Source organism: Lactuca sativa, chromosome 8, assembly GCF_002870075.4.
Source record: "Lactuca sativa cultivar Salinas chromosome 8, Lsat_Salinas_v11, whole genome shotgun sequence".
NCBI classification, from domain to species: Eukaryota; Viridiplantae; Streptophyta; class Magnoliopsida; order Asterales; family Asteraceae; genus Lactuca; species Lactuca sativa.
The window spans coordinates 192,163,840-192,235,928 of NC_056630.2; the positions used below are offsets into that span (position 1 = coordinate 192,163,840).

At 35.7% G+C, this 72,089-nt stretch overlaps 1 protein-coding gene and 1 long non-coding RNA gene across 7 annotated transcripts; both read right to left on the reverse strand.

Moving 5' to 3' along the window:
- Positions 1-12,497: 12,497 nt before the first annotated feature.
- Positions 12,498-31,091, reverse strand: LOC111911777 (callose synthase 5). Of its 2 annotated transcripts, XM_052766115.1 has the most exons (41): positions 30,838-31,091; positions 30,530-30,630; positions 29,601-29,722; positions 29,399-29,495; positions 29,208-29,318; positions 29,010-29,138; positions 28,810-28,902; positions 28,493-28,584; positions 28,251-28,377; positions 27,678-27,815; positions 27,509-27,585; positions 27,352-27,430; positions 27,147-27,269; positions 26,951-27,065; positions 25,154-25,497; positions 24,172-24,224; positions 24,022-24,082; positions 23,854-23,935; positions 23,512-23,561; positions 23,294-23,380; positions 22,864-22,986; positions 22,674-22,768; positions 22,345-22,590; positions 21,416-21,539; positions 21,239-21,333; positions 20,617-20,737; positions 20,364-20,515; positions 19,657-19,766; positions 19,432-19,557; positions 19,297-19,365; positions 18,322-18,511; positions 18,128-18,239; positions 17,685-17,804; positions 17,306-17,421; positions 17,136-17,219; positions 16,846-16,958; positions 16,549-16,778; positions 14,567-15,364; positions 13,675-13,725; positions 13,404-13,589; positions 12,498-13,004 (listed from the first exon to the last, which is right to left on the reverse strand). In XM_052766115.1, exons 1-41 carry the CDS (start codon positions 31,076-31,078, stop codon positions 12,774-12,776), a joined length of 5,814 nt encoding a protein of 1,937 aa, XP_052622075.1. In that variant the 5' UTR covers positions 31,079-31,091; the 3' UTR covers positions 12,498-12,773. The 2 variants fall into 2 exon arrangements, with proteins under 2 accessions (XP_052622075.1, XP_023763287.2); XM_023907519.3 differs by lacking the exons at positions 30,530-30,630; positions 30,838-31,091 and having other exon boundaries at positions 29,601-29,870.
- Positions 31,092-50,783: 19,692 nt separating this feature from the next.
- LOC111911776 (uncharacterized) lies at positions 50,784-53,449 on the reverse strand. 5 transcript variants are annotated; one of them, XR_006186327.2, is made up of 7 exons: positions 53,303-53,449; positions 52,574-52,656; positions 52,412-52,462; positions 51,809-51,889; positions 51,670-51,727; positions 51,541-51,591; positions 50,784-50,981 (listed from the first exon to the last, which is right to left on the reverse strand). It is a non-coding gene; the product is annotated as an uncharacterized LOC111911776 (long non-coding RNA). The 5 variants fall into 5 exon arrangements; XR_006186329.2 differs by lacking the exon at positions 52,412-52,462; XR_006186326.2 differs by having other exon boundaries at positions 52,412-52,656.
- Positions 53,450-72,089: the final 18,640 nt, after the last annotated feature.

A 72,089-nucleotide genomic window follows, 5' to 3' on the forward strand; every position in this document is an offset into this window, starting at 1 on the left:
ACGACTCGGTGAGTTGAGCGAGAAAGGACTCAAAGTTTGTTGGACTCGGCGAGTCTTGGGGCGACTCAGCGAGTGAGTCGTGGATTGGGAGTTTCTGAGTATAGGGACTTGACGAGTCAGCGGGTTGAATCGGCGAGTAGAGTCAGTCAGGAAGGTTGACTTTGACCGAGGACTTTGACTTTGACCAAGAGTTGACCAGTTGACTTCCAGGGGTATTTTGGTAATTATTGGTATTTATTGAGTTCAGTCATTTGGTATTGATCAGTGGTGGAGTTCGTGTCGGAGGTTGGAGCAGCGTGATCTTATCTTTTCAGTCAGCAGTTGCGAGGTGAGTTATCCTCACTATATCAACAGGGTCTAAGGCACCAAGGTCGGCCCTTTATCAGATGGAAATTCGGGTAGTTGTTACGTTATTGCTTTGCTATATGTTTGCATCCTTGTGGTTAGGATGGTGTATGTGAGAGACCTGGTTAAGGTCGGAATCCTGGTATATATAGGATGATATTATGTTAGTGACCGGTTAGGTCGGTATCTTTGTTAGAGTATGCTATGTATGTGATCTGCTTGATCGGTTGGTTAGTGATGAATTGTTATATGATTATATGTTTATGTGCACATGGTTGGTTGACTGGGGTTGGGTTGAGGCGGGTCCAACTTTGTGATGTAGGCCAACATACCCAGGGCAGACCGGATATTTTGAAGGCCCAGCGAGCGGTCTGGATAGGCTGTAGGCCCCACGAGGGTGGACCAGATGTTCCGAGGTTCGGAGAGTGGACCAGGTCGACTGAAGGCCCGGTGCAGGCGGACCAGTCATACTGTAGACTCAGAGAGTGGACCAGGTGGGTTGAAGGCCTGGTGCGGGCGGACCAACCACACTGCAGACTCGATGTATATGGCTAGACTTGGAGGGTGGATCAGGTGGACTGAATGCCCGATGCGGCGGACCAGTCACACAGTACACCTGAAGTGCATGGTTGTTCTGTTATGATATGATATGTTATGTGTATGGTATATGTGGTTGGTATTTTGGGGGTATCTCACTAAGCTTTCGGGCTTACAGTTGTGGTTTAATGTTTGAGGTACTTCAGCAAAGCATGACAAGGAAAAGGCGTGATCGTACCACTCCTCATGATCGTGTTATATGATATGGTTCTGGGAATACTCTGAAAATAAATGTATTGAAATCCTTTTTGTAATAACTTAATGAAATTGGGTTGTTTTTGAAAACTTTAAATTGGTTGGAAAATTTTGGATGTTACAAGTTGGTATCAGAGCCTTGGTTTGAGTGAATTGGAGGAACATTCGTGTGAATCCAGTCTTAAATCAAGGAGAATTTTCAAAAGAGAATTTAAAATGGTTTTCAAAATTAGTAAAGGATGACGCAGAGGTACGATCAGTCGGAGCCAGTAAGTAACCCCAAAATACCATACAAGATATTTGTTTATGAGATATGATAGAACAACATGCTAGTACTAGGCTAGGGATCTTCAGGAATTGCATGATAGAGTTGCCTAATTTATGATGCCTGCTAGTCTAGCATTCCTTTCTGTACGAGAATTTCAGTGTTCCTCTAGGGTTGAGGGTAGGTAGCTTGTTATGTATATTCATCTCTAGGGTGTTGTGGTGATACTTGATATAAATATGGGTAGGTGTGGAAGGTAGTATGGGCCCGTACTACTGAAAGCACATGACCCATACGCGCATCAAGGAAGTCACAACCCCTAGGGTTGGGTTGGGGGTTGGTTCCCGGGTTAGTAAGAAGTATCTGATGTTTTGCGGTGTTTTTCAGTATGGTGGTTTCGAGGCATGCTGGGAGCGGATCCGGATCGGGATCGGGAGCAGGAGAGGGCAGTCAGGGTGGGTCAGTACTGCCCGAGGCTATTGGTCAGATGAGCACAGACGAGTTGGATACTAGGATTTGTTAGATCCTGCATGATGAGGTTGCTACTATGTTCCGGGCCGAGTTGCCGGAACTGTTTGGGTCAAGCGATATGCAGCTCTTATAGAGACGGCTGTCGTGGCGGCTACAGCGGCTGTAGCAGCGGCAAGGGGAGGAACCAGTAGAGGTTTTCAGTATCGGGATTTCGATAATACGAAGCCCCTTAATTTTGATGGAGTTCAGGATCCGATTGTTGTTATGCGATGGTTGTCAGATGTGGAAGGATGTTTCTTCACATGTTCATGACCTGCTGATCAGAGGGTGAGGTGTGCTCTGAACCTGTTGAGGCTCGGGGGGAAGGATTGGTGGAGGTTGACTACGGGGTCATATTCGGATGTGCGGCGGGCTGCGGTTTCTTGGGATCAGTTTCGGGAGATGTTTAGCACTCGCTATGTTCCATGGGTTAAGAGAGAGAGGTTGGCTCAGGAGTTCCTGGAGCTAAAGCAGGATTCAGAGTCGGTGACGGAGATCACCAGGATGTTCACTGAGAGGGCGATGTTTTGCCCTGAGTTTGTTTCACAGCAGGCTCAGATGTCCCGATACCTGAGTATGCTCAAGAGGGACATCAGGCAGTTTGTGTCTACGCAGAGGTGCGAGACCTTGTTGGAGTTGCAGGAGGCCGCTTGAAGGCGTGAGTTGGAGATTGAGTTTCAGTTGAGAGAGCAGAGGCAGGCCCCGGCACAGTCGCAGCCGGCGCCGAAACGGTCCAAGACTGTTGATTCTAGGTTGGGAGATCAGAGCAGCCGCACTTATGGGAAGTGCGGGAAGGGTCACACCAGAGTTTGTAGGTCCGGTGGTGCATGCCGCAAGTGCGGGAGAGAGGGGCATTATGTGAGGGATTGTCGTCAGTCAGCCCCAGTTCAGGATATGAGGATTTGTTATCAGTGTAATCAGATTGGTCACATGAGGGCCAACTGCCCACAACTTACTGCAAGAACGGTGCAGGCTCCAGCACCATCCACTTTGAGGATTACGGGTGGAGGTCAGGGTGGAGCAGAGCCCCCGAGGGCTCATGGACGTGCTTTTCAGCTTACAGCAGAGGAGGTCAGGGCAAAGCCGGATACAGCTACGGGTATGTTTCCTTCCTGATATCTTGTTATCTTATGGTTGTTGTGGAGTATATTATATCTGCTAGTCTCGTTCACATAATTCATGGTATTGTATTCGTTCGTCCTTTCGTCGGGTTTATCATATGATCGATGGTTTTGGTATTGGGAGTCTTGGTTGGTTATCATTCATGGGGATTGTTGGTGGGGAATTAGGCTTTTTGGTCCGAGTGTCGTGTATAGCATTTGCATTTTGAGGAATACTCAATTGAGGGTCGAACTCCCTTAGAGTTCAAGATGTGCGATATCGGAACGTAGTTTTGTGGAGGTTGCTCGTTTTAGAATCAGTTCAAGTATAAGAGAGTTTGTTGAGTAAGAATGTTTAAGTGATGTCGGTTGGGTCACCGGTGGTTGGTAGTCAGTGCTCTAAGTGGGGACAATTGGAAAATTCTCAGGAGGATCGACAGCATGAGAGGTCAATTAGTTGTTTGGATTTCAGCAACGTTTCAGTTAGCCAAGAGCGTGGGCTGGTATGAGTAAGTGGCAGACGAGTGGGGCGGGATACAGACCAAGGTTGGGCCTAGGGTTAGGCCGGGATTCGAGTATAAGGAATGGAGTTAGAGTTCGGAACCTCAAGAGGGCTAGAATAGTATGTACCGGAGAGATTTCCGGAAGAAATGGTTCAGGGTGCCGTAAGATAGTTTTGATCGGTCCGGACAGACTAAAGGCCTGTGGGCGTACCAGTCAGGCCGAAGGCTCGGGGAACGGTCCAGACAGGCTGAAGGCCTAGGAGGGCGATCCAGACATGCTGAAGGTTCCGAGAGTGGTCCAGATAGGCTGAAGGCCTGGTAAGGCGGTCCAGTCATGCTGAAGACTCTATATGTGTTAGTGGATCGGTTCGAGGAGAGTGAGAAAAGGCGTCACCAGGGGATGATAATTGATATGGTCTGGCCCCAAGTATTTATCATGTTAGTGGAAAGCAGTGCATGGACCCGAGAGTCCTTGCAAGCAGATTTAGAGTTTATGGAAGTTCGAGAATAGCAGTTGCTCTACATGGATAATGCAGAGTGAAGTATAGCTCAGTGGCACGTGCATGTGCAGTAAGGGTTGTTGAGTGGATTTCCTGGAAAGGAAAGGCATGTAGCTCCAAAAGGAGCGTGGGTAGTCCAAAAGAGGAGGAAGTGGAGTAAGTGGATTATCGGCAGTACTTCAATTATTGGTAGTAAGTACTGGGATGGTACCAGTGGTATGGGAACACATCCGGGTTGGGTTTCTGTTGAGGTTGCAGAAGGATTTCTGGTATTGTAGAACCAGAAGAGTTCGGAGGGGATGCAAGGAGGGAGCCTTGGATTTTCCAATATGGTTGTGATCAAGAAGTTATGTATGTAGCGGTGATTCATCCCGGGGATGTGTGAAGGTATCGTCATTGTGTCGAGTTTCCAGCCTGAGGATGTTAGAGCAGGTTCGACATGCGTATGTGACTGCAAGGGAGAGCTCATGGGAGTTGCTCAGGAGCTGAAGGATGTGCCATCCTGACAGATCGGAAAGAAACGAGTTGGTTTCGGAAAGGAAAGCGGGATGAGTACCAGAAGTGAATTCGATAAAGGATATGCCAGACAAGGAAAGGGGTAGCAGCTTGGTACCGGGTCAGGACCCGGTGGTTCAGGGTGATATCTAGCTTGGTAAGGGTCAAGTGATTGTTGTGAATTGGAGTGATGAAAGTATCATCTGGTGATCTTTGGTTAATAAGGGTTGTTATCAGATAAAGAAGCTGGGGCCAGCTCGAATCAGTTGTCGTAACTCTGGGAGGGAAGAGTTGGACTTTTTTAGAGGTCCGATAGCAGTGTTCGGAGGAACTTGGTTCGGTTGAGATCAGGAGCTGTATGGAGAGAGTGTCATATGGGATGTGTTGCTGCAGGCTTTGAGGACGAAGCCTAATTTAAGTGGGGGAGAATTATAACACCCCGAGTTCAGAAGTGCAAGTTTAGGGTGCTTGGTGTAATTAAGGAGGACAGACTCGGCGAGTCCATGGATAGACTCGACGAGTCGAGTCGCGATTTTGGTCACGAGTTTAGTGACCAACTCGGCGAGTCGGTGCTGGAACGAGAAACCCTATTTTACAAGGTTTGCACCCTATATAAGGAACCTTATGTTTTCCCCTCAGCCTCTTTGCTGCCCATTTGAGATCCAGAAAACCCTAATTCGTGAGGAGACCCCATTGCCGAGTGAATTAGAGCTTGGAGGAGGATCTTTGGTACTTGAAGCTTGAAGGTTTGGAGGCTTGTATCAGGAAGCTTGGGGAGATCAAAAATCTACAGTTGGTTGGGCTCATTTCAGGGGCAAGGAACCATTTCCTTAAGCTATTTCTTCATAGATTCATGTATGGTGATTTATATGAGATCTAATTCGAGATAGAAGCTTGGATCTGAGGATGCTACTTCAGATCTAAGCTTGTGATGGTCCTATATGTCATAAAGTTCCTGTATAAGAGTTGTTGGTGAAGCTCCTTTGTCCTTAGCCTTAACCCTAGAGCATTTTGGGCTCATAGTTCCTAGAGTTCACATAAAGTTTGCCACTTTACGTGAGGAATGGCTTGTAGAAGGGTAGATCTAGGGATTTGAGCCCCTGCATGACTTAGAAAGCCTCTGTATGGAATGAGAACTGAAGATACTCGGCGAGTTCCATGGGTGAACTCTGCGAGTTGGATGAAGATAGGCAGGAACTCGACGAGTTGGAAGAACAACTCGACGAGTCTGTTGAAGATTACCTTGGACTCGGCGAGTCTGTTCTTGGACTCGGCGAGTCTGGTCGTGAAGTCCTAACCTTTTTGGTTGAGTTGTGAATCGGTGAGTCGAGGGACGACTCGGTGCGTTGAGCGAGAAAGGACTCAGAGTTTGTTGGACTCGGCGAGTCTTGGGGCGACTCAACGAGTGAGTCGTGGATTGGGAGTTTCTGAGTATAGGGACTCGACGAGTCAGCGGGTTGAATCGGCGAGTAGAGTCAGCCAGGAAGGTTGACTTTGACTGAGTACTTTGACTTTGACCAAGAGTTAACCAGTTGACTTCCAGGGGTATTTTGGTAATTATTGGTATTTATTGAGTTCAGTCATTTGGTATTGATCAGTGGTGGAGTTCCTGTCGGAGGTTGGAGCAGCGTGATCTTATCTTTTCAGTCAGCAGTTGCGAGGTGAGTTATCCTCACTATATCAACAGGGTCTAAGGCATCAAGGCCGGCCCTTTATCAGATGGAAATCTGGGTAGTTGTTACGTTATTGCTTTGCTATATGTTTGCATCCTGGTGGTTAGGATGGTGTATGTGAGAGACCTGGTTAAGGTCGGAATCCTGGTATATTTAGGATGATATTATGTTAGTGACCAGTTAGGTCGGTATCCTGGTTAGAGTATGCTATGTATGTGATCTGCTAGATCGGTTGGTTAGTGATGAATTGCTATATGATTATATGTTTATGTGCACATGGTTGGTTGACTGGGGTTGGGTTGAGGCGGGTCCTACTTTGTGATGTAGGCCAACATAACCAGGGCGAAACGGATATTCCGAAGGCCCAGCGAGCGGTCTGGATAGGCTGTAGGCCCCACGAGGGTGGACCAGATGTTCCGAGGTTCGGAGAGTGGACCAGGTCGACTGAAGGCCCGGTGCAGGCGGACCAGTCATACTGTAGACTCAGAGAGTGGACCAGGTGGGTTGAAGGCCTGGTGCGGGCGGACCAACCACACTGCAGACTCGATGTATATGGCTAGACTTGGAGGGTGGACCAGGTGGACTGAATGCCCGGTGCGGCGGACCAGTCACACAGTAGACCTGAAGTGCATGGTTGTTCTGTTATGATATGATATGTTATGTGTATGGTATATGTGGTTGGTATTTTGGGGGTATCTCACTAAGCTTTCGGGCTTACAGTTGTGGTTTAATGTTTCAGGTACTTCAGGAGACCATGGCAAGGCAAAGGCGTGATCGTAACGCTCCTCATGATCATGTTTTATGATATGGTTCTGGGAATACTCTGATAATAAATGTATTGAAAACTGTCACACCCCCGAACCAGATGACAGAAACGTCCAGGGGCTTGTGCGTGACTTCATCTTGAAATATCATTACAGTGAATATAATTGAAACATAACATCATCATCATCACACATGTAATATAACAACATTCATTGTTTACATCGAGTATTGTATTTGAATATTACATGCCAAAATAGTAAGAGTATGATGAAACAAAATATAACACAATATCCATTAGTTTGTTTCGTTCATCCTGCTTCAATGGTTTCCTGAGAATACAAGTTATTTTGAAAACGGTCAACACAAAAATGTTGGTGAGTTCATAAGCATGTTTGTGAAAATGATTTGTATAACTTTGAAAACAACCAGGAAATCCGATATTTTTTGAAAACTATTTAGTGTGTTTGCGTTAGATCTTGTATTAAAGCATGTATGTTATTGTTTATTTGACTAAAACGGTAATGAAAATGTAGAGAGTATGTAAGAGCATGTAAAGAGAATGTTCCCAGACAACCCGATGTTGCCTGTAAAAAACAAAAGGTGTTCCGTAAACTTCATAACGTTAATTCTTCTAAGCGAGCCATCATAACCATACTAAATAATGACAATTTCACCTGTCTTGGCGTCGTTGGACGTTGATTTTGACTTTGATTATGAGGTTTTCGTCACCCTAGACTGAGTTAGTCTAACTGTAGCGAACAGCTGAGGTATGGGGTGTCATCCCCGTATAGATCTATACACAAATCCTCGTTCTCCCTCCAAGAGACTCTGGTTATAACTACAGGCTACGATCGTACACTTAATAGGTGCCAACCGACAAAAACTCGCTAGATCCTTAATCGAATTTACGCGAAGAGAAAATGTATAAACTCATTCCAGGACCAATGATCCATGTAAGTGAACCACTAAGGCATCGCTAAACATGTAAATCATTTCAAGACCTAAAGGGAATGAGATTATATAACATGGGTCCGAAATATATATGAAAGGACAACTAAGACCCATTTCACATGTAAAGTATTTACAGGCCCAAATAGCACACAAATAGTATCCAAGGTCCATCGCACATGTTAATGGGTCAATGAGGCCCAATAAACATATACAGGACCTCTCACACATAAAAATGGGCCACTAGGGCCCAATAACCTATAAAATGATCAAATTAAATCCATTTGTTGGTTTATCATTGGTTTTCGCTCAAGTATTTATTAAAATATCATAAAAAGAAGAATGCATATAAAACCCATTCCCAAGCCCAATAAACATGTAAGTGGACCACTAAGGCCCACTATACGTGTCTATTATTTCCAGGCTCAAAAGGAATGTGAATGTCTATCCTAAGCCCAATATACATGTAAAAGGACACTAAGGCCCACTAAACATGTATATTATTTTCAGGCCCAATAAGGATATGGATATCGTTTTTAACCCGTTTGTTATTGTTTTGTCTATTTTAGCTTGATTATTTACGTAATTGATATCTAAAGCCCACTTTTTGTAAAAATGACGTTCTTTGCCCAATAAGCCAAAATTTACAATTAAGGCCCAATTTTTGTAAGAATAACACTTTAATCTCCAATTTTGTTAAAAACTTGTGTGATGACTACTTTGTGGTAAAAAAAACATTTTAAACCAATTTTTGTCAAAAATATCATTTTTGGCTTGGTTTTTGTGAAAATACACATTTTTCTGGTTTTTGGCTTTCCCGACATAGTTTTTAGAAAATTTGTAGAAAATTCATCGTAAGTCAAAATTTGGATCCGTAAATTCTGGAAGTTTGGAAATTTTGTCTACTTTATTCACAATTTTTCTCATAATTTTTGATGGCCTCAAACTAGTGTGAAATTACTCTTCTTCACAGGTTGGTCCGAAATTATTTCAAATATGATAGGCAGTTTTGTAAAATTCGCCAAAAATTGTAGAAAAATGGTATGAATACGTGAGGGTAGTCATTTTAAAGGTATAAATCTGAACTTTATCCATGTAAAACAGTTTTGAAAAATACTTCCATTTGGAGGGTCAAAACAGTCCGAGAATGGACCAAAACTTTTCTGTCAATGGCTGTTTTGTGAGTTTAGTTTATAGATCTTTGAACCCAACACTCATTTTTGCTATATCAAGTATACAAATCCCAGATCTACAAGTTTACATGTATTATATGAGATAAAACATACTTTTCTCATGTTTCATATGAAGATCTTAGTGATACACTTCAAGTTTCTTAACATATTTGTAGATTAGTGAAGAAATCACACATAATCACCAAATGTTTCAAGGAAATCACACATAATCATGCATATACACATAGATCTACACAAATCAACTTGTATTCTCCCCTAAAAACAAGTAAAAACCAAAAACAAGGGGGTATGAACTCACCTTGGGGTTTGGATTTCGGTTTTGATGATGATAAGAAGAAGGTGGTGTAAGTTATGACTCTAGCTAGCTTCTTGAAGTGATCTTCGAATCTTGATGAGTTCTATGGAGCATGGTCACGAATTTGAGGTGGAAAGAGGAGTGATTTGAGTTTAAAGATGTAGAAAATCAATTTAGGTTGTGAGATCTTACCAATGATGATGATCTTTGATGAAAACTCCTCTTGAAACCACACACCAAAACTCGAAAATTTAGAGGAAGGAGGATGAGTTCTTTAGAGACTTCTTGAGAGTGTTTGAAGGAAATGAAAATGGTGGGGAATGGAGGGTTTGGCCGAATTTAGAAGAAGATGGAGGATAAGAAGATTGAGGTGATGTTTGCATGGATATCCACCATGTAAACATGAGGTGTCATAAGCAAGATTTTCTTCTTTTCTCTTTTTTTTGTATAAATGTGAGTTGGGCCTAGATTTGGGCTAGAGTAATAAGATTGAAATGATTTGGGCCTAACCTTTGCCTTGTTCGAAATTTTGTGAAGCTCCAAGCATTTTTCGGCCCATTGGGCCCTTAAGAAGGTTCACGGCCCACTAGGGTAAATGGAACCATTTATGGCCCAACATGACCTATTAGAGATAAAAATGGATTATTTTAGACCTACATGGCCCAAAATGCTAAAGTTTTATGAATGTGGTCCATTTGGAATCCAATTAGGGTTCCTAGTACCAAAATAGTCAAATTGAAAATTTATTGGTCCATTAGGCCCAATAAGGGGATCCTAGTCCATAACAAACTTGAACCGGGATTTTTAAGGTTTACAATCCATACGAAATGTATTGTATTAGCTTTTGACTTTAAATCAAGAGTTTTGAATTCAAACGAATGGTTTTTATTTAAGCATAGAGTATGATATTCACTTAGAATACAAGCCTTACAATAGATGATGTTTTCATGAGAATAGAATTTCCTAGCAAAAATGTCAGTTGTGACAAAAACCTTTTGTAATAACTTAATGAAATTTGGTTGTTTTTGAAAAGTTTAAATTGGTTGGAAAACTTTGGATGTTACAGGAGAGTTTTTGAGTGAGTTATTGAGAGTGTTTAAAAGAAAATGAGGATGGTGGGATGAGTGGTGGTTCTCGGCCATAATTAAAGAGATGGAAGGGGAAGGATAAAAGGTTAATACATAATGGTTAAGGGTGTTTGTGCTTAGATATATGTTGTGTAATTAACTTGGTTACCCATAAAATAACATTGAGGTGTCACTTGTTATATTCATGGGCTTTTTCTCTCTTTTTTTGTTTTTGTTGGGCCGAGAGGGAGAAAGAAGAGAAGGAAGGAGGAATTGTTTGGGACTTAAGTGATTGATTGCAACATTATGATGCCCACTATATAAATTTTTCGGCCCATTAAGCCCTAAGGACGGCTCACGACCCAATAAAAGTCCATTAGGTGGTTTAAGGCCCATTAAGGTAATTGAAATCATATATGTCCCAACAACGCCCATTAGAGATAAACTAATCCATTTTAGGCCCATATGGCCCAAAATGTTAAATTTTATGAATAGGGTCCATTTAGAATCCAAATAGGGTTTCTAAGCCCAAACTAGTTGAATTGAATGCTTATTGGTCCATTAGGCCCAATAAGAAAGTCCTTGTCCATCATAAACTTGAACCGGGATTCTTAGGGTTTTCAAGCCTTAGTTGACTATTGAAACGTTTTGTATAGAGTTTTGAACTTTATTTGTGAATCTTGATTAAGTTAGTTGTCATTGATTGAGCATAGTACATGATATCAAACAAGAATTACATGTATCACAATAGATGATGTTTACATGAGTAGCTAAAATGCTAGTTGTGACAGTTTTGGCTTATTAAAAATGAAATTTTACTTGTTATTTTTGGGACATTATAAGTTGGTATCAGAGTTGGGACACAGGTCGATGTGTTTGACAAGGACATCGAACCCTATAATGGGGAGTGCAGGTGGGTTGCACCTAATCCCACATCCGTTGGGAAGGAGAACTAAGCATTCCCTATAAGGGGTGTGGATACATTCCCTGTCACAACGCGTTTTAAAGTCGTGAGGGTAACAGATCCCATAAAAACTCTGCAGTTAAGCGTACCCATATGGGAGCAATTAAAGGATGGGTGACCCCTTGGAGAGTTTTCGTGTCGAGAGCCACAAACAGACAATATTATGATACGTACCAAATACAACAAGTGTGGAAGAAAAGAATTTGTGCATACATAAAGAAGGGAATGAAGATATGTTATCTTCAATTTCTCAGATGATCTTGATTTGGAAGACGAAGTTACTTGCATGAACAAGACCAATAAAGATGTATTATTGAGTAAGTTATATGATGATGAAATAACAAGACACTAAAGATGTATTATTGAGTAAGTTATATGATGAAAAATGCAAAAATGTTAGGGATGAGTCAAACCTTGATGTTGATAAGGGCATTATAAATGAGTTTTGAGCTACATGTCAATTACATGAAATTTTTATTAGTCTTTACACTAGAAAAAATAAAAACCCATATTGGCCATGGATGAATTCGAGAGCCCAAACAACTCATGCATATGTTGTGCAATTATATAATTTTCAATGGATACAAAGTGTGCTACAAAAAATGATAGTAGAATACTCCTAGTTAAGTACTTAAGTTTTGTAAAGAGGAATGTCGTTTCAGGCTTTGAGGTTCCTAGATGTGTAATGAACACTCATTCAATATTAAATCTTTGAAGAGTGATCACAATTGTTTTAAGAACTTCAAGTTGGGTTTAGTTTTCACATATTCCTGGATTGGAAGTTGCTACACACAAGAGCTATTACATAGGAAAAAAAATTGACTGATAAGAAGCCAAAGGTTATTAAAAGTTTGGAATTGAGGCGAGTATATAGGGCATTATAGGAGCGCTATAAAACATAAATCTTCTCTTAGTGTGGGGACGCTAGTGGATCACTAAGCAAAACTTTGGTCCAATGGGACAAAAATTTCAATTAAGATGTGACACAAAAGGGAAAAAGAAAGAAAAAAAACATCCATCCTCATCATCAAAATTAACCCTAGAAACTTGTCTAGACGCTTTCAATGTAATCCAGTCCCATGTAACAAACAAACGCAGCTTTAAAACCCAAGCAACAAACGGTGCATGATAATACAAGTGCACGAAGCATTGACCTCCTATTTTCCATGGACGAAGTTAAAGATTCAAACAGCAATCGGAGAAAAAACAAGTGATACCATTGAGCGAAACCTACACTTGATCGAGCATTTGAGCTATGTATTCTAACTTCTACATATATCTAGTTGCTAGGTGTTTATGCTACTAAGGAGTAATGAGAGTGAGTACTACCACTAATACTATGACTGCTACTACTACTACTATTTGTTCTTCTTGCCACCAGCTAAAATACGTTGGATCTGTAGACCTCTGCTGAAGGCTTGGTTGAAAAGAAGCCTGGTTTGGAAATCATACACCATTGGGAACCATGCAAGTATTGCCACGGGAGTGAAGATCATTACCCCCATTATATACTCATACCCTCTTCCCAGTGCCTTCACCGACCCCCACATCCCCAATGCCTTCACTGCTGGTCTGCATGCTTGTGCTATCTGCAAATCAAAATTTACAACATACTTTCAGTTATTTGTTTATTATACCATCCACCTTCCATTTCTTCCTGTTACAGCATTATTATAGCATCCTACTTTCATTTCTTCCTGTTACATCCTAGTACTTTGAAAAATCTAACTAATTATAGCAATGTAAGCAAGCAAAACTAAGTTGATGTTTCCTTTTGACTTAATGGGCCAAATGGGGACATGACACAATCCTATGTGCTTCTGTTTACTTTATGGAAAAATGAACGACTTAATACAGAACCAAAGTCGGGGAAAGTAAGCTTTCCAAATTAAGTCATATTTGTCGACAGATTTGCCTTCATTAATTTTTTTTTTTTTCATTTGAATATCTTTTATACATTTATCTATCCAGGCAATGCGCAAGCATACCTGCAAGATTGCCCATCCTGTTGGCATGAATGCAAGTAAGCTTGCGAAAATGTCTCCAACAGTAAGCCCGAGGAATTGGAAGAGAACTATAAGAGTGGCCATCAATGCAATAAACAGGAACAACTTCAGGAGTCGGAACATCAGCTGGAAATCAGCACTGAACTTCTTCCTACCCATGGAAACAATCTGCAAAAAATAAAAACCATTTTCTATTACAAGAGGGATAAAAGAAACGCCAATGGTATGATGGAAATTTGGTTACAGCACCTACCTTCAAGATCATTATAACCGCAAGAATTACAATCCAAGATAAACCGTATATCTGTAATGGTTGCAAGAAAAACTTTTATCTTAGGTAGATGTTACTAGTGAATGGAATGAGTCATTACATTCCATAACCCTGTTTGGTTGGGGTGTAGGAATGGAATGGATTTTTCATGAGTTTTTTATATTATATGTAAGTATAAGGTATAGTATTAACTCTATTCTATACTTCAAAGTTCATATTAATTATGAATAAAGCACTTCCATTTACAAAAACAAAAATTAGAGATAATAAAAGCTAACTGAAACACAAATAAGTTATAACAAAAGAAAAAGATAATGCAAGAAATAGCCAAGTACTATGATCTATTTGTTTATAATAGCTTCTTACTTTCAATATTTTTTCTTTTTGAGATTTTTACTTTGGAAAATCTACCCAATTATAGCACTGTACTTTCATTTTCTTTATGGAGAATGTACTCGCTTATGAAAATTGCTCTAAATGGGTAGATTTTTCAAAGTACAATGCTGTAAAAGGAAGATATGAAGGTAGAATGCTATAATAACAAATAAATTAAAGTAGATTGTTATTTCTTGCATTTAAACCTAATGAAAATAATATTTTCAGTTCTGTTTAGAAAAATAAAACTGTTGTTTAATTATAATAGTGAAAAAAAATCCCAAAAAATTTGAATCATTAAAAGTGTTGCAATTTTTCATTCCATTGTGAAGACTGAAAATCAACAAAATGGAAGTAATCACATTCCTTCATGAATGGTGAATTACATTTCCATTAGGCAAGAGAAACCTATAGAATGGTTCATTCGAATAGAATGAACCATTCCATTCCTTCTCCGATTCCATCATACCAAACAGTACCTGATTTAGGTTTTACTTACCATGATGCTTTTATCGCTTTGGCTAACTCTAAGTTGATAAACAATCCCGTACTGGTAGCAGAAGAATCTGAGAGAAAGGATTACTTCCATAAGACGTCCAATCAGACCGGTGTACTGAAGGTGCTCCTGTTCCTCCTCCCACCACGATTCCCAGCTCTTGTTCGCCGGAACACCAATTCCACCACGGTTACTAATCCATGTCGACCAATCTTCCCAATCCTCCACTATCTTCTGCCACTCAAACCCCGAAGGATTAAAAAGAAAAGGAGCAAACAGCCATGACACCACCAGAAACCACATGGAAACCGTTAGAAAAAAGTAGGCAGTGCTGCTGGTGGCTGCCGCCCCATATGCCTGATAAACCACCAGCAAAATAAACAACTCCATGGCTTTTGTAAAATGGCTCCGTGAATACATTCGGTAGTTTTCAGCAAACTTCTCGTGTCTGACCACGAACCCGCGCCCGGTGGCTCGGTACTTGGCTCCACCGTGCAAAATGGTTCGACCGAAATAGTGGAGTTTTGTGCCGAGAGAGAAGGTGAAGAAGACAGCAGCAAGTTGGAGTTGCATGATGATGAAGTCACCCATGGCTGTTCTGAATCCTCTTTCTAGTCCGATTTCCATAACCATGGGTAAGGCCATTAAAAGGCCTAATTGGACTACAGATTGGGAAGCCATGACGGATTTTAGAGCAGTATCTCCCTTTGCTTTTGCGGATTTCATGATGGCTCTCTCTAATCCACTTAAAGAGAGGTATAGTCTTCCGTATAAGTATGCGTACACTGTAAGGACCACCAGCTGGATGGTATTAACAGAAATGTTGTGTCAGCTATAAGGAACTAGATAGTTGACATTTTAGTTGCCTCTTAGAAATTAAGGTTGCTTTTGTTAAATGGGACGAGACTGGACAAATTTATAGGTTGAAGAGGGCAAATATGTCCACATGTTGAGAGATTGGGAATGAGTCCGTGGGTGGGACAAAAATTTGTAATTTTTGTCTCATTGACATGAGTACTAATCCTAGCCAATGCATGCTAACATACTCTACTTTTTCCTAAGCTACAAATGTAGTTACATGTATTTACCGATAGAAGAAACATGCTTACTTTTTTCTATCAAAAACAGCAACATATAACCCATAATAGAAAAAATTTACATATTCTTACACATATAACCTTTAATTCCTTAATCATAAGAGCACAATACTTACATTTCTTTACCATTAATAGCAATATGTAACAAATTGAGTATAATGCACATGTTGGTTATGAAATGTAAGTACGTTACTATTATAGGTAAAAAGATAAATTATGTTGCTATTATCAGTAAGAAAATAAAAGCATGTTGCTATTATGGGTAAAAAATAAAGTACATTGTTCACATCGGTAACATGAGTGAGGTACGTTGCTATTCCCGCAATTTACCCTAACTTCCTAGCAAGTCACTTTTATATATCATGATCATTATCCCTAAATTCAGAGTCTCTTTAGTTTGTCTAAGTAAGCTGTTGAGCATATAATTGGATATAGTGCTTTAAGATAGATGAGTATGCATTTGTAAGCAAGAACTGAGTTACTTCAAAATGGTTAGTGATTTGGTAAAGTATTCCAGATATAAAAGCAGTTGGGAACTACCCAAGCAGAGTGTTTAAGATCAGTGAATGATCTTAAGTACCCATTTGTTAAGTACATTAGTAGAACAAGGCACAACAGAATGGCCTCAACTGTGTTTTGTTTGATAGGGACTAGGACTGATGTTAATAAGCCAAAAAATTGCAATTTTTGGTCCCAACAAAGAAGGTAGGGCACAGATTCGCTCACAATCTCTCATCTATGCAAAATAAGTGAATGCCCTCATCATCATCATCAAAAGTAGTCCTAGAAAGCTAGTTCAGTCCTGCCTAATTGAAAAAAATGGAAAGTCCGATGCTATAATAATTAAAAAACAAAGAAATGAAGTACATGGCATCAGGAAAGCATTACCATAGAGCTGAAATAGAAGCCCGTAGTCGTGTAGTAAAATGATAACATCCGAAAGAAATCAAAGCGGTGGCCTAATCTGTAGATATCACGACTTAGAGTTTGCTCCCCATTACCGCATGCTACTTTAGCTTCAAAGAGTGAGATTTGGTTGAGGCCAACATCTCGTCCCTTCCCAACTTGTATGTACTCATGATGAGTTACATTACCACGTCTCAGCGTTGAGTTGAACCCTAGATCACAATAAGTTGCATTTTAATGGAAGTTCATCAAAGAGAGTATAAAAATCCAAGAATTTACCTGCAAAGATGTCCTCGCTTAGGTTAATGCCTTTTGAAGCTTTGCTGATGCCACCTCGTGTAATGTGGAAAATTCTGTCAAAGACATCAGGATGCCCATAGTGGAACCGTACCCTGAATCAAACCAATAAAATGCATAACCAGTTTGAAATAGCAACCTTTCAATTCTTACATCAGTTTCAAATGAATTTGACAGGATGGGAGATAACATAACAGGTTGTAGTTGTACTGTGTTTGGACCGAAAACCAAAATAAGTAATATATTAGATTGATTTAGAAGAAGTGACATACTTTAAAGGCCTTGCAAGGACACGTTGACCAATAGTGACAAAGCTCGTTTCCTGATTTGACATGAACCAGGCCAAAGAAGAAACACTGCAGGGAAAAAAATATGATATTAAATACAAGTCTAAATTTAAGGCCAAACAAAAGTGTAAAGCTAATTTGAACATGGAACAAACCTTCCGGTAAAGATGTGTTCACGAACCCCCAGAATTGTTGGGGGTCTCACTCCATGATCCTCATGAAATTCTTCAAGCAGGTTACGCATTTTGAAAGCTTCTTCCAAGTAGTTGTCCTGCAACGTGAAACAAAAAACAATAACAAATTATTTAGGGACGGTTGGTTCAGAGAATTTTTGAAGGAATGGAATCTGTTTAATGATCACGACGGAATTGAATTCTGTCTATTTGGCAACCTGACATGCCACGTAGTGGAATCTCAAATTCCAATTCCATCGGAATCAACTAAGCATACCCTTATAGTAATAAAGACTCATGGGTTTAATTTCGAGTGAGGTCAAACCAATCTGAGAACTAATACAAATAGATAGGGATGTACCTGGTTCATGTCAATAGTCTGAAGGGCTTCCCCTCTTGTAAATATTATGGCGTGGTTTTGATTCTCAGGCTTCCCTTCTCCTATTTTTGCTGATCCGGGTAACTTTACCCTGTAAATTTCCTTCAAGAATAAAAAGGATGCACTCAGCACTACATTTCAATAAAGTTTAATGCACTTTCATTAATTTATTAATTAAAGCATCATACTTTCATTTCTTCCTACTACAGCATTGTACTTTGAAAAATTCTACCCAATTATACCAATGACATCCAAATCCAAAGCCATTTTTATTGCTATAAGGGAAAAAATGGAAGTACGATCATATAATTAGGTAGATTTTTCAAAGTACAATGCCTTAATAAGAAAATAATTGAAAGTAGAATAGTTGCAAAGAGATCAAATCAAAATCATGAATATTGGGCAGAAACTAGAAGGTCAAGTACCTGATCAAGATTATCTGCAGCTTTAATCAACACAGAATAGTAGACCTTATGAGATTTTCCTCCTTCTCTTTCTTCCACTTCATCGATGTATGCTACACGAAGAGACGGATTGCTGCACAAGAAGATTTTATTTGATTACTAAATAGTATAAATTTTTTTTTATATTAACCTCTATTTTCCCATGAAATACTTACTTAACCATCAAATTCAAAATGTCTGTTGCACGACGATCACCACTACGCTTCTGGTTTCCATAATTTTGGCATGTGGCTACATAAGTAAATTTCAAATCAGCCAAGGCCTCTAGTTGAGCATACAAGGACTTCTGGCTTTTCTTGTCCTCCTCTGACGGAATGGTGATGGCTTTATAGCCTTCCAATATTTCTGTTTGGTTCACATACAAAGAGTTAGGGACAGAATATCACCTTCAACATGTCAGTTACATAAGATTCTTTTGCCTCCAACGGTTCACCATAATATTCTTATATTATTTTATCTACCTTAGAGCCTATTTTGGAATAGCATCCTAAATAAGTTGGATCAAATTGAAGAGCTCTTGGCTATGACTGACATAAATAAGTTCAGGATTCTTATCAAATAGAAGAAGGGCCCTTGTAGAGACTCACTAGGTGATAGAAATCCATTAAAGTCTGTCTACATAAATTAAAAGGAAGGCTAATATATAACTTTACAGTTGGCGTATACAACCCAAAATTACAATACTTTTGGCAAGGAATTGTCATGTTTATAAGACACTTGATTCGCATAGCCATGTCAAATTTCAAGGTTGGAATCGGAATCCGAATTCCACTCAATGGCATGTTCACAGGGATGGAAGTCAATTCTGTCGGAATCCTTCAACTTCCATGTTTGATGGATTTGATCATTCCCAAGGGAGGGAAGAAGAATTCCATTCCATTCTTCCCTTTTTTTTTTTACTAAAAGACCAAAATACCCTCATTATATATTGGAATAAATGAAAACAATAACTCAACTAAATAAAAAAGTTATTTATTTTCTATTATTGAAGTCCATTCCATTTACTGCCAACCAAACGCATGACAGATTATCACTTTAAAATCCAATTCCTTTGACAGAGTCCATTCCTTCCAAAGACATTCTATGAAACATTTTAGCATATGCACCCGATAGTAATAATTTGCTCTGACCTTTTTCAGTAGCCATGTCAAGAAAAGCCTGAAGCTTCAATGCCCTCCGGTAGTACATCATCCCTCTAACTGAAATGCTGACATCCATTAGGAATGCAATAAATTTTTTGAGAATAAACTAATATGTGGAAATACCTGTTCTGCAGAGAGTTTGTCCTCTTAAAGAAACCCAATGACGGAGTTGTAATATGCTTTCATCACTTTCAAAAATCTCCGCATCTTCTTTGCAATTGATGCGTTCCATGAAGTTCTCCCATTCATCTGACAAAACAATATTTCCATTCTCAGATAATCATACGACTATAAGTTTGTGGAAGAAGTTGTATATACTAAAGAGGTGAAGTTTAGAAGTATCGGAACCTGGAAAGATCTTTCGCAGGTAGTATTTGATTGATATACCATCTTCATTTTCCATGTCAAGGTCGCTCTTTGAATAAACAGTCTCCTCACTATAATACGGGGTCATGACACTGCACTTCCAATCGATTATGATCATCTCATACTGACGAATGCAATTCCAATTAACTATGATTGTATTATACTGATGAACTAAATATTATTCTGGATTCATGTACTAGTACTACCATACACCGCACTCTATTTGATGCACATGATGTGGTGTTTGGTGTTTGTACGCAAGAAATAACCATGTGCTTTCATTTAGTTGTTTATTATAGCATCCTACTTTCATTTTGTTTTTCTATTACAAATTTACAACATTGTATTTTCATTTTTTTCCTAATTAAGGCATTGTACTCTGCATTTCCTATTTCCTACCAATTATAGCACTGTACTTTATAATATCTTTTCTTATTAGGACATTGTATTTTGAAAGGCTTACCCAATTATAGCAACGAGAATTGCTTTTGAATTGTATGGCATTGCTATAAATGGGTAGATTTTTTTAAATATAATGTTATAATAGGACGAAATGAAAGTAGGATGCTTAAATACACAAATAAGTGAAAGTATGTTCCAACTTCTTGCATTTAACCTATACATAATAATTGGCTTTTTAGAATTTTCAACCTACAAGGTAAGTATACCATGAACAAAACTTCATGTACCTGAATGATAACATTTTACGGACTCGAGGTGCACGTGGCATATCCATGAACAATGAATTTGTGAAAAATGTGATCCTCCGCCTTGCTTCAAGGTTTTTAGGCACATCCATGGCAGATTCATTTACTGTCAGAAGAAGATAAAGCCGCTTTATCTGTAATGACCACAAAGTAAAGGTTAAGTGCCAATGTCACTGTGTGTGTGGGTCCATGAACTAAAAGTAAATAATATGTGCAATGGGAAGATATGGGTAACCTGTTCTTCCCATTGGGCAGTAACAGGAGGAGGAAATGCAATTGCAGGTCTTGAGTCCATAGCTTTTTCAAACAGCTGTGTTCCAGAATCCTTGCTACCATGCCCTAATTCCACTAGTTCACTGAAACAAACATCTACGAGGTCACGATTATGTTTGTTGAACTTACGAGAATAAAGTTATTGAAAATATGGCCAAATGCAAGAAATAACAATGTACTTTCATTTATTTGTGTATCATAACATCCTACTTATCACATTTTTTCATATTACAACCTTGTATTTTTCACTTTTTACTTACTATGGAATTGTACTTTGAGAAATCTACCCATAGCTAGCATTATACTTGCACTTTCTATTTCTTTATAGGACATTATATTTTGAAAATTTTATCCAATTATAGCAATGAAAATTGTTTCGTACTAGTATGACAAGGCTATAATTGCATAGATTTTTCAAAGTACAATATTGTAATAAGAATAAATTAAAGTAGGATGGCATAATAAACATATATTATATATATGGAAGTACATTACTATTTCTTGCATTTAAACCTTGCATATATATTTCCTAAGAAACGATGATGCATTTTTGTTATACTAATGGAATGCACAAAAGCACAAACCGAATTTCATTGACCATCATGTCCCGCGTAACTACTTCTAACATGTCCTGAAGCAATAAAACCACAGTGTTGTGCTTAGATTCATCAGCCTCTTTCTGCAATATGGAAATTTTCACAATGTTAAATAAAGTGATCAGTAGTAAGCTAACATCTAACTTTTATTTCTCAAGGACTCACCAGACTTTCAACCAGTTTCACAAATTGGTTACGAAGAGTAGGTAGAGATCCCATTCTAAAATTCGTTAGAAAGGTGTTCTTTGAAATGTTACTTTCAACTTCTTTTATAATGATACCAATTATCCTGTCATCAGAACAACAATCAGATGTAAGATGTTTATTTTCTACATAATTTAGTAAGCTATACCAATCTACTTTATCTGGCTAATCTCGTAAGCCATAATTATACAACTTAAAATACAAAGTGATTTTTCATTTTTGAAGGAAGAAGAAGATGCCGAAAACCAGTTTGTTTCCACACCACAAAGACAAACAACAGTCTATCTTCTTGATCAAACGATCGATAAAAAAATATCTGTAGGTGATGTATATCGATCTAGAGAAGGAATTCGATAGGGTAACAAGGAGAGTGATGTGATGTTGAGAAGAAGTCCCTACAATGTATGTTGAAGTGATTACGATGCACATGATGACATGATAATATGATTGTGCATGAGAAGTGTATGATACACCCTACACCCTAAACCCTAAGCAATACATACGTTTTTCCTATTACTACAGGGTTTGGTCATTGGTGTCAAGGTCCATCAATTTTATAGAAGTGTTTGACTATCAAGTATATATCTAAATTGCTATTCACGAGAAGAGAATCTTGTGCACTATAATAAATAGCATCCATAAAGTTATAACAATGACAAAAGGCAAGTGGGTAACTATAACTTGGAGATTTGCCAAAATAAAGGAGAATTTGCAATTTTTTATGGATAGCCCAAATTAGAAAATGTTTCAACTTCCATAGAATAGAGGGATTAATTTCTATCAAGTTTAACCTCTTTATAATTGCTAACAGGTTTCATTTTCAGTGTGTTTTACTATTTTGGGGTAAAAAGCTTCTTGTAGGGGTAGATGTGGAAATTCAGAAGATTAACCTTTTTTCGGTATGTCCAACAACTAAAGCATTCAGCACAAGTTTGAAGGACTCGTAGCACTCAATGACAGCACACTTCATATATTCATCAGCACATATACGCTTCCAAAGATCAGCATCCTTGGATCGAAACTGAACTGCCATGTCAAGTGCAATTGGAACCTTGCTGGCAAGCAAATATGGTGGCCACTGAATTAGGTTAAGGCTGGGATCTGAAGAATATGGAACTAACATCAGGTCCATCTCCCTGCAATAGACAAATTTGGAGCTAAGTTTGAACTCCTTTTTCGATAAATTAAACAAAATCAAAAGTTGGATTAGCAGCCTTGCCTGTCACTTATGAAATCTTCTTCACGGAAACTACATACAACTTCATTCCACAATTGAGCAAATTTTGCTGCTTCAGTTCTCCTATTTGGTGTAACCTATTTTTATAGTATAATAACATTCTCATGAATCATTCGTCTACAAGTTAAAGGTTCTTATTAGCGTATTATATATACTTTGAAAAATCAAGTACCTCTGCGAATCGCTTAGACAGAGAAAACCCCTTTTTCTTAGCCCTGTCAGATGGCAACAAATACGCATTGAATGCACCGGGTATAGACTGGAAGCGTGACCTTAGCATGCCCAGTGTTCGTATCTGTGACAATAAACAGGAATGTTATCAAATTTGCTTTTGTTTACATCTTACAGTCAGAACTCTAGTAGTAGTCTTGTGTTTCTGTTTCAATTTTGCGTTTTTCAAAGTTCAGGGACTGTTTTGCTATTTCACAACTTTCAGTGTCTGCTTTAAAAGTTCAGTTCAATCACCAATCTTTTGGGTAGTAGTCTCTTGGTTCAGATTTTTTCAGCTAATCAAGATTGAAACTAAGACATTGCCAAATGCAGATGTGTGTCTTCTTAAGAATTAACACAGCTGGATATTTAAAAAGAGAGTATCACAATACCTCTCCCAAACGATCAAACGCCCCGATAATACCACCGCACAAAGTTGAAAATATAGCATACCAAATTTGAGTGTCCATAAAGTAAACCTGAGTAATAAATATGAAGCATATCATGCCAGTGGACAATCAGAGATAACAACAGTAACAGCAGAAACAACAATTAAAGATGAAAACACTAATATTGCAACTAAGCAATGAAATAATAAGGTAGAAGATACCAAAATAACAGGTAACCAGAGTGCAGCAACCCCTCCATAGTTTTTTTCAGCTGCATGTTCATGAAAAAATATGAAAATCAATAACAAAGAATAAACAGGGAAATGCAAGAAATAGCAACGTACTTTCAGTGACTAGTATATTAAAGCATCATGCTTTTATCTCTTCGTATTATAGCATTGTACTAGAAAATCTACCCAATCATAGCAATGTCATCCAGATACAAAACAATTTTGCACAGCTAAAATTGGGTTAAATTTTCAAAGTAAAATGTCCTAATAAGAAAATATTGAAAGTACCATGCTATAACTGAGAATAAAAGAAAGACCTAAAGAATCACAAACCATTTGGGAAGAATTCATGCCAAGCATACTGTACACGTCTGATTTTCATAATCTCTTTTGTAGGCTCGATTAAAGGTTTTATCTGTGGAGCAGAAAATATTTACTGTAACAGAATTTATCCAATTGTTGACTTCTATCTAATGTAACATAAAATTAGAGAGAGCTAACCTGAACAAAATAGCTGAAAGAAAACTTTGCAGATAAGAGAGCTACCCAAAAGAGGGTATACCTGCCATTGACAAATAAATGTAGCTGTAAATTTCTGATAACTGTCTACGAAATAATATGCAGGTAACAAGTTAAAGACTCTGCACTTACTTCAAAAGGGCAAATTGACTTTCATGCATTCCTCTCCCGACATAGATTCTGGGCTGCAGATAACCAGATAAAACGATGAAGATTATCAATTAATGCGTATGAGTGAGACTTAACTATTAATGATTATCAGTTATCATTTCTGTTTGATTGTATTAGCTAGCTGTAAAAAATGATGTTTTTTATAGTAACAAAGGGGAAATTTCTCTGATTATACAACCATGAAGGAACAAAAAAATAATTTGTGGTTATGTGAGTAAATACACATACACATTCATTAAGTAGAACATAGCAAAAATACACAGTCAATATCTGATAAATAGTCTGTACCATACTAAACAAATAAGAGGATGAGAAAAGATTTTGGATGAGAAGGTAAAATAGCAACATATTTTCGAAAAACAGTCACTTTGATATCACGAAGCAGAAGTATCACTTCAAAAGTTATACCCATCTACATGAGCATGAATATCTTCAATAGGACCAAATTAGTCTTTTCTTATCGTTTAAGAATAATTAATAATCATAATATACTAACAACATGATTGTTGTACAGCTAAAATTTCAAGATGTGGCGATGTTTGTTAGTAGTTGAATATTGATATAAGGTCATATGGGAATGATATGATAGGTACATGTTTGTCCTTTATTGTCCGTACAATACGATACAGCTCACAAATGAGTGTGTGATAAACCGTGGGGACGGTTGGCTCACTAAATGTTTTAGGATGGTATTTTGGTCTTTTAATAAAAAAAAAAATTTAAAAGAAGAATGAAATTGAATTCTTTCCACCTACCCTAGGAATGATGAAATCCATCAAACATAGAATTTGAAGGAATCTGAAGGAATAGAATTGTCCATTTCGAAACCAAAGACACCATGTGCCTGGAATCTCAAATGCCAATTCCATCAGATTCCACCAGAGTCCACAGACAAACATGCTGTGAAACTTCAAAGAAGGGAATAATAGACAAAAGTTTGTACCTGCGACCACCATAGAAGAAATCTTACAATAAGCCAATCAGAGTTTTCAATCCATCGTCGAAGCATAGGGAAAATGAAGAGTGCTGCTGAGAGTAAATTTGGAATCAAATACAACGTCACAGCCATGAGATATAAAGAAGGAATGCCCTCAAATCGGTCAAGGGAAGAAAGAATATCTTTTATTCTTCCAAATGGCATTGAGTTATTGTCGTTTTGGTGTATGTAACATAGTGGAAGAACAATGGACCATGCAAGGCTATCAATAATCTTCAGAACGTTCCTCAATATATCTGTACACTTCCATCTATGATATCCAGGGAAGTTCAAAACAATGTCCAATATACCTATTACAAATCAAATCAAAATAAATTTATAAATTTCAGAATAAGTGGAAATTCTGCATTTACTTAAGAGGGTTAACCGCAAGAAATATCAATGTGTTCCATTCATTTGGGCATCATAGCATCCTACTCTCATATTGTTCTAACACATCATTGCACTTTAGGTTTTTTTTTCTTATTAAAGAATTGTACTTTAAAATTTCTACCTAGTTCTAGCATATACTTTTAATTATTTTCTTATTTAGTACATTGTACTTTGAAATATCAAATATCTACCTAATTATGGCAATAAAAGTTTATTTGTAATCGGATGACATTTTCTACAAGTGAGTAGATTTTTCAAAGTACAATGTTGTAATAGGAAGAAATTTAATGTAGGAGGCTATGACAAACAAATCAATGAAAGTACGTTGCTATTTTTTCTTCTAATCGTATACTTAGATGATTGACAATAATTGGCCAACAACCTGAAGTATGATCTGCCATATATTTTACTTGCTTACTTGAATTAAAATCTATAAAAAAAGGTATGCCAAATTCTTCTGGGTGCTCGAGAATTATATGCAAAGCATCAATAGACAATGATTATCTTCTCTGTTTTGTATTCTAGTTTCTATAACTATATTACAGGAAATGGGGTTTTTAAGGAATTTGGAATTTGTACGTTGTTTTCTTCAATCTGTTAGCCAACACTGGCTTTCTTGGGAGGCTGGCTAGTACTATTCAGATTGGAATTTTTTATGAATTCGCTCTATAAGAATTTCATTTCTTTCACATATTTATAGTTTTGTATAGTTATCATGAGTTAAAAATAAGAAAAAGAGTTCAAAGAAACAATCCCCACAGTGACTTGTAGTACGTTACGCAGTGAAAGTTGTACCTTGCTCTCGGTATACAAATTTCAGCACTTGGAATGGGGCGCCTAGATGTTCCATAATCCATATCATATTTGATGAAAAAGGTACTTACTAATTTTAGAAGTCAAACTGCAATGTACTCTCGCCACTAGCTAACTTTAAAAAGTTCATACGTTACTAATAGCTATTATTCATAAACATAAATAAATATATTTTAAAAAAAAAGATCAATACTAAAGTACCATGCACTATGACGATGAGGCTAACAACTCCTCAAGTTGGAGCACAGAAGGGTTATTCCAATTTTAGACAAACTTACTGTAATGAGTTGTAAGATCACTTTATCACTACAAGTTTTAATCCAGACATCAAACTACGTATTTTGATGCATTCACAGACGTCACAGAATGATAAACATTATACTTCCAGATTTTAATATATATACCCAAACAGCTCTTGAAAATAATCCATACGATGATAAAAGATTGAAAATCAAGAACTGACTCAATAAGACGAGGGTGTAATCATCGGAACAAACCAACTGATCATAAGGTATTATGATTATTATTAACTTGAGAAATAAAGAAAAAGGAACATACTTTGGAAGAATCGAAGAAAAGCTGCTGTAATGAAGATACTGGATAATCTATATAACACATCCTTGTCAAAGATATCCGATACCGGAACATCATTCCATGCAAGGATAATCATAATCTGCAATTGAACAGTTCAAGATAAATTGCATTAAAATGTAAATTGCAGGAAAGCAAAATTGAATCTATATCTGTTTCTTACCTGAAGAGCTAGTATGAAGAATGTCCACAAACGGTCAAAACTTCGAAATGTATGCCAAAATGATCGTGTCTCAACAAAATATGATTTTCCAAGGCTTCCAGCCTTATGAGGTGCTAGCTTTCCCTGTCATCAGGTTTATATTTTTTAGAAAAGAAATCCGCTTGTCCGTTGAAACCCCCGGTGTTTATATTCAAAAGAGACGAACCTGTGTCGTGTCACGTGTTGATCTAAAAAAATCGCCATCATCACGCATAGGCCAACCCAAAGCAAAACAATCTGGTGACCTATAATATCAGAGAAGAAATTTTGTTCAGAAAGTTTGAGACCACTTTTTTTTCTCATCAACTGTTTCAAGACTTTACCAGAAATATTCATTAAGATCGTCATAGTTGCACCAAGCAGAGTGAGGGGCCTTTCCATTTTTGCTTCTCTTGGTTTCCTTGATCATTACAACAAGCACCATTAATTAATTCTTAAAAACATCACATTTGATTAGATGTGCATGGGGTTGCAACTGGAGGCCTGGGGTACCTTTTCAATGACCCGATAAATTGGAGTTATAACTTTGCGAAGGAAGGCTTCATCATCCCCACCATAAGAAGGCTTGATATTTTCTCCAGTCACAATGCTGACGTTTCCAGCCAACAAACCATGGAGTTCATATGCCATCTGAATGGATAGTATGGCATGGTCATGAAATATATAAACAATCTTCAAATTCATGCGTTAAATTTAGGTCTAATCCAAGAAATAGCAACATACTTTCATTATTTTTTATTATTATAGCATCTCACTTTCATTTCTTTCTATTACAGCATTGCACTTTGACTTATTTTCTTATCAACAAACTGGAATTTGAAAAATCTACCCATATATAGAGTTGTACTTTCAATTTTTTTTTCTTATCGGGACATTGTATTTTAAAAATCGACTGAATTGTAGCAGTGAAAAATGCTTTGTATTTGGATGGCATTGCTATAGTTGGATACATTTTTCATAGTACAATGCTGTAATGGAAGTGCATTGCTATTTCTTGCATTTACTCCTAACACTTATTGGCACACATAGCACTGTAGAATTGTGATAAACTAATGGAGTACTTACATTGTGAAAGATATAGCACAGACACTCCGGCATAAAGCGTACGTTGGCAGCCTCGCCCCAGATAAGAAGATAGAGGCCCATGTAGAGTAGCTTCCTCTGTTGCACTTCTTCTTGTTCTTTAGGGAGCCTGCAAAGCAACGGCTTTAGTAAACCTATGGACCACAAAAAATATTACATGCACACAACTATCAACTACCATAAAAGATTACATTCGGGAACAATACCTGGGTTATATAACTCACCTTAAGCTGTGCGGTCTTCCCAAAAATTTGCACCAGGTTTTATAATTTTTGAAAAGCTTGTTCATAACCACATCGACTGCTCGATTATCAAGCTGCATCACAGTGACTTTAGAAGTTATGCAAAGCAAATTAAGACATGTAAAACATTATGATAGTTTATACACAAGATGTTGTGTATGCATTAGGAGTGTATACATAAAGAAAGATCATTTGGTTTGTACTTTGTAGTTGTTGTCATGGAAAACACATAAACCAGTCAAAGAGTCAAGAAGGTTCTCTCAGAATGGACAAAAGTAGGTTTTACATGAGGTGCATGCCTTGTTAATCGGCTCAGGCTTAGGCGTCAGCCTTGCTTGAGGATGGGCAAGTTGCAAGATCAGATGTTCCCTTTGGTTCCTGACATTGTCTTTCTGGAAACATTTTCAAACAGAATGTACATTATGCAATAGATATATAAATCCAATATGTAAACAGCCACGGTCTTCAATAGTAGAATTAATCTTGATAGACTACATACCTGAAACCCAAACATTGCCCTTAGCCAATCAAGAAGATCCAATTCTCCTGATATCTGCCAGTGCTGATCAACAGAGGCAGGCCAATTTAAGCGACATGTGTTCCTCAGAGCAGACACTGATGCCTTAATCTGCGGTTTCCCAAAAATTAATTGAAATATAAATTTCATCTTTAGAATTAAAATCAATAGGAGGGGTACCTCCTCAAACTGCATGATGCATTGTGATTCACCGGCAGAATCAAGAGGCAGAATGTTGTAGGGTGCATATATAACCTGCTTTGCCTCAACCTCTCTAGCTGATGCAATGATCTATGCGTACAAACATCAGATATATTATGTAATGAACAAAACCATAAAATAACCAATATAATGAAAAGACGGGAGCTGACATCAGCAGGAACTTCTTCGGCCTTTTCAGACTTGTTAACGGCGCAGAGGACTTCAAAAAGCACTCCAGCCACCTGGTAAGCTTTTCCAAGTTGGGCTCTGGTGATAAAGACAATGAGTAGAAGATGTCAATCAAACTTTCATTTTCTATAAAACTTTATTTTTATTGTTCTTCAAAAATTACATATATGCTTGACTAGGTACCTATCTGCTTTTTCTCCTTGATCGAGTGCCTTGACATATTTTTCATAATATTGTTTGTAGAAGCTCTCAATTTCCCGCCCATCCGTCTTTTTAACACGAGCGGCAACACTTGAGGCATCGTCCTGATGAAGCACATTGCCAATTTCAGTTACTTTTCTTTCGAAACTCAAGGAATTCGTTATTAGATAGATCAGATATTTAGTAAATTGGATATGGAAGTTGTAAGTGACACCGGAATTTCGAAAGGTAATCCTTTTCGAATGAGTAGCTAATGAGCCCTAATCCCCAAATGCATGCTTCAACTGTGGTCTATTTTGAATAATGGCATTTATATACTTGTCTTTAATTTATTTTCAGTTCCGCCCCGCCTTTCTCATTACCATAAAATCAAAAACACAATTAATTGGAAATATCATCTCCCTTTTTAAGAAATATAAGTTTTCATGAATCTTAAATATATAGTAGTATGTTTCTATGGATACTAAATCAAAATCCTATACAATGATATGCTAAAGATAAAAATTTAAAAATAAAAATAAAAATTAGGATACGGAATATCTAAAAGTTATTTAACATTTTGATAGCATTATTTTCCAATTTATGTTCAATTTAATTTTGAAAAACATTATGATTTCTGTTGAATTTAATCATCATGTAATTTTTTGTGGCCAAGACCATATTTAATATAAACAAAATTAAAATATCAATTAGTTTTTAAACAGTTAAAATATATAACGTGTAACCTTTCTTTTGAGAAAACAATAGAAGTTAAAAAATTATTTTAGTTCGAATTATATTCCAAACATTATAATTTCAAAGTTTTTGATTTTAATAAGACTGTTAAAAGTAAACTATAACTGAAAAACAAACAATAGCTTTTTATATTGCACAAAAACAAGTAAAAGAACTTAAATGCATAAATATATTACCCTTTCTAAACGTTGGAGGAGAGCGGTTTTGAACTGGCGAACACCACGTCCATTGGAGCTTTGATCCAATCTATGAGCTTTCTCAAATGCATAGAACCGACCTTTTTCATACATAACAAAACATAAAAATTAAAAAAAATAAATAAATAATAAGTAGTTTGCTGATAAAAAAAAATAACTATAGTTATAAGTAGACATATTTGATTGTGAAAAAGTTTTTGTATACACCATATAAGCATGATCTAAGAGAATGAATGACCAAGTATCAAAACAAGGAGTTGAGAAGAGGATAAGGGAGAAGGAATTACAAAGATAAGCAACACGAGGTCGGTCTTGTTGAATCTCAGTTGCAACACGAAGAATGGGGGCAATTTGTTGGAGGGACGAGGGGACCACCTCGTTATCAAAAACCTCCATGGAGAAGGTGGTTGTGGCAGCGTTTCGTGAAGGTCTCCTCGTCAACCCTTGTGGTCCAGAAAATTCAGCACTTTGGGAAGACGATGATGCCATCGCCTTTCCTGATTTCTTTCCCACGCTGCCTTCTTCCATCTTTCTCCTTTATCTCCTTACCTCTTCATTCTCTCTCCCTATCATACAATACGCAGTTACACATATTCAACAACAACAAAATTCATCAGTTTCAGTAATCTTAATAGTACAAGATGCAGGAACAACTCTAGCAACAAATTCAGAACAAAATGTCAGCATAAACACATGCACATAAGTTAGGGCTGTGCAATTCCAAAGAATACACGAACAAACAATTATCAAGTTCAATCGATCATTCACCTCTATTATTCTATACAGGATATGCTAAAAATTAATCAGACATTCGTTAATCAGACAGTTCCTGAAAATTCAATCGGAGCTGGAAAACACACGAATTTTCAACAGTACGAAGTTTTTATATATATGCAAAAGCTGGTCAATATTTCAATTTTTGTAAATGAAAGCTAGAATCCTAGAAAATGCATAATCAAATCTCAATCTCAGAACTAATCTAAAGCTCTGTACAAATATATTATGAATCCTATTCAACATTCGCAATCTGTATATATCATTCAAGAATTGCTCTGGAACTTTCAAAAGAATATCAAACAGAAGCTGAAATCCTAAAAAAGAGTACACATGCAAACAAATGAAAATTGGACTTTCAAAGAACACCCTGACACACACCTAACCTGCACTAATCCATTCTCGATAAGAAAACCTTCATAAGTTTATTCAAAAGTCGGTTTCCGTATACATTGTGCAAAATTAAGTAACTATAAAATTTAAAATCTTCAAATCGGAGCTGGAATTATGGGAGATACACACATCCAGATCTCAGGTATCAACATGTTATGAAATTCATTCAATATTCGTACTCTGTATACACTACAGAGAAACTTAATCTGAAATTCTCAAAAATACATACATGAAAGCCGTAATTGCAGAAAAATAGACAGAGATAGAAATCGAAACTTAAAATTCAGTGAAACATGAAGAACTACACAGAAAAACAGAGTTTTAACTGAAGATAATGAAACTAATCGCCTGAATATGGATTTTTGTGATGAACATGGACAATTACAGAAAGGAGCCGAGTTCTAATTGACGACAATGAAGCTAACCACATGAATTTAGATGTTTGTGATGAGCATGAAGAATTAATGAGAGAAACAGAATTTTAATTGAAGATAATGAAACTACACACCTGAATTGAGATTTTTGTGACGAACGTGAAGAAATACATATACATACACAATTTCGGTTGAAAATAACGAAACTAAACCTGAATATAGATTTTTGGAATGAAATTCAGGTACATAATGTTATTAAATTCGTTCAATATTCATATTCTGTATGCATTATACATAGCTTAACCAGAAATTTAGATCATTCGACACAAAACGGAAAATCTAAAACCATCACGGAGATGTAGCAATCGAAACTCATAATTTAGTTGAACACGAAGAATTACAGAGAGAAACATAGCTTCGTTTGAAGATAACGAAAATGATTACCTGACGATTTTGGTTTTATTGATGATGAATCTTCTTCGGCGACGATCTGCTGCAACGATAAACACGAGATTACAGAGAGAGAAACGGGTGTTAGATTTGGTGGTAAATGAGATTTCTCATCAACTCCCTCATGATTTGCGGGCGGGAAGAGGAGGATGCAAAGTCTGTTTGCGAGAGGACACGTGTCCTTACGATACAGGTTGAGGGAGAGCTGTCGTCACTGTCCGAAGTAATATGGTTAAGATATGCAAATGCTAGAAATGAAACTCATAAATCCAGATAAATGTACAAACTCGGATGCACAACTTACAAATTGTTTTGAAAATGTAGTTTTTAATACAAAAAGTGAGAAGTTTGAGAAAATTTGTATCACCGAACTAGCAACAAAATATTTATTTAGTCCAAAATCTATTAATTGTATTTAGTAAACTATTTTATTATCTAATTTCGTGTCAATGTCTCTAAATATTATTAAATTAAAAGAGAACATATAATTTTAACTTGAAGAAATCAGGGTCATGGATTACATTTCAATCCTATATTTTCCATCATTGGATTATTTGCTGACATAATCTTTGTCAATCTTTTTATTTTTGTCCACAAATTTTATAAAACATATATTACGTTTTAAATTAGGAAGTCTATTAATCTCAATTAAATCTCACCAAAAATAAAATTAATTAAATAGGAATTCTATTAATAACAGTTAAATCTCACCAAAAATAAAAAGAATTAAATTAAGAATTCTATTAATGACAATTAAATCTCACCAAAAATTAAATGAAAAAATGTCCCGTCTCATCCCTCATTACCAGTACCCCTACGCTCTCTCCCTTTTTTCTTTACATAATCTATCTAACCTAAGTTTTGTAAAGAGGAAGAAAATGGGGAAAGAAGAAATAGAATATATGTCGGCTTCGATCTGTGTAGACTAGTCTTTTGTTCAATCATAATTAAAGAAGGAGGAATGATATAGAGAGAAAATTCTTTGGATTCTAATTTAATTTGGTCGTAGTTTAAATCGATTTTGGGTACGTTTTAGATTATGTTTCTTTTATTTTGTTTCAACTATGAAGTTCCAGTCTATAAAACCTTTCGATTTAAGTTTAAATCCACAATGGTTACATTTTCATAATTTGCTTCGATTTTTGTTCTTATGATCTATATTGTTGATTTTGATTTTTTAAGTTATAGATATCTGGAGAGCAAAATGATGCACACAGCAGCACCGCTACCTCTCATCCATTATTTCAATTTGAAAGATATGTCTACTAGGTAGTGAATTTGTGTATGTCGATTTTCTTTTTTATTTTTACATTTTTGTATATTCATTTAGTCAATGATTTTGTTATGGCTTACCAGGTCCTTAATGGAAGATATACTCGAGTTAATATCTATAATGTTTTACCCATTCAATCCCTTCCTGGATTTGAAGATGAAATTTAAACCCTTATACCATTGAGTAATCCACATATTCTACAACTCAGCAAAACCCAATAGTTATGTGTTTTGATTTATTGTAAAAAACATCTTTAAAAATACAAAGTGGGCTCTCAGAAATAAGTTATTACTTATCCTTTTTTAATATTTTAAAAAACATATTTTAGACTTAGTAGCAAAGAAAATACAAAGTTTTAGTATACCATGTAAATAGATTACATCGATAAATCTTATTGGAAAATGTTTGGGATTGGTTAATTTTGGTTAATTGACAGGTTTTTTTGGTTAACTTGTGTTGTCTGGGCATGCCGAGAAGCATAGTAAGAACCTTGCACAACCTTATTCTTTTGTTTAACTGGTTTGAATCTTCTTATTGAGTTTACTTTCTCAATGATAAATGGGTACAACCTACACTCTTGAAAATAGGGTTGGTAACATTTTGCGTATCAAGGTTTTCTCAGCGATAAGGGAAGATATTAGTATAAAAGTTGCAATATAAACCATTTGAGGGACCGTTTCTGCTTGGGAGTGGGGTGAAGTCAAGGGCCCTAAAACTGGAGGGTAGTTGTATTTAGAGTCATTTAAATATTGAAGATTTTTGTTGGCACTAATTTCAATAATCATATGTACCCTAGAAGAGATATCATAACCATAGTTTATTTTATATAATATTTTTTTGTATATTTATTAAATGTTGTACATGTGATGTCTACAAGGTGTTGGTATTTTTTTATTGGCAAGTTATTACGCTATCTAACACCCCAATAATCTATAATGTTTGTATAAGATGGTGACAATTATTATTTTTTATTGCAGCTTCTCTTCATATTGATTATCCATTGTGGTTTGAGTTCTGAAATGCTGCCACTGAGACGATTCCACATTGTGGTGCGTTGGAATTGATTACAGAATGAGGCATGATTTATATATGTCTTTTTGGATATTAATGGAAATGTTTAATTCTTGCTCATATAGATCGATAAGTATTTTATAATATGCTCTTTTAACCTTATATTATGATATTTTCTGGAAAAAATTGCTTTAGTATTGAACTTTGAAAAAAAAAGGTTCAAATATAGCATCATACTCTTAAAAAAATGACTTTTCCTTGAATTATTTTTAGTTGATATGGAAAATTACATTTTTTGTATATTGAAGATAATTTAAAGGATTGTCTTCTAGAAAACAAAATATTCATTAATAGCGTTAAACTTTGCAAAAAAGCTCATTAATAGCATCGTAGTTTCAAAAAAGGACTTTTTCGTATTGTTTTTGGCTAATCTAGAAAAGTTTTATTTTATGTACATTAGAGCTCATTAATAGGATTTTTTTGAAAACATTTTGTTAATGGAAAGTACATTCTCATTTTCTTTTGCATATAGACAATTTATGTAAAAAACATTTCAAATATAGACCATTTATGTATTTTTGTTCACAAGTGAACCACTTATGTAATATATAAATTTAAATGTTAATTAGTAGGTTATTAATATGACAATTTTCTAAGGAAATTTTGTTTTTAGTATTGAAATTTGCAAATAAAAAAAAGTTTATTAACGACATGTACTTTAAAAAAAATATTATTTTGGAATATTTTTTAGATGATATTGAAACGTTTCATGTTTTCCAACATTGAAGCTCATTTGTAGGACAGTGTTCTGGAAGCGAATTTCATTAATAGCGTTGAACTTTGCAAAAAAATTCATTAATAAAATCGTACATTTAAAAAATAATTTTTTTTGGAATTCTTTAACTGCAGGTAGATTCCTTTAATTCCTACCTTGATGAACATATGTGGAGAAATCTTTTTGGAAAAGGATAAAATCCTGATATGACAATCCGAACAAGAAAAAGAAAAACCCAGTTTTGACTAACCCAATTTATTCAAAATCTTTATTCAATTTAGTAGCTTACACACCATTTAGATGCTCTCAAAATAGCATATGAAATAACTTCGAGATGTAATAAAGCCAAAATGTTATTTGACATGTTTTGTACTTTCTAATGATCGTTACCAAGAAACATTTGAAGGATTTTTTTACCAGAAAGAATGTGATCAATATACAAAACAATGTTGCATATTCATAACCTAATATTCTTAAGTTACTGTAATAAGGTCTTCTTGTAATAGTTGATTGGCTTTACCCACCTTCCCATGCAAGTTAATGGATTTATGTTGTTCTAAATGTGTTAAAATGTTTCACTTAAGTGTTACTCAGCACATGGTATGCAGACTATCCACATTGATTTCATGATTGAGAATAACACATCACATCGACCAAGATCAGACCATCAACCATATTAGTGACCCCCACTGAGATTAGCAATGTAATTTGAGTAATCATCCAAAACAGACAATGAACTTTGAACTATAATAAATCTAAAACCAATTCCTAAATTGTACATCAAACTTCCAACGTTAAACCTTGAACGTTTTCAATTAATGTTATCGAGTTGATATGCATTTGATTATTTAGGTATATCGTAAATTGTTTAGCTTCCCCTGTTGAATTATGGCGTGAATGTACATTTTTACGTTTAACCGTAAACATGAGGCTTTAGTTTGGTTGTCTAACTAATGATTTGTATGAGACAAAAGCATTTGATGAGTGGATTCTTAATACTAGTGAAGGTAATATTGGTGTCCCTAATGATGGTGAAGTTGAAGTTGAATTTCCAGAAGACGTTGTTGTTCGCTCTACAGGTGACCATATTCATTCAATTGTATCCACCATTTATCCATCATTTGAAAACCATCTTGATGATCCATCATATTTTCAAAGATAAAACTATTTTGGTACCTACAAATGAAGAATTTGATGCTACCAATGACTACAATTTAGGATTGATGAAAGATGAAGGGAAAACATATATGAGTTCAAACTCTTTATGTGAGATAGAGTTGCCAGATTTTTTTGAGGAATCAATCTACTCTTCAGTTGTGTTGAATGGTTTTAAGGCATCTAGAATTTCCAACCATAAACTTACACTAAAAATATGTGTTCCAGTCATGTTACTTCATAATATCGAACAAACCAAAGGACTATGCATTGGTACTAGGTTACATATTGTTAGGATTGGAAGACACGTCATTGAAGCCTGAATCATATATATGCTAGATTCTTCAACAAGACTACTTATATACCTTGCATGAAGTTAACTTCGTCTAATAAAAGAATCTCATTCCGTTTTTAGCGGAGGCAATTCGCCATAGTTGTTTATTTTGTTATGGCCATTAAAAAGTCAATGACAATAATTATCAAATGTTAGATTATACTTGCGTTGACCCGTCTTCACTCATTGTCAGTTATATGTTTTTTGTTTCTCGTGTCACAAATGAAAAATGATTGAAAGTACTCATATATGATGAGGGTCATCCAACTAATAAAACAAAAAGTTATGTCTACAAAAAGATCCTTCAACGATTATAGATATTCAAGTGTTTTATTGTTTTTTTTTTCAGACATTCCAATGTTACCAATAATACTAAATCTGTTTCTGTTACTTTATTTTTTATAGTGCCAACTTTTTTATACATTTATATATATATATATATTTTTATATGTTCTCCGCGTTTTACACGGGTCATAATCTAGTTAACAATATGAAGCAAAGAAAATGGGTAAAGTGTTATTTCTAATCTAATCTTAGAAGACATCCTATATAACAATGTTATTTACACATAACAAAAATCAAAATATAACTCTATTGACTGCAATATTTTGGGGGGATAATTAACAAAATGGCTAATATGTATAAAAAAAATAACCCAGTTTTCCTGAAAAACAAAATGGACCATCTATTTCAAAAAATAAATAAATAAATAAATAATAAAAATAAATAAAAAACCAATATTTTCATTTCAAACTCACAACTTGGTGGTCTCCTGTATACAACGAATGGAATTGGTGTTGGGGTCTTTCCTCAAAATTCAATTTAGAACTCTCAAGGAGTATACCAATTCGAAAATTTTAGAAGTGGGTAATTGTAACATCATCATACCGAGCCTAGAAGATTTGACTATTTAGTAAAAATAATGAAATAAAATAAATATTAAAAAATGAAACGACTACATATTACTAAGGTTAAAGTATCTAAGATGTTTAGAAGATCAAACTTGAGGTTTAAAAGAAATTTGAATTAAAAGGATGGTCAAACTTGTCAAGTTTGATAATCTTAAGTGTGACCTTAATATTAATTATTGGGATCTAATTTGTTAATAAAACCATATTTAAAGGTCTAATTCTAAATCTTTAGATTAAAGATGATAATAGATATCATTTGTAAAACTTTAAGTATGAGGGACCAAATTTGACAAAAACGTTAAACTTGGGATTGACCTGGTTTGATTTAGTTGGAACTATATGTAACGCCACTATTCTCAAGTATTGCTTAAATAATATTTTTTTGGGTTAAGCTCTACTCGGCGAGTTGGTTAACCTACTCGTCGAGTAGCAGCGGGGTGGGATCGCGTGTTAAGTGACCTACTCGACGAGTCCATGATAGACTCGGCGAGTAGGAGCTAGCAGTGGAAACCCTAAACCCGGGGTTTGCACCTCTATTTAAAGGAGCCTTAGCCTCCTTTGGCCTCTTTACAGTCTTTGAGATCCCCTTAAAACCCTAATTCGTGTGTGTGCCTTGGTGTGGTGTTTGAAGCTTAGAAAGGAGGATCTTGGAGGAAGAAAGCTAAGAGTGCAAAGGAAATTGAAGCAAGGAAGGAGTGGGAAGCATGATTTACCTCAGCTATCATCCTTTAAAGGTATCAAAGTGCCATTCTTACTTCCCTTTTTCCCTTTTGTTAAGTTTCTAGGGCTTTTTATGGATTTTCAAGTTTGTATGATGAGTTATGGGCTAGATCTGAAGTTGTAACTTCAGATCTGGACCCTCCTTAGATTCTAGAAGCATAAAGTCGCAGTCTTGGTTGTGATTAAGGTCCCTCTTGAGCATGAAGTTCCATTAAGAACTTAGAATAGACATTTAGAGCTTTTATGGTCATGCATGCACGTAAAGTTTGCAACTTTACGTGATAAGCATGCCCTAGAAGCTTGGATCTATGAGTTGGAGCCGTTGCATGGCTCAAAATATGTATGTATGGAGAAAAAGGACTGAATGGACTCGGCGAGTCACAAAGTGACTCGGCGAGCCACATAAAGATAGCCGTGAACTCAACGAGTTAATGAACAACTCGGCGAGTCTGATGAAGATCGTCATAAGACTCGACGAGTTGAAGAACAACTTGGCGAATCGGATGAGTTTCCTCTGAGATATGTATGAGTGTGTATCCGTCGAGTTGCAAGGAGTGAACTCGACGGGTGACCTTAAGTTTGATCGAGAATCAAAGGAACTCGGCGAGTTGGAATGTACTTCAGGGAACTCGGCGAGTAGCCAAGGGTACTCGGTGTGTTAAGGTCAACATGGAATGTTGACCTTGACTGAGGACTTTGACTTTGACAAGGGGTTGACTAGTGGGTTATGGAGTACCTTATAAGGTTAAGGACTTATGAGTATGTTGTACTATGACAATAGGTGGTGGAGCCTGTGTCAAGTGATCCGAGAGTTAGAGTTTACCTTTCGTGTCGACATTTGCGAGGTGAGTTATCCTCACTATATCGATAGGGTCTACGACACCAAGGCCGGCCCTTTAGTTGTTATTGTTATGGTATGCTACATGTGGTTATGATCTATTAGATCAGAATCGAGGTAGACAGTATGTTATGCTCTTATGATCCGTAGGGATTGGTATGTTAGTGACCTGCTAAGTTGGTACTCTAGTTACAGGAGAATTCTATGATTGATGATCAGTGTGACAGATATCTTTGATGTTTGGATATGCCTGTATATGATAGTATGCGCACATGGTTATTTGCTTGTGGTTGGGTTGAGGTGGTCCTGCTTTGTGCTGAAGGCCAATATACCCTATGAGCGGTCCGGGGAGACTGTAGGCCCACGTGGCAGACCAGTCATGCCGAAGGCTCGGGTTAGATTCAGACAGACTATAGGCCCGGTAGGGCGGTCCAGTCAGGCCGATGGCCCAGTATGCATGTTGATTGATTGATTATTACTGTTATGGTATGGTCAGTGTGGTATTGGTATTTTGGGGGTAGCTCACTAAGCCCTCGGGCTTACAGGTTTCAGTTTATTGTTTCAGGTACTTCAGGAGACCATGGAAAGGCGAAAGCGTGACCGTACCGCTCCTCATCCTTATGTTATGATTTTTGGGACACTCTGATGGAAAATGATTTGAAAACATTTTGTAAACAATACTATTTGGTTTTTATTTATGATTGAAAAAGTTTAAATTTGGCGTAAATCTTATGGATGTTACACTATAAATGTTAATGAAAGTTATTTTTATAAGTCACAAATTTATAATATAAATAATATGACTCATTTTGTAAGTTACTTGGTGCATTTTAGAGAATATTTGGAAAATATAGGGTGTAAATAGTAAATTTCTTCATAACTAGACATTATTTTCATCTTCTTCCCTATTTGAAGGACGATAAACGATTTTAAGATAGGGAAAGATGAAGATGACGAACTCAAGGATAGAAATTAGATCTAGAAGTTCACATTGAAACAATGATGCTAGGAATTAAGTAGAAGCTTGTGTAAGGTATAAACTTTGTTCATCTTCATAAATTATTTTCGATCTAGGGTTTGTGGAGAAACCTTCAAATCTGAAAATAACTTCATTACATTTGTTTTAGTGATGATTCTAGTGAGTTTTAGTTAGTAAATCACTTATTTACTCTTACTCTACTCATTCATGGTTTAATATTTGAGATATATTGATTTTGAAGGCTTTAAGAGCTTGTTAATGATGGTTTTCAAAGATTAGCTTAAATGTATGGATTAAATGAAGATTTGAAGCTTAAATTATGTTTTGAAAATAACTTGAAGATAAGGAATCCATTCATTGGGTGTAGGATGCAATTATGAACTAGCTGAGAATTTTCACTTTAACTTGATGTATTTATGATGATTTAAGTTTCACATTGGTTCGATCTAGTCTTGAGAGTTAAAAACGTTTATGGAAGCATTATAAGGAACGATTCATCAAGTCAAAGTGAAGATCAAGTAGTGATGATTTGAGTTTCACAATATATGATAAGAAATGGAAGTTTATATGATTTTATTTGAAACTAAATAGATTATGATTACAAAGCATGTTAAATCATCACATTTGAACCTCAAATCCATGTAATAGATGTGGATTGATGTTTAAGTAAAGCTTGAGACATCGAATATTCATTAGAAACTAAGTTGGAAGTGTTGAAAGTGATTTGGATAAGTTTCAAGACATTCGTGAGCTTTTAGGTCGTTTTGGGTAAGACATACATGCCACACGATCGTGCGACTAACTTAGTATAATTTCAACACAATCATTGTTAAATGTATCTTTATTCATTTTTTTTGTCTATTTTTCTTTTGTTTTTCAAAACATTTCCTGCATATTTTACTGCATTTTTAGTAATAAATCGGACAACTTGTGCTTAACTGTAGAATGTATGTGCTACTCATATTTTGATGTATTTTTCAAGGTAATTGATGTGGATCAAGATTTTAAAGATATGTGGACGCAGATTAGAGCATTGAAGCATGACTGGAGCCAAAAAAACACTTGAATAATGTAACATCCCAATTTTCAAGACCAAAAATTTCGTTTTTGACTAAGTAATTTAATAAAAAACCATTTTCTGAAAAACAATGTCAATATCATATTAAACTCATAACCCATAAGTCAAATGTCATAAAAACATATCATTGAGTAATAATAATGTCAGAGTACAATCCCAAGGTCATCATAGTGTGGAAATCATGTGTGTGCAATGCGTTACTACCGTGTCGGCTCCTTCCCCTTCACTGAAGAGGTACTTGAAAACAAAACTGTAAACTGTAAGCACAAAGCTTAGTGAGTTCCCCCATCATACCACTTACCATACAATAAACTATAAACATACTGTCAGGCATATATGGGTGCCCGACCTACCCTGCTAGGCATATCGGGGTGCCCAACCTACCCCTGTCAGACATATCGGGGTGTCTGACCTACCCCTTCGGTTTATCTCGACCGGTTACGGGGACTATTTCACCCCTTATTACTACCACATGATAACATAACAAACTCATATTGTCTAGCATAGTTGGGTACTATACTACCCCTTCGGCTCTATCGACCGATAACTAGGGACTATTCCCCTTACTACTGTAACACATAACATCATGTTATACTAGCGTGTAAAACATATAAGATAGTAACAACCCAGATAATTATCACAAAGACAATTATCTAAAAACAACCCTATTAGTGGGTCGACATTGTGCCCTTAGACCCACTTCTACTGGAAGGTAACTCACCTCGTAAAGCTGCGTGTCAAATCTCGTGGAAGGTAGTCTCTAACAACTGCTCTGATAACTCTCGGCTATCATAATCGCATTAACACTCAATCATAGTCTATAACATTATTTAGGGTAAAATGACCATTTTACCCCTTGGTCCAGTTGGAACATTCATAAGTCCCAATCCTAGCTTATTGAGCCTAGCCCTCTTATGGCCTAACAAGGACTCCCAAAGGGCCCACTAATTGCCCAATTTATGAATTGGGCCTTAACCCCCAATTGGGCCCAAAAAGTTTCAAGTCCTAATATAATAATTCCAAAGGGTCCAATTATGGCCCAATAGGCCCAATACTCTAATTCCAGATTCCCAAGTCCAAAGTTATACTTCACAGTGGGCCACGGGGCCCAAAAGTCCAGGCCCATTTTATTAAGGCCCAAAAGCCCAAAACATTCATTCTGCATGCGTACGAGCGACGTACTTGGCAAGTACGCCCATCGTATGCTGGCCTTGACTAGAACGGGGAGTTGACCCAGTACGCGCGGCGTACCAGGGAGTACGCCCAGCATACTGGCTAACTTCTTTGGGATTTCATTCATGACTTAATCCGTTAAGTCTTTATGTCCAAAATGCAGATCCAGGTCCTTTAAGACCTCCTAAACCATAAAGTCACAAACTTTATGTGCTTGCATGCATGGTTAGGGTCAAAACATGATTTTGGTCCTTTTAACAGACTTTAAGACCCACTAACACTTGCATGGTTGTGGATTAACCATCAAGGTCCGATTTTTATGACTCTTAGTGCCTCTAAGAGCCCAAAAGGACAACTATTATGGTCTGAAATCATTAATATGCAAGAAGACTCAACAATGGAGTCCAAAAGTAACTTTAAACACCTCCATAAACAAATCTAAGAATATAATGGTCAAGGTTGGAACTTGATACCTCAAATAAGTCAGAAATGGTGCTAATCTTCTGGATCTACAAGCTCTTGGTGGATCCTTGCTCCTTCTTCAAGTTCCTTTATCTTCCAAAGCACCAAAACTACACCAAAATACTATCAAATAGCTCCCAAATCACAAGAACACACAAAAGTAGGCTAGGGTTTTCATGGAGGTTGTATAAGGGTGAAAGGAGGTTGAACAACTATAAGGGTGAAGGGAGGTTGAACAAACAGGGGTAATGTTCTTTATATAGGGAGTAAAACCTAAATTTTAGGGTTTAAGGAGGTTGAAATTCTGGTTCATAAGGGTAGTCCTCCACTTAGTTAATGTTGTAAGCACCGAAGGACGTGTCTCCCAATTAAGTTAACGACTTTGCGTGTAATAATATGTAAGTGTACTGTCCTTTCGTATATAAATCTGGTGTATGTTTTGTAGAGTAAAAATAATTATACTTAAATAATTATTTACTGTTGTACTCTCGTAGTAATGTATGTTATAAACTAAATATGTCATAGTCCACGTATGATTATGATGAAGAGCCGCCATCTCAGAACACCTTGCTTCACGCCGTTTAGGGTCACGCAAGGCAGTGGCATGGGATGAGGGAATATCTTCAAAAAAAACTTGCGAAAACAAACCATGAGAAGTTAGATGTGCCAAGTCAGAATGGTAACGTGGCTTAAAAATCCCGGCTTTGGCACGAGTGGTCATCGGATGCGAAGGAGGAGGCGGATTGGAGGCCAGAGGCGGATCAGGCTCGGAACCCGGTTGCATATCGGAACCAGACAACAACCCAGACTCAGAGTCAGACCCGGAGGTGGTAACCGAAGCTGAATCAGTGGACGGTTCGGAGTTAGACTCGGAAGGCCCCCTGGTCTCAGGTCCCGGCGAGGAAGCGGTCTCGGGTCCCAGCGGGGAAGCGGTAGGGAATTCAGAAGTAGGAGTCAGGATTGAGGGAGCCGGCAGATCTGGTTCAACACACATAGTGCAAGGAGCAGGAGCGGCGGGTCCTGATGGAGCACTTGGAGAGACCAGGACAGCGTTGTCATGGACGGGACCGGCAGGGAGCTGATCACCAAGGAATGTGTGCAAGGTTAAAGACCCAATAGGAGCATTTGTATGGGTTTCACGAAACGGGAAGCACTCTTCATCAAACCAGGCACGGCGAGTAAAAAAAACCCATGTCGAAATCGGATCGAGACACAAGTAACCTTTATATTGAGTGTGATAACCCACAAAAACACAAGGAATGCTCCGCGGAGAAAGATTATGATCCGCATAGTCACGTAAATATGGATAGACCCCACACCCAAAAATGCGAAAATTCTCATAAGATGGCACCCGTCCGAACAAAATCTCAAAAGGTGATTTCATGGATAACACCTTCGTAGGGAGACAATTAATAACATGCACGGCGGAGCTGAAATCATGAGTCTGGAAGGTGAGTGTGAAACATCATAGCGAGGCCCGTCTCCACAATGTAACGATGTTTGTGTTCAACCCGCCCATTTTGTTGGGGGGGGGGGGGGGATACGAGCATGAGATGTGATGAAATATGTCATGTTTATGTAATAGTGCCGTTACTTTATTATTGAAAAATTTCGTACCCCTGCCACTTTGAAAATTTTTAATTTTGGTAGAGAATTGAGTCTCTACAAAGGTGATAAAAACCTCAAAAATGCTAAAAAAAAATTCCAATTTAGACTTTAGCGGGTAAAGCCATGTGAAGCGGGAGAAATCGTCCACAAAGGTTACATAATATCGGTAGGATGCAACCGAATCAACCAGGGAAGGACCCCAAAGATCACAATGGATCAAATCTATAACATAAAAGGATCTTTTGTCATTAATTTTAAAAGGCAACCGATGAGACTTAGCAAGTTGGCAAGGAGAACACCTAACCGGTTTAGGTAAAATAGAAGAAACCATTACATGACCAAGTTTATTTAATATTGAAATAACATCAAAAGACACATGCCCTAAACGTGAGTGTCATAATTCAAAAGATGTCGTGGGTCGCTTCTTAGCATAAGACGAACAAGCCAACGATTTATTGGGAAGAACATAAATCCCCCCATCATATTTTCCTTGAACCAGAACTTATTTCATTGACCGATCCTGAATGTAAAAGAAATAGTTGGAGAAAAGCACATCCACGTTATTATCATGTGTTAACTTGCTAATAGACAATAAATTTTTAATAAGACGAGGGACCACCAAAACATCCTGCAATCGAAGACCATTGGGAAGAGAGGAAGTCCTAATAAAAGTAATGGGGAGAGTATTACCATTACTAAATTGAACCGAGCCATCACCATCAAAAGGTTCAGGTTGAGTAACCGAGCACGAAGAAGAAACCATGTGGTCCGAGGCACCGGAATCAACATACCAATTCGGGCCGGGTGGAGTCACACGACAATTTGAAAAGAAGGCCTTAGCTAAGTCGGCTTCACTAAGGGCGGACTTAGAAGCAAATGTCAAAAGTTGAGGACAAGCATTAGCAAATGACCGTTTTTGCGGAAGTGTTGGAAATGGGGTGGCCGATGGCCACGACCACGACCACCACGAGGGCCACCACGACCACCAGAGTTACCACCTCGGCCCCAACCAATGGAAATCAAGACAGCAGCCCCGAGAGGCGATGATTCAGCAGCGAAGGTAACAGCGGATGCGGAATTCAAATGGATAGACTTCATGAAGAGCTCGTGACCTTCGGCTTGTGCAAGGAGGTCCCGAAAAGTGTGAGTAATACGAGAGGTCCGAACCCCAATGGAGAAAGTCTCAAAAGCACCGCCTAGACCGCATAAGAACCAATGATTTTTATCAGATTCATCAACGGCTTGACCGATAGCCGCAAGTTGATCACAAATCGCCTTAAATTTTCGTCCATATTCAGAGAGAGACGGTGGATGTACCTTTAGAGAGAAGCCAAAGTTGATCCCGAAGAGTTTATACTCGTTCCATGGAAGAGTTACCATAGGCGGATTCAAGAGCAGTGCAGATTGCACGAGCCGAGGAGAGTCCCACGACCTCAGAAAATGCTTCTTCTGTGAGGGAGGCTTGAAGAAGGATGAAAACCCTCTGATCCGCAGCCTTCCATTCCACAAAGGCAGGGTTTGTAACTGATTTTCCCTCAGCCAGGTGGTGGGATGGAGGGGCTTCATAGGAGCCATCAACACGAGCATAGAGATGCTGATAGGTAATCAGGGGAGTCATTTGGCTCACCCACAATATATAATTAGCGGAAGAGAGGAGGATGGGGATGAGATGGAGGAGAGTGTTCATGGAGAGGGTAGCATTTGTGGAGGAGCCTGCCATGGATACAAGAGAAAAAAAATAGAGAAGAAGAAGAGAAGATCGGAGATGAGGAGGGAGAGGAAGGGAGGGGTCGATGGCTATGATACCATGTGATTATGAGTTTTCCACACCAAGAGGCATGGGAGTTACCTCATATATATATTCAATAAAAATACATATACGCCCCTCAAGTATACAACAAAGAATAAATGACTATACAAATAAATAGCTAGACTAATAGTATGAAAATTTGTTCTTTTCTGCCAGCTTTTTGGTTACACTCATTTCTAACTGGTTGATTGATTTTAAAGAGAATTTTAGGGTTTTCTGCTGCTGATCATATTGTTTAATTTGTTCTTTCACGAGAAATAATATTTCAGAGAAATAATTATGTTAATCAGTTTCTTTTGATGTTTTTAAATCATAAACACAAGGCGTATATATTACTGACATAACTATATATATCACATGCACTAAAGTTGAATAATCTTCAAAGGGAAAAGCTACAATCGATTAAGCATTATGAAGTTGATTAGTTGTTTAAAATAAACTCATGATGTAAGTTTATTTAAGTTATTGAAATCTGAAAGGACAACTAGTCAACTATGTATGTTATTAAGGTTCCATGGTTAAATAAAACGACTTAGAACGTCATATTTGTATCTAGGCAAATGGAAAGAATCACAAGGGACGGCCACTACCTCCTCCATGCATCTTTCGGGCAAAATTATCTTTAGTAGAAAGGTGTACCCGTGGATACTTGGGATTTGTTTCATCTTTCAGTACTTATATCATCTATTATCCACTATCAATTATCAATTATCAATTATCAATTATTTATTACTTATTATTTGTTATTTATTATCAAGTATTGCTATCTATTGGTTCTTTGAAACACAAAAAATAACATGTATAAAACGCTAGCAATAGTTAGAGCAAACAACAATTATAAACAAAGCATTGCAAAGTTGGACAAACCAGAGTAATTGAGTCAAGAATCCTTTCACTAAACCACTCTTTTCCTTCGGTAACAACTTGGTTTCTCTTAGTACCACCCCTCCATATATAACAAAGAAGATGAGATCCAAAGGTTTTTCACACAAAGTCATCTTCATGTCTTCGATTCATCTGTTCATCTGGTTTACATTTGTAAGACTGGTTTACATTTGTAAGACTTTGAAGGTTCAACTCCTACTTATCTATTTTTTATTATCTATTATCTATTTGTAAGCTACCTATTAATATTAATTATGGAAAAATTATCAAATTGAACCACATTATAACATTTATTACAGTGATATCATTTAATTGTGCTAGCATGTGAATAAAATTAAACATGAATCTCGATTTGGTATAACTTTTAACGTTATGATTAATTAATTTATAAATTATTTATTTGACCTATTTTGTAAGGTAACGTGATATAATTTAGGATTTTATGTTATCAGTAACTATTATTCTTGTTAATTAATTTGGAAACCACTTATTCGGAGTTAGTGCCTTTAAATATGGCATAAACCTCGAGAATTAAGGTTTGGGCCACTAGCTAAAACATGTAGCGTCAGTCACGAGGCGCGTGTCATCATAGACAAGCTCCGCATCTAAACTTAATCCAACCCTTCACTTAAATCAAAATCACAAGATTTGCAAAAGTAGAACATATTGAAACCAAGCATAGTATAGCCAACATTATATACACGTTTAAATCAATACATAAATTGAGTTTTACTTCAGGCACACCGCGTCGTCAAAGACAAGCTCCGCATCTAACCTTAACCCAACCCTTCACTTAAATCAAAATCACAAGATTTGCCAAAGAACATACTGAAACCAAGCGTTACAAATATACTAGTAAACAATATATACACGTTTTAAATCAATATATAAATTGAGTTTCACTTCAGTAATTTAGGTCCTACAGTTAGGAATGAATAACCATAACTTCTCTACTTAAGAAAACACCTCAAACCAGAAGCACATTATATGATAGTTAACTATAACCATAAATGCCGATATATAATGATTAGTATTGGTATTGAAAATTGGAGGATAAACACAAGTTCTTTAGCAGTCTTTAACACATAAAGTTAAAATTATGGTTAATTCAGTAGTAGTGATGGTAAGATCCATAATAATGAAATTAGAAAAATCATTTTTTTGAAATCAAATACTTATTTTAATAAAGGTTACAAGTTCAACGTGTGTTGTCAGCAAACCATGCATATTAGAAATGACCCCTTTTAATATTATGTTAACATACTAACTTAACTATGAGAATTTTTTTTCTTGATCCACCACGTTCTAAATGTTTGCAATTAGCAACTCATTGATTGATCATGAATTACATGCGAAGATTTGATGTGTAACAAAATAAAACGAAACAATTAATAAATATCAGGCTAACACATATTTTACTACTGGTTCTCCTGGTGATGGTCTAGATCATTTGGAAGTACATAAACAATTACATATTTAAGAACATCATGAGAAGCAGTCACGACGCCTTAAATTTATCATATATTCAGAAGTGGAGATGGAGACTGGTTACTGAAAAAATGCCTTGTGGGTGGTTATCATTACGGCCATGTATGCTGAATATGGAGGTGGATGCATGTATTTCTTTTCTCATACTCATGGGCAAGGCGTATGGTCTAGGATTGTAGGATCCATAAATTCCATGCTCAAAAGGGGTCTGGTGCTTCATTATTTCTTATAAAAAAGGTGGGTGATGGAAATTCTACACGCTTCTGGAGTGATGTTTGGGTAGGTGACTTACCACTTAATCTTAGATTTCCTAGATTGATTCGTTTGGAAACTCAACAAAATTGTTTGGTGCGAGATAAGTGGAATGATTTTTGGCATTGGAGTTGGTCTCGAGCTATACGTGGAGGGGTTAGTAGCCATCAACTTAAAGATCTTTTAATGTTGATGCAAGGTGTAAGCTTTTCTAATGATCAAGACCATTGGAGATGGTGTTTGGGAGGCTCCATTTCTTTCTTTGTTAAGGAAATCAGGTTGCACATTGCCAATTTGACTCTTCCTTATAACAATTTGGAAACTAGGTGGTCTAAATTCCTTCCTAAGAAGGTTAATATTCTTGTTTGGAAAATTTTATGATGGAATCTTAGTCGGAAAGGTGTGGATCTTAACACTCTTATGTGTCCTGTTTGCTTGATTGTTCCAAAAGATATCGAGCATTTTTTGTGGTCTTCTGATCTAGCAACCACTATTTGGTCCAAAGTTTTTAAGTTGGTTGATGTTACCCCTCCTCCAGACAAGTTGCATGATGTCTACGACTGGTTTGATGATCTAAGGTTGCCTTCGGTTCGTAAATTAGCTCTCAAAGCTATTTCAGGAGTGGTGTTTGGGTGCTATGGAGGTTTAGAAACAAGATGGTGTTTTGTGATAATCTTCTTTCTCGCGAAGTTTTGTTCCAGAGTATAGTTTGATTATTCCTTTTTTGTGGTTTGTCAATATAAACATAAAGTTTATGGCCTTTTGCAGCGATTGGCTCCAAAACCCCTTAATGGATATACCTTTGTATTTTTTTTCCTTTCTAGCTTCCTTCTAACTTTAATATATTCGGTTGTCTAAAAAAAGCAGTCATAACTTGGCGAACAAAACAAACCTTTTAGCTTTTAATTGGATTAAGGTTTGTTGCAAAAATGATAGTTTTATGGATGGGTTGAATTAGTGTAATAACCCAATGAATGAATGTTTAAAGTGGTTGTAACTCTAGTCACTTGTTAGTTTTTTTTATAAATATTTTTGTTGTTCTAGAAAAAAAAACATTTTCCAAGAAATTAAAGCATACTAATTATTAATATGGAGTTAAACTCAACCTTAAGAGTCATAAGACCCGGTTAAATCGGTTATAGAACCCGGTTTGCAACCGGGTTTTATATTAGGCAAGTCCTATGTATTTTTGATAATAGAGCCCGGTTTTAAACCAGGTCTTTTACTGACAAAAAGAGCTCGGTTCACTATAATATAACCGGGTCATATAACATTTTCAATGCCACTTCCCTACACATATTAGAACCCGGTTTCCATGTATATAATCAGGTCTTATAAGAGTCTCAACGTTGTTGTCATATGCAAATCAAAGTCGGTTACTTGATTAACAACCGGGTCTTTTAGTACATTATATATATATATATATATATATATATATATATATATATATATATATATATATATATATATATATACCAAATACTAACAAATTATGCAGCTTACAACTATTATATAGCTACTTCTGAATTCAATAAATCAAAAGTCTAACTTAATTTCTAAATGAATTTTTACATATTAACATCACTAACAACCTATCTTACAAAACATCTAAGGAGATCTCAAATGTACCCGGCAGAGACATCAACTTCTTTGCGATTGCTAAGCCTGAAAAGATGGAAGTGTTGGTCCTGAAAGTGATGAGATACAACAATTATTTGACTAATATGTTAGCATATTATAAATCAAAGTCCCAACAAAGTATAAATCACGTTTTCAAGTTTCACCTAAATATTTCCAATAACACAAACTTCATATATAGTTATCTTAAACATAAGAAAGGATGTGAGTACTTTTTCTATGATACCAAACAACTCTAATGAATATCATTTAATTTCCCCCATACAATGTCAAAAGTTAAAAATCAAAATTGGATATGCAAATATTCCAATTAATTAGTTATTAAAAAAAGATATTAGCAGCCTACATATTGGCTAAAAAAATTATTCATGGATGTTTTCATTACCTAAAGGTTATAGTGCAACCGAGTCTTTTACTTCGTTTTAATATTTTTTTTACAAAATTATAGCCTTGTTACCAATGTCCTTATTGTTAGAGTTGTTACATTTATGTATTTGCATTTCATATACCCAAATAAAAAAAACCTTCTATTGATTTTCAATTCATTTCTACATATTTACATCTAAGAACACTAGGATCCAACATTTTAAAAGATGTTAACATATGTACCCCAATTGAAGGATGTGCATACAAAGACACATCTGCTACATATATCAGCACCTACATTAGAGAAATCAAAGCACATTTAAGGAAACTACAAATGCAAAAAGGCTTTAAAACATAAACAAAATTACATACATTGCAACCCTCAGTCTTCAAACATGATCATCTTGAGCGCAGGTACTTCACTCCCTAACTGTTTATTTGATTCAACAACTAATAAATTCAAACATAAAATCAGTAATCACAAAAATGTAAGGATAATCCAGATTCTTACAATTTAGCAGCACTCATAATCAATGCTATTAGCCTCAGTCTTCTTATGCTATTTTAGTTCCTTTTAAAAACTCCATGTAACCTTTCATGCAATAAAATAGTAACCATGAGGTGTAGAAGAATCCATTTCTGCAACCACTTATGAGGCAGAAAATAGAAGAAGTATGGTATATCAATAAAATTTAATAAAATGGACAAATATATTGAAAAACTAAACCAACACTAGACACTAATGTCTATGAGACAGAAAATGGAAGTAGGATGCATATTGATAAGCTAAACCAACAAATAAAACAAAAATAAGAACTAAGCCAATATTGTAAGACTAAACATAGAAATAAATTAAAAAAAAAAAAAAAGTTAACCCAACAAGCATATTGTAAAAATAAAGCATTATAAATGGAAGTATGATGCTATATTGGTCATCAATGAAAATGTAAGCTTAATAAAAAGCATACCAATGTACCAATTGGATTCTTTTCTAGAAGAATGAGGGGACAAACTTGTCAAAGGAGTGTTAGTAACAAAAACAGATAAAACCTATTTGTTAAGTATATTGTCCAACATCAACCATTCAAAATTATAAAGCCTATTAAAAACATACCCAAAAAATGTAAGTAGGATGCTAGACTAGTAGACATTCTTTTGCCATATGCTTCAAAAAAAATTTAATGCCATGAGTTTGTTATGATGGTTAGTAAAAATATGCAATCATAAACAAATATTCAACTATGTCTAAAACAAAGCAATTAATTAATCACCATACAATATTTATACTTCTTTCCTCGAGGACCATAAATTAAACTTTTCACAAACCCCATTTCCATAAGACTTGGGACTCCTGTAATCCTATGCATTGTAAAACACACAAAAAAATGTGAATAAAAAAACTAAAAATTAATGAGAAGGTCATAAGAGTTTTCTTTATACCTTTCACTTGTTGAGTTGTACTGTTCATTCCTAACATCATACTTAGACCAAAATTAACAGATAAAACACATCTAATGGTTTTCACTTGTTGAGATGAAATCTCACATTGATTTTTCCTATAACTTTTCACATATTGAGCAGTAAAAATTTAGGTTGAGATGAAATGGTATCTTATTGTAAGATGTGAAGTTCATTAATCAATGAAATAGAACATTTTTCAAGGTTTTGGTGTACAACAACAAATAAAAACAACACCAATGTCGATATATTTAAATGTAGCTCTTCCCTATGAGTGCGACTCTTCGATTCTCTGTTTATATGAGTTCAAAATCATATTAGTACGGGTTTTGTGAGTTCGAAAATCGAAATCGCATTTGATTATATGAAGAATTGTGGTCAGTTAATTGATTGGATTCGATAGCCAGATTAAACAGGGTAAGTTGTTAGTTTGTGATTGATTAGTGAATAAACCCTACAGTAAACTCTTCGAGACTATCAATAGTGCCGATAAAGATTCAACTCACTAAATACAATTACAAATTTGAAAGTAACTGGACAAACTTACATGAGATAGAAGACTAGTAGAGTGTATTAGATGTGAGAGAACAGACGGCAGTAATTTTGCTCCGGCGGTGAGTCGTCAGGAGGAGAGAAGATGATGATCAGGGCTTTCTCGTTGTGTTTGGTCAGTGGGAGGGAAATTATGGTGGAAAATGGTAGTATGAAAATGGCGCTATTTTTCAATAAATTTCACGAAATTTAGGCGGCTTATTTTTCAGTATCGAAAATGATATGGAAATTTAGGCGGGCTGTAAATTAATTGATGTTTCTTACTCCTCAATTTATTGAGTTAATGTCATCAATTCCTTCCCTTAACAGAAATGTAATGCAATTAATAAAATATTTAACTTTAGTCATAAAAATAATTGATTAATCTTTCTATATATATTATTAACTTAAGTAAGTTTTTTTCTGAAGATTGGAGTCATTTTGAAATTTAATCTTAATAAAACGATTGATTTGTTAAATTTTCATTTCGTTCTAAAAAAATACATTATTACCTGAATTAACTTTTAACAATGTAATATTACTATCATTATGTTGTTATAGTCCGTGGATAAATTAGAACAATATAAATAATAATTATATTCAAAATATTTTACAGAAATTTATAAAAAGATGTTTATAAAAATGTAAAAAAAAAAAATGAGAACAAAATAAGTGGAATAGAAAATTATTTATAATGATAATTTTTTTCATGAAGGATCACTTAATTGATTACCAAACATTTTGTATTTCAAAATGTCTATTAATAATGTAAATTTTAAGGGACTTAAAAAAATATATTAAATTTAAATGTAAAATCATAGAAAAAAACATGTGTCGTTTTTAGAGATAGAAAAAATAAATAATTATAAATTATAAAAAAATGACAAGTGGCAAAATTTCTACTCTCACATTGGAAAAGATAGATTAAAGTAAATAGACAAAACTGTAAAAATGGTCTATCTGGTATGTCGAAAATTGTCATTTTTATCCAAAAAGGTTTGGATGACCAACATTTACAGATCTGGCTCGCCGCCTACCATGGAGGTTATATTTGGATTTACAGAGCTAGGGTTTGTAGTGTGGTCTTCGTTAGTATATGTAAACCGACGAGTTAACTCAATGTAGATATGTAAACTTGTGTAATCTTTTGCAGCTCTTCGATGTAAGATCTTAGAAAAGGGCTGACAACATAGATCTAAGAAATGGGTGATGATGCTCATCCGGTGGCGTGTGCAATTGTCAGTGTATGTAAATTGATCCGTATGAAAACCCTTGATGTTCATCATATCTTGAAGACAAAAACCATAGTTATGGATAAGAAAGATGGCAACGCTAGTGTTTCGTAAAATTAGAAGGGCGACAGCGCGAGGGGAGAATGAGAGAGACAGTGTCAGCGTTGGCGTAGAACGTTAAGTCGTCGGAGAAGGAAAGAGACGGTGTTGGTAGGACCAAATATAACATATATTTTTTTATAATTGATTTAAGTTTCAAAAGTACACGTTGGGTGAATGTGGCTGCTAGGTACTTAATATGACATGTAAGAACTGAAATTTAGAGAAAGTTGACTTTTAGTCGGCTATTGACCAAAAGGGCAATGTGGTAATTTATGATAATTAGATGAGATAATGAAATTGTGACTTCATGAAAATGCCCAAGATAAGTTTAAGTCACTTAAAAGAGGTTAGATGAGTAAGTTCACGAGAAATAATGCATCGGGAAATGCATTTTGACTAAAAGGATAAAATTGGTATTTTTATGTTTTTTAGGCCAACTTTACGACTTTAAAGATTAAGACTATTAAGTCAGTGAGATATGACTTAATGAATTTGTAGAGTATGGTCCACCTTCGCGTGGATATAAAGAACATAAAAAACGAGAAAGAAACGAAGAAATCATGAAAGTTAGAAGTTGGGACAAAAATCTCCCAAAGCTGAAATGGAATAAGCCAAACGGTTGCTGTGATGCAGGTACCGTGCGTAACAAGCCAAAAAATTCAACAAAATTTTCATTTTTATTTAGCAAAAACCTCTAAGTATCATAAAAACCAAAACAAGAAATCACAGGTGTATCAATACAACTATCCCAAAACACATAAGGTACCTAAAACACATAAAATCCACAATTGTAAGCATAAAGATTAATAAGTCCCTCCCAAAATATCCATATAGCATAGCAAAATAAACATTTATGGGTTATCAGCAACCCTGGGGATTATCAACAATCCCAGTGGGCTAACAACACGTCCTGTGGATTAACGACACGTTTTAGGGGTTATCAGCAACCCTGGGTGATTCTCAAAATTCCTAAGTTATCAGCATTTCAATTCAGATATAACAACAATCAATACCAAAGACCTAGTTGGCCACAACCACAATACCACACATGCAAAAGTTGTGAGAAGACTCGCCTCACGAATAACAGCTAAAACCATGAAAACTCTCACACACATGGTAGACAGGAGCAACAAAACACTTAACAACAATAGAGTCATACCATATCACCCTACATCCATAAAACCCTAGTTTGATCCCAAAAAAGTCAACCATTGTCAAAAGTCAACCATAGTCAACTTCAGCCACTAGCCACGTCGTTACCACCCATGGGTGACGTCGTGGTTGGAAAAGGACAAAATAGTCGCGAGGAGCCATTCTCACAACATGACATGCTAATTCTTAATGTCATGATATCCGTCCTGGACCGCTTTGAGCATTAAGCTCTTAATCATTTAAGCCACTCTTTGAGACTTCCCAGTGGGTCTTCCCCAACCATAAGGACCATGAAAATTGTAGCTTTGTAGTCATGCTTGCCCAATGCATGACTTCAACACTAACTAGGTCATAAGAAGGTAATTGGATCAAAACTCATGCTTGGAGTCTAAAACCAATACCAGACTTCATATATAAACTCATACTTCAAGGAAATGTCTCAATGATCCATAAAGTTGCTAACTTTAAGGGTCTCACTCATGATATAAAGCCTCAACATGAATAAAAGTGAATCAATCCTAGATCTAGCATGCAATAAAGATAAATGTAGGAGCTTTAGGACTTATAAAGGTCCAAAAGCACTGCAAAATGATGAGGAAGGGGCTGGTTTGCCAAAAGAATGCACCCAAAGAGTCTTTTTCTTCAAGGAGTCCAAAAAACACCCAAAGAGCTCAAAAAGTCATCAATGGAGACTAAGAACGTTTTGGTTGGGAATGAGGTGATGGAGGTTGAGGGTATGCAAACCCTAGCCTTTCACTTCACTTAAATAGGGAGCAAAACACGGGATCAGGGTTAGCTTGATCTCAGGATGGTGAAGGTGGGTTGCACCTGAACCTACATCGGCTTGGAAGGAGAACGAAACATTTCCTTATAAGGGGTGTGGATACCTTCCATGTCACAATGCGTTTTAAAGTCATGAGGGCAGCAAATCTTATAAGAAATTTGCAGTTAAGCGTGCCCTGGCAAATGCAATCCAGGGATGGGTGACCCCCTGGGAAGTTTCTGTGTCGGGAGCCCAAAGCAGACAATATTGTGATACGTGCTAGAGGAGGTTGTTACAATACTATTGGATGCTATACAATCATGTCGAGCTCTTCCCCTTGTAACCGGAAAAACCGAGCTATTCCCATTGGAACCAAAAATACCTGAAACCATAAACATAAAGCTGTAAGAACAAAAGCTTAGTGAGGTTCCCAAAATACCACATACTGTACATACATATCAGCTTAAAGCTGTAACGGGTCTATTTCACCCCTAGGTCTATTTCACCTCCCGAGTTTATTTCAACTTCTCACACCCCAAAATCGAGAACGGCGGAATACATTATGGGGTGGAGGACGTCATGTCAAGTATCACAACATATGTAGTATATTAATCAAAGTACACCAACTATTGTATTAATAGTAATAATTTTACATATGTTACATTTCATAGCAACATCAAAGTATATACAGAGAATAACGTAGATGCAGCTTGGTACTAGGCTGTCTTCACAAAAGCTCCCGGGATGTACCTGTCTATCGATGACCTGAGAATACAAGTTATTTTGAAAGCGAGTATCAGCATATTTAAATGTTGGTGAGTTCATAAGTATTTAATGACATTAGTATAAATACATATTTTATTTCAAAATAAGCTCATGAAAGATGGTGGTTTAGAATCTACAAAGTATTAGAATTCCTTCCAGACAATCCTATATTTCTAAATAAAGGTAGTCTTTTACCAAGACCCAATTGTTTATGTTTAAGGAGTAATTTCCCCAAAAGTACTATCGTTATCAAAATATATTTTTTACTTTAAAAGGAGTTATGAGAAAAGCCTCAAGTAAAAATAATAAGGGAAAATCATATTTTCCTCAGCAGGAACATTGCTGGTTTAAAAGTATACAAAACTTAGACTCCACGCGGTACGCCTCGCAAAGTTTAAAAAAAATAAGTAAAACATAGACTACAGGAGGGTATTGTATGGACAATACGCCTGGCTTAGTCTAAAACAAGGAAACACAGACTCCAGACAGTATCAAATGAACGATACAGCTAGCAAAGTCTAAAACAAGGGAAAACATAAACTCCAGGAGGGTATCGAATGAACGATACGCTTGGCTCAGTCTAACTAAAAGGGTGGATAAAAGGGTGAATGTGAACTCGTATGTAACCATGCTGATTGACGATCGAATCCTTGATGACCCTCCAGGTCATGCGATGTATGGTGACATCTGTCACCCATTAGGCCTTACCGGCTCGGACTGTAGCTAGCAATCAAGGTGTGGGAGTGTCTGTCTCACATAGATCTATACACATGATGCCTGCTCTCCCTACAGGAGACTCTGGTTACATGGCGATGTCGCTTGTAAGCGGCATATCGGGAAATAGTACGTCACATTCTATTTAAAGTAGTATAGTAATAGTATAGACTCACGAATGAACTGACTCTTGTGGAATTCTTCATACTAGAAAGAGTAAATAGAATCTCCTAACTATTCCTATAATAGTTACTAACGTTTCAGGTATATGAATGATGAATGGAAGGATGCCTTTGCTACCCAAAGGAAATGAACTAGTTGATGGAAACCTTTATGTCTATACATGTATACATGATATATAACTAATATTTAAACGACCTTCGGACGGATAACTGATACCCACCAGACCACATCCCAACGAAGAAAAGGAAAGAGCTAGCCGTTCTAAGTCCTTTAAACATTATTTATATAACTATACAAATATAGGCATGCATTTAACGAAATAAAAGCATAGAAGAAAACTTTGGTAAAACCTTTGGAAAATCTTTACAAATAAGAATTTACGACTTGATCTCAATTTATAAAACAAGCGTTGAAAACCTTTGGAATACTTTTGATAGTCTAAAAGAGAAATTCATACTTTAAACAAGATTTGAAAACGAGATTGGAAAACCTTTTGTTGGATGAAGTAGTTTAACATGTAAAAATCCATTTGCTATACAATTATTAATCACATGTGATTGATATAATAACTCTATAGTTCAACTTGTATTCCCTCCATAAAAGCATTTAAAATCATTTAAAAGGTTAATTCCGGGGTATGAACTCACCTGACGTGGGTGATTCGGACGAATGGACGGTATAGGATACTAAGTGCCAAGTGAGGACTTGACCACACACGCGAATCCTATTTAAAATGTAATGATACATTAAGTATCTAATTAGTCATTTGACAACCAATTATGCAAGCAAGGACATCCTAAAGCAGGGAAACACTTTGCTATAAGTGCTAGGAGTACCGAGGGTTGCATATAAAGAGAGTATGGCCTCACATTGGAGTTTACTCCTCAAATGGTGGCCCTTAGGGGTGTTTATGGTTTCTGGATCATAACCCCCATGATTTTACGGCCGTAAACTCATGGTAGTGGTGCCATGGGGTGTTTAAAGGTCTTATCTCACTCAAGGAATTATGCTAGACTCGAATCAAGGGCTATGGAAGTGACTATGGCTCAAAATGGACCCTTGGGGGAGTTCACGGTCGTAAAAACATGATTTTACGGCCGCAAACTCATGTTTGCCCACTATTTCCATGTTTTGGTGTTCCTAGATTAAGCATGCAAGGTTCTAGTCATTTATACAAGCCATAGGGGTGTTAGGGGCACCATATGTCCCCTTTATGGAGTTTACGGCCAAGGGACCATTTCCTTGGGGGTTTACGACCGTAAAATCTATATGTCCATGGTATTTTTGATGTTTATGGTCCCTACTTCAATGGTGGTTGGTTCTAGGTTGAGTTCGGGGCATAAGGAAGGAAGAAAGGGCACCATTTCCCCCTTAAAGGGAGTTTATGGACCAAGAACATCCCTTGGCCGTAAACTCTCATCCCTCCCTTGTTTCTTGATGTTTCTAAGCCCTAAACATGTTAAACCTAGTGTACAATGAGTTAGGATAAGAGTACTTACGATCTAGGAGCTTGAATGATCGTTTTTAGCCAAAAACACTAGTGTGTGTTCATGGAGTTCTTGGTGAAACATGAAGATCTATGAAAACATGAATTTCATGGATGAAAACATGTAAGATCACTAGCTTAAGTAGTATATCAACTAGTTGGGACAAGAAACTTACGAGTTTTGAAGATCGGGGACGAAGAACGGGATGATAGTTGAGAGGATTTCAGCCAAAGGAAGAGGATGGAATGAACAAATGGCCAACCTTTCACCATTTAAGGTGGAGTTTACGGCCTAAATGGAGTTTACGGCCGTAAACTCCCATGTGTTGGCCGTGAACTCCAGGTCAAGGTGGTTCTGGCTCGTTTGACGTGCTATTGCTTTGGCAGATAAACCCCAACACTTATTCCTTGAGTGTACTGGGCTCAAAATGCTCAAACAAACTCTAAATTGTGCTAAATGATAGCAGGAATAAGTCTGACATTTATTTGGGTTAAATGGCTGAGCTTTCAAGGCAATAGAAAATTTAGGGTTGTCACACAACTCAATCAGTATTTTTCAACCAAATGGGTCTATCTCACCCCACGATTCTATTTCACCCACAAGTCTATTTAAACCCAGTCGTTAATTTTCAACCGAGCGGGTTGATTTCACCCCATACACCTAAGCATATAGTCATATCAGCATGAGTCGCAAAGACATTAAGCATATATAGGCATACGAACAAGTGTCACAAAGACAACTATCAACCTACAAACATAATCCAGTGGGCTGACATTGGTATCGTCGACCCTCTAAATGCCAAAACATAATTTCCAGATTAAGCGTCGAGGCTGAATATTGTGGCTTAGCCAATGCAATAGTCAAAACAGCTTGGGTCCATAATCTCCTTTGCGAACTTCATACCCCCATCGGACACCTACTTTACTTTATTGTGATAACATCAACGCCTCTGCAAATCCGAGTCAACACTAACGAACTAAACACATTGAGCTCGACATTCATTTAGTTTGTGAAAAGGTTTCTATCGGTCATGTTCATGCTCTTCATGTTCCTTCCCGCTACCAGTAAGCCGACATCTTCATCAAGGCGCTCCGGTAGCCGTTATTGGTACTATTCTTAGAGTTCCGATCCAATTTGAGTATTCGAAAGCCTCCCCCTCAAACTGTAAGAGCATATTAGTGTTTGTGTATATATATATATTGATTAATGCATACTTCAAATTCATAAATTACCACACTATTAAATACTAGTAACGTTAAGTAAACATTGTTTTATTATTTATAACAAAATCAACAATCTCAAAATAAATAACAAAGTACTAATAACAAGGCACGAATTAACAAAAACCAACAAGCTTAAACAATAATAATAATAATAATATTATTATTATTATTATTATTATTATTATTATTATTTAATAACTATTTATATACTAGTATATCATTTAGTATATCACTAGGTGTAAAACCCATGTATTACATGGGTTCATTTAAAAAAAAAGTTATGAAAATTCTAAACATTTGAAAAAGTTTGAATTTATAAGAAAAATTAGAAAAATTTTGAATTATTAAAATTAAAGTGTTTTTTTGTCTTTTAAATTAAAAAAACAATTTAGATAAATAAACAAAGGAAACTAATAATGTTTTAATTTAAATATGTTGAAATTAGAAGGAAAGTCAATTACTGAAATTGATATGCATTTATTATCAAATTTATTGCAATTATTACATTTAAATATTATAAATATTATGTGAAATTTAATAAAATAGAAAAAACCACTTAATACCATGTGGAAAAAATTTAATTGAAAATAACCAAATAAGAGTGTGACATGTGGCAAAAAGATTTTCATTTATTAGAGTAGATTTAGTTTTGAGTTAAGTAGGAAAGGCGGGATTACAGCTTTTTGTTAGATTCTGTTATAGTTGTTCAAGGGTATTTCAGTAATTTAACATTGAGTTAGTTATTTTGTTCATTAGATTAGCTTCTTGCTTATCAGGTGTATATAACCATCTCTATTGTTTCTGAAACTTAATGAGAAAAATACAATTCTTCTCTCTTCATTCATCGATCTTCATTCATAAAAGTTAACATGGTATCAGATTGATTCGATCTTCATCTTCCGCAACTCTTATTGTTCATCTTCGTTTCTTCATTTCTTCATTTTTGTTTCTCTGTAAACAATCATGTCTACATCAGCTTCGATTGATCCAACTGCAATTTCTGTCTCCAGTCCATATTATCTTGGATCTTCTGACACTCCGAATTCAATTCTTGTCACCAATCTCTTTAATGGAGTTGGATTCAATGCTTGGAAACGTGCTATGACAATTTCTTTATCTGCAAAACACAAATTAGGTTTTGTTGATGGCTCTATTGTTCAACCAGATACATCTTCTCCTAACTACTCAAATTGGTATCGTGCGAATTCCATGGTCATCAGCTGGTTATTGAACTCACTTCACAAGAATATTGCCGATAGTGTCCTTTTTCTTCCAACTGCGACTCAAATCTGGAATGAACTGAATCAGCGATATGAACAATCCAATGGAGCCCTCATTTACCAAATTCAACAAAAGCTATATTCAATTTCACAAGGATCATATGAGTTTTCTACTTATTACACTAAACTCATGAAAATTTGGGATGAATTGCATGTGGTACAAGATCTTCCTGCGTGTTCTTGCAATGCTGCTGCTGCTCTTAACAAATTTCTTGAAGATCAGAAGTTAATTCAGCTTCTTATGGGGCTTAATGATTCTTACAAGATAATCAGAGGCCAGATCCTTATGATGAAACCTCTTCCCACTCTATCTACTGCATATGCTTTGATTCTTCAAGAAGAACAACAAAGAGAGATTAATTCTGTCCCTGTGTTTAACACTGAAGCCATTGCCATGAATGTTTCGCAAAATCATAATCTTCAAACATCAAAAAAGTTTCTCACATGTACACACTGCAAGAAATCTGGTCACACTAAGTCTCAATGTTACAGACTCGTTGGATTCTCATCAAATTTCAAATTTACAAAGGGACGAAAAGAAGAATCTTCATCTGCTGTTCATAACGTAACCAATACCTCCAATATGAGTTTTTCTCCAGAACAGTATCAACAGTTACTTCAATTGTTGAACAATACCAATCTTAATAGCAGCTCTTCTTCTTCTTCTCAAGTGAATTCTGCCATTGCAGAAGGTGCTCTTGATCCTAATGGTAATTCTTTTTCCTTTAAACATTTTTGTGCAAATGTTTATAATTCATCTCACCTTCTTCAACTACATACATCTTGGATTATCGATTCTGGTGCTACTGATCATATTTGTTCTAATCCAAAATTTTTTGTCTCACTTACTAAACTTCTTCAGCCCCATTCTCTTGGTCTTCCTAATGGCATTGACACTTTTGTCAATTATATTGGTGATGTGGAAATTCATGACTCTATTATACTTCATGGGGTATTATATGTTCCTCAGTTTAAGTATAATCTTCTTTCTATACCAAAACTCACATCACATTTGAAAACATTTGCAATTTTCACTGATGAAAATTGTCTCCTGCAGGACCCTTCATTGAAGAGTAATTTTGCTTTTGGAATTCTTGGAAAAAGAGTAAATGACCTATATGTTTTTGATCATCATCAAATCAAGAACTCATTAGCTTACTCTATTTCTGTTCTTCCAAGTTCTTTGTCTTGTCAAATTGTTGTATTCAGTCTTTCTTCTTCTGATAAAATAATGTTGTGGCACAATAGATTAGGGCATGTTCCTGTTGGTAAACTCAAAGAACTTTCTCTCGTTTCTTCTAAATGTAATGATTTGAATGTTAAATCTTGCATTGTTTGTTCAAAAGCTAAACAACAAAAGTTACCATTCCCACATAGTGAATCCATGTCTAAACACTCTTTTGATTTAATTCATGTGGATGTATGGGGTCCATATAAACATGTTACATATGATGGTTATAAATACTTTATAACCATTGTTGATGATCATAGTCGACACACGTGGATCCATTTGTTATCCCATAAACATTATGCTTTCATTCTTCTTAAAGCTTTTGTTAAAATGGTGAAAACTCAGTTCAACAAAGTAGTAAAAGTTATTCGAACAGACAATGCAATGGAATTGGGATCAAGCACAGAAGGAATCTCATTTTTTCAAGATAATGGAATCCTACATCAAAAGTCAACACCCTATAATCCTCAACAGAATGGGGTTGTTGAAAGAAAACATCAACATATTTTGGCCACTGCTAGAGCTCTTTACTTTCAATCTGGAATTGGCATTGCTTATTGGGGAGAATGTGTCAAAACTGCCACTCATTTGATTAATCACATGCCTTCTAAAGTCTTAAAGGGTATCAGTCCTTTTCAAGCATTATACAAAGAAGAGCCCAATTTATCTTTCTTAAGGAGTTTTGGATGTTTATGTTATGTTTCATCCATCACAAGATCAAGAGACAAGTTTATGCCTCGAGCACATCCTTGTGTTTTTATTGGTTATCCACATGGACAGAAGGCTTATCGCGTATTGGATTTAATAACTAAATCCATTTCAGTATCACGAGATGTTAAATTTTATGAGACTATTTTTCCCTTACACTCTTCTAATTCCTCTTCAATTTTACCATCCATAGATTCTTATCTTCCAGCATCTTTTGATGACATTTCAATTCATAATTCCGATCCTACCCCTGATGACATAATTTTGAATAATCCAACTGATTCACAGTCATCTGCGCCTTCTGCTCCATTATTAAGAAGAACCACTCGAATTACTCGCCCTCCTGTTCACCTACAGGATTACGTTTGCAACAATACTATTTCAAATAGTATTTGTTCTCATACAATAACCAATTTGTGCATTGTTTCGCCTTCTTCCCATGCTTCAAGCTATTCTATGAATGTTCAAAACAATTCATCTTTTCATATTTCTCATGAATTCGAACCTGCTTTTTATCATGAAGCTAAAGGCAAACCACAATGGGAGGAAGCTATGCAGAAAGAATTAAAAGCCTTGCATGATAATCAAACTTGGGATGTGGTCAAATTGCCTAAAGGAAAACGACCCATTGCTTGTAGATGGGTATTCAAAATCAAATATCGGGCAGATGGTAGTGTTGAAAGACATAAAGCCCGTTTGGTAGCCAAAGGCTTTACTCAAAAACAAGACATTTATTATCATGAAACGTTTTCACCAGTTATCAAATTCACCACTGTACGATGTATGGTTGCTTTAGCAGTAAAAATAGGATGGCATGTTCATCAGTTTGATGTTAACAATGCTTTTTTGCACGGTGATTTACATGAAGAAGTATATATGTGTGTTCCTCCTGGTTATTCTGTTTCATCTCCTTCTTTGGTTTGCAAGCTCAAAAAATCCCTATACGGATTAAAACAAGCATCACGACAGTGGTATGATAAGCTTTCATCTGCTCTTATTCTCAAGGGATATTATAGATCTTCAAATGATTATTCTTTATTCATTAAGAAGACTCTTCATCATATTGTCATTGTTGCCATATATGTCGATGACATCTTAGTCACAGGAAATAATGAAGCAGAGATTACATCTTTAAAGCAATCCCTTCATGAACAATTTCAAATTAAAGATTTGGGATATATCCATTATTTTCTGGGACTCGAATTTAACAACATTGATCAAGGGATGGTCGTTCATCAACAAAAATATATCAAGGAGTTATTGTCTACTTATAACATGGAAGATCAACCTATTGCTACTACTCCTTTACCATCTAAAACTCATTTATTGCCTTCAATGGATGATGTTTTACCAGATCCTACAACCTACAAACAACTCATTGGAAAATTGAATTTTTTGCTTCATACTCGACCTGACTTAGCATACACAGTTCAACATTTAAGTCAGTTTAATCAAACTCCCTGTCATGCTCATTATAAAGCTGCACTTCATGTTTTGAGATATCTTAAAGGCACCATATTTCAAGGATTATTTTTCAATAACAATCCTACTTTCAATATTGAATCTTTTTGTGATTCAGATTGGGCTTCATGTCCTATAACCAGACGAAGTGTGAGTGGATTCTTCATTATGTTTAGAAATACACCAATATCTTGGAAGTCAAAGAAGCAAGTGACAGTGTCCTTATCATCTGCAGAAGCAGAATACCGATCAATGCGACGAGTATGTGCTGAATTGGCTTGGCTTAGTCGACTCCTATCTGAATTTCAAGTTGACAATATTACCCCTATACCTCTTAAATGTGATAATCAAGCTGCGATTTACATTGCTAACAATCCTGTTTATCATGAACGCACTAAACATATTGAATTGGATTGTCATTTTGTCCGGGAAAAACTTCAAGCTGGATTGATTTCACTATTTCATGTAAATACTAAACAGCAATTAGCAGATGTGTTCACAAAATCGTTATATGGACCACAACATCAAGAAGCTACTTCCAAGCTTGGACTCTTTTCACATCCTCCAGCTTGAGGGGGGGTGTTAGATTCTGTTATAGTTGTTCAAGGGTATTTCAGTAATTTAACATTGAGTTAGTTATTTTGTTCATTAGATTAGCTTCTTGCTTATCAGCTGTATATAACCATCTCTGTAATTGTTTCTGAAACTTAATGAGAAAAATACAATTCTTCTCTCTTCATTCATCGATCTTCATTCATAAAAGTTAACACTTTTGAGTTCCCGCCAAAAGTCCATCTTCTTCTACCATATCATTGACTTGGTAATTGGTATGTACACAAGCAATAGGACGATGCCTCTCAAATTCGTCCATTCCAGCTCGAAATCATCAAAATATCATCAAGTTCATCCCTTTTTTATTATGTTTTTTCTATTGTACTAAGTTTTGTCCATCTTCGTATTCCAAATCGAAATTGATGAAGTTTCACAAGTTCGTGCGTTTAAAGTTAATTATTTATTACGATGCTCTCGTGAAACTGATTTTACCGGTTTACATATAAATTTTGCAGTTACTCATGTACTTACAAAGTTTGTTAGATCACATTAGGTAACTTTTATTAAGGTACAACTAGCTGATAAGGTACTAGCAAGAGCACCAAAGGCACGATTACAGGGGATAATGGTCCTCAAAGACCCAACCAAACAATATAAAACGTTGCTAACTTCCTCTACATAATTGTCTATATGTGATAGGTTTGTGTGACTATTTCAGAAAATAATTGTGATTGTATGTATGCTTCTTTCAGAAAAAATGTGTGTGTTGCTGTTTGTATGTGTATATCTGATTTCTTGTTAGCGCATAAAACATTTATGTGGTTCTGTTACATGTGTTTGTATGTGATTGTTTGTGTATATGAAGTTAGGAAGCTATAATAAAGAATCAATGAAAGTACAATTCTATTTCATGTTTTGTAAATACAAAACAGGAAGAAGGATCATACTTTCATACATTCTTTACAATAGCTTCCTACTTGCACATACACATAGTATTTTAGGCTTTGGTATTGTTTGTTTTAAGAAGACACGACATGAAGAAAATTGAGGATAATGGGCCTAATTATCATTTTGAATTGCTAGGTTCATAAAGTATAACATTAATTGCACTTTTGTTTGTTTGCGAATGTTCACTAAGTTTTTAGATATTTGATGTCTCTCGGTGCTCTGACCATGGCCAAAGATACAACAACACCACTTCATGATAATTCCTTCTTTTAAAGTTTGCTAGCTATTTGACACAAATGTTCCCAGAATGTTGTAGTATCGTATTGTACTAAAAATTAAAATAAAAAATAAAAGAACCATTCAGTTTAGAACAATTCCATGCTTTGAGTGTTTTACGATCCCAAATAAAATCGACATCACTTGCATTTTTTGCATGGTGTTAAAAAGATATAAGGTTTTTCTGGTCCAAATACCTCTTTGGTTAGCATTGAAATGAAGGTCAAATAAGAAAAATTGAAAACCATAACTTATGTTGTCAAAAATTTAACCTCGTTCAAAACTAGATTCTATAACCATCTCGATTCACGCCTTTAAGTCAAAGAAACACGGTTACAAATGGAAAACCGGGTTATATAATTTTCCAACAATAAGACCCGGTTATATAAATAAACCCGGGTTATTTAGTTTGAACAGATGCCCCGGTTTCTTACTTTGAACCGGGACTTCTAACTCTTCCATTTATAAAACCCGGTTTTTGTATAATAGAGTCCGTTTTTTTCAGCAACCGGGTCCTATATAGCGTGTCCTATGTGCCTTTTTGTAATTATTAACTAACAATCACAAAATGTATGTCCAAGTCACAATATTCACAGCTAAAGTCACAATATATTTCCATGTTACTAACCTTTAAACCGCTTTTTCTAAAATTAGTAAAAAGAACATAATTAAATTTCTATTTTCAGTGGTTTTTTTAATTAGAAATAAACAACTTTATCTCGTGAACTTCCGGTGAAAATCATGAAATTTCAAACATAAGTGGCTTCTTTTTGTAATTGCATAAATATAATTGAATTCTTTTAGTGATTTAGTAATTAAAAGAATCATAAAAAATGAAAAAAAAAACAAAAAAAGATAAAAACGAAGTAGTAGAAAGAAAAACATGCAAAATCTTAAATCACCGATTAGTAACCCCTCAAAGCAACATGGTATTGCTCGTTGCAGGTTCATCATATACACCTAAACCTAGTGCACGTTAACCTCTGCAGTCATATTATGCCATGTTAACCCCACCTCACCCCAATCTCCATCTCTCTCTCTCTCTCTCTCTCTCTCTCTCTCTCTATATATATATATATATATATATATATATATATATATATATATATATATATATATATATATATATATATATATATATATCAAATCTTCCTTCTCATTTCACATATGAAAAGTATCGCTTTCAGCACCTGTGCATCGTTCGCCCAGAAGCACCTTAAAATGCAGAAGATCGATCCTCCAAGCGGTCATCTGCCCACCGATTCTCTCCATTGTCGGCGAAACGACAACCACGAGTACAAAAGTACAGGTTAATCACCGACATCTTGAAGACCGCTAACCAAGCAGTGGAGAACTACGGCGACGACAACGATGTGATCTGCATTGAATGTGGGTCTGGTGGTAAAAACCAACAGTTTATCCTGTGTGCTAACTGTAATCAACCTTATCACAAGCATTGTCTCCGCCCGTACGTACGTGATCTAGCTGGTCTTTGGTACTGCCATTGCCGCTCCGATCTTCCTCCGCCGGACAAAAGTATGCAATTCCATTTCATTATATATATATATATATATATATATATATATATATATATATATATATATATATATATATATATATAATGAAATGGAATTGCATACTTTATATATATATATATATATATATATATATATATATATATATATATATATATATATATATATATATATATATATATAGAGAGAGAGAGAGAGAGAGAGAGAGCTAGGTTCAAATGTTTTTAGCAACTATTGTGTGCTTAAATGCACCAATGAGAATTCAAGAAATAATAAATAATTAAATAAATCATTTAAGGGTATTTTGGACATTTTGTACTTTTAATTATGGAAATCATTTATTTGAAATCCTATAATTAAGGAAATAAGGTAAATATATTTGACCTACTTGTGTGTGGTAGAACACGTCTCTGACTTGCTCAACAGTTGTAGCCGCCTCCGACTTCATCCACTGCATCGGATTCGTCCACCATTCATCGGTGAAGTCGCAACCAGCCGATCACTGTCCACCAATACTTCCACCTCCCGCCTCCATCAATGTCGTGAGTTCTCCACCAACACCGATGAAATCGATTTTCTTTTTTCTCAAAATTTTATTTTTTTAGATTGTATCAGTTGTTGAAATTGATTTCTTTCTTGGCAAAAATCGATTTGTTCAAATCAATTTTATTGCTTCTCTTCTCATCTGTGAAATCCATTGATTATTTGAAATTGATTTTTTTAAGTAATACTTTCTAATTGATTTGGAATATGATTTTGTAGGATACAAAATTGTTCATCGTGGGTGTTTGTTCTTCAACAACCATCGTCCCTTCATTACTATCCCCCACAGAAGTCGACATCGAACCCAAAAAAGTTTCAATTGCTGAAACACAAGCTCACCTGTCATCCCTCAATCTCGTATGTAGCCTCTATTTCGGCCATCTGGTAAGTCGATTCAATGGGTTGAAAAAAACATCATCTTTCTTTTACAATTTCTCTCCAGTTTAAAGCCTCTGTTTTTGCGATTTTTGGGTTCTAATCAGTTTTTTTGTTGAATTTAAATTATATATTTTAACTCTTCTGATAGATTTCAGTTAGACCATTTATTTGTTGATAATAATATAAGTTTCTCAGGAAGTGATTTTAGTTATCCAAGTCCTTTTTTTTTTTTTCTAAACACCAAGTGTTCGACTAAATGCCTAAATGAAGATTTATTTTGTAATTTGTCACTTGTCCATTAAAAACTCTTTTCGATTGTCCTAAGTGAATTGTTACTGAGTTTAGATAGTTCTTATATTTTGAGTAATGGTTTTGTTTTTACTTTTTCAAATAGTTGTTTACCTTTCAATTATGTTTGGTTCAATTATCAATTTATGTTTGTGTAAAGTGCACTAATCTTGTTTGGTTCAATTCTTACATCATATGGATATATAATTTCAATAGGCCTAATTAAAAGAATGATCATGAAATTAATTTATATTATCTCATCTCATGAAAATTGAGTAAGTAATTGTGTTGTTGATTTGTAACTTATAGCTAAACCATTGAAGGAGCATAAGCAAATAAAGTATGGGCAATATTCTGCCAGAATGTATACTATGTAGTCTTCCATATGCTATGTATATACTGATGGGGTTGATTTCATATGCCAACACAGTGAATTAATTTTGTTTGATTTTATATATCAACATAGTAAAGGCTTAATATCATATGCCAATATAGATTGGTGAAAGCTACTCATCTTGTTCTAGAAAATTGTTTAAAAAGGTAAGTAATTTGTTTGTATATTATTTTGGTTCATTTTGTGATTTTGAATTCCAACTTCTATTCTCCCTTGTTATTGTGTATTTGGAATCTAAAATTATATTAGCAGTAAATACGATACTTTTGAATGTATTCTAGGTATTCTGTCAGAATATACTCTGCCAGAATAAAATCTATGTATTCTGCCAGAATATATAAAGTGATAGTTAATTGCAAGCAACATGTTTTTAACCATTATTAGTTTTTGTTGTATTTGTGATAGGAATGGCTGGAAGAATGTGTTGAAGACCTAATAGGAATAACTTGAAGAACGAATAAAGTTCGAACATACTCACATTTTAATAATGTTGTTATTTTTTAAGAATTTTATTAATTTTTGTTAATATTCTTTTAGAATATGTATAATTATATTAAAATGTATAGACTAGTTTGTCTGTAAGAATATGTATTAATTTGTATTTAAGTTTGAATGTATAAGAATATATTAGAATGTTGTTATTTTCCAACCTCAGATTCAAGAACTTTGTTATTTTTCAATAATATTCTAATAGAATAAAATTCTGAAAGAGCATCATTCTAACTAAAAAAATATTCTGACAGAATAAAATCGGTTATGTTTACAAATTATGTTAGAATTAAAATTGAATTAATTAAAAAAATTTATATTTTTAAAATTAGGAGAATTAATTATCCGTAAATATCCGAAAATTTCCTTTTATAATTGTAGTTAATTGTCCAAAATACCCTTTTGCTAAAATTTTTATGATTATATGGTACATGCTACCCCCATTGTAATATCATACACTCTCAAATCATGTCCATTGATGAATTTTATCCGTTGGTCCAAATTTGTGCATTCTGGCACACAATAGTTAGTAAAAACAAAATAACTTAACATTATATATATATATATATATATATATATATATATATATATATATATATATATATATATATATATATATATATATATATATAATTCTGAATAAATTTTCTGAAATTTTATTCAAGCTAAGTCGAGAGTCGTGAAGCTTTTTAATCGATGAATGAAACTCCGTTCTTTTCTGCCAGCTTTTTGGTTACCCTTGTTTTCTGGTTGATTGAGTTTAAGGAAAATTTAGGGTATTCTGTTGCTGTTGCTGATCATATTGCTTTGTTCTTTCAAGAGTCCTAACATTTCAGAGAAATAATTATGTTAATCAGTTTCTTTTTGATGTTTTCAAATCATAAACACACGACGTATAACTGACATACATAACTAAATATCACAGGCACTAAAGTTGAAGAATCTTCAAAGGGAAAAACAACAGTCGATTGAGAATTAGGAAGTTTATACATGTTGATGTAAGTTGAATTAAGTTATTGTAAGGACAACTATATATGTTACGAAGGTTCCATTGTTAAATAACTAGGTGTAAGACCCGTGTCCTACATGGGTTTATTAA

What these genes read in the sequence shown, in the direction of transcription:
- LOC111911777 (XM_052766115.1), bottom strand. Translation starts at nt 31,078, where the DNA reads ATGGAAGAAGGCAGCGTGGGAAAGAAATCAGGAAAGGCGATGGCATCA. An exon ending in TGTGCTATATCTTTCACAAT is followed by an intron (nt 27,816 to 28,250) that starts GTAAGTACTCCA and finishes CTATCCATTCAG; the next exon opens with ATGGCATATGAACTCCATGG. An exon ending in TCTGGTTACCTGTTATTTTG is followed by an intron (nt 23,381 to 23,511) that starts GTATCTTCTACC and finishes TTTATTACTCAG; the next exon opens with GTTTACTTTATGGACACTCA.